The sequence below is a fragment of the Chenopodium album genome, chromosome 7, assembly GCF_948465745.1.
Source record: "Chenopodium album chromosome 7, dcCheAlbu1.1, whole genome shotgun sequence".
NCBI classification, from domain to species: Eukaryota; Viridiplantae; Streptophyta; class Magnoliopsida; order Caryophyllales; family Amaranthaceae; genus Chenopodium; species Chenopodium album.
In genome coordinates, this window is record NC_137840.1 from 122943 (window position 1) to 195031 (window position 72089).

The 72089-nt window shown below is 37.3% G+C and overlaps 3 protein-coding genes and 1 long non-coding RNA gene across 4 annotated transcripts; 2 read left to right on the top strand and 2 right to left on the bottom strand.

Annotated features, from left to right (window-relative positions):
• The first annotated feature begins 15246 nt into the window (after nucleotides 1-15246).
• Nucleotides 15247-22334, top strand: LOC145638737 (uncharacterized). The gene is made up of 5 exons (XM_081689737.1): nucleotides 15247-15543; nucleotides 15927-15987; nucleotides 17492-17596; nucleotides 20415-20712; nucleotides 21734-22334. The coding sequence occupies exons 1-5, from the start codon at nucleotides 15403-15405 to the stop codon at nucleotides 21753-21755; spliced, it is 627 nt and encodes a 208-aa protein (XP_081545863.1). The 5' UTR covers nucleotides 15247-15402; the 3' UTR covers nucleotides 21756-22334.
• Nucleotides 22335-26338: 4004 nt separating this feature from the next.
• On the top strand, nucleotides 26339-28075 carry LOC145639818 (uncharacterized). Its single transcript, XM_081691148.1, has 2 exons — nucleotides 26339-27408; nucleotides 27977-28075. The coding sequence occupies exons 1-2, from the start codon at nucleotides 26743-26745 to the stop codon at nucleotides 28073-28075; spliced, it is 765 nt and encodes a 254-aa protein (XP_081547274.1). The 5' UTR covers nucleotides 26339-26742.
• Nucleotides 28076-29131: 1056 nt separating this feature from the next.
• Nucleotides 29132-33041, bottom strand: LOC145638738 (amino acid permease 3-like). The gene is made up of 6 exons (XM_081689738.1): nucleotides 32708-33041; nucleotides 32038-32271; nucleotides 31400-31493; nucleotides 30660-30874; nucleotides 30319-30458; nucleotides 29132-30230 (listed from the first exon to the last, which is right to left on the bottom strand). Exons 1-6 carry the CDS (start codon nucleotides 32811-32813, stop codon nucleotides 29574-29576), a joined length of 1446 nt encoding a protein of 481 aa, XP_081545864.1. The 5' UTR covers nucleotides 32814-33041; the 3' UTR covers nucleotides 29132-29573.
• A 21818-nt stretch (nucleotides 33042-54859) lies between these two features.
• On the bottom strand, nucleotides 54860-56869 carry LOC145640736 (uncharacterized). Its single transcript, XR_014114965.1, has 2 exons — nucleotides 56697-56869; nucleotides 54860-55345 (listed from the first exon to the last, which is right to left on the bottom strand). It is a non-coding gene; the product is annotated as an uncharacterized LOC145640736 (long non-coding RNA).
• Nucleotides 56870-72089: the final 15220 nt, after the last annotated feature.

A 72089-nucleotide genomic window follows, 5' to 3' on the forward strand; every position in this document is an offset into this window, starting at 1 on the left:
CAGAGAACGTAGTGGCAGATCACTTGTCACGTATCAGGTATGATGAGGGTAAGGATTCTCTACCTATAGATGATTCTTTCCCTGATGACAACTTGTATGCAGTTGTAGAACATCACCCTTGGTATGCTGATTTTGCTAATTATATAGTGGGTGGTACTCTACCTCCTGACGTGTCCTACCAACAGAAAAAGAAATTCCTTTATGATGTTAAACATTATTTTTGGGATGATCCTTTTTTGTTTTGTGAGTGTGCAGATGGATTATTTCGCAGGTGTGTTCCCGAATGGGAGGTTCACGGCGTCCTTACCAGTTGTCATACCTCACCCTACGGTGGACATCATGGCCCCACTAAAACGGTGGCTAAGATCAATGAGTCAGGTTTCTTTTGGCCTACTATGTTTAAAGATGCTAACACTTTTGTGCAGGCTTATGACTCTTGCCAGAGGACTGGCAACATTTCGCGGAGGCATGAGATGCCCTAAACTGAAATTCTCGAAGTTGAAATATTTGATGTTTGGGGTATCAATTATATGGGGTCGTTCTCATCTCCCAATGGGAATTGTTACATACTTGTAGCCGTCGATTATGTGTCCAAGTGGGTAGAAGCCATAGCTTCACCAACAAACGATTCTAAGGTAGTCATCAAGCTCTTCAAGAAGATCATATTTCCCAGGTTTGGTGTTCCACGAGCTATTATTAGTGATGGGGGTACCCACTTCCATGAAAAACAATTGGATAACCTCCTTAAGAAGTATGGCGTATATCATAGAACAGGGCTTAGTTACCACCCTCAAACTAGTGGTGAAGTTGAGGTCTCTAATAGGGAAATCAAGACGATCCTAGAAAAGGTAGTAGCCAAGTCAAGGAAAGATTGGAGCATAAAGCTTGATGACACACTTTGGGCATACCGAACAGCATTTAAGACACCGATTGGTACTTCACCTTATAGATTGGTTTATGGTAAGGCATGTCATCTTCCCGTAGAATTGGAGTACAAAGCCTATTGGGCGATCAAAGAGCTTAATATGGATTCTGAGGCCGCGGGTAAGAAGAGACTTCTACAACTCAATGAGTTGGATGAGTTTAGATTGTCGGCATATGATAGTGCGCGGATCTACAAGGAGAAGACCAAGAAGTGGCATGACAAGAGGATCTTACCAAGAGAGTTTGCACCGGGTGATAAGGTCCTTCTCTTTAATTCTATATTGAAGATTTTCCCAGGAAAGTTGAAGTCTAGGTGGTCCGGTCCCTTCACTGTCACAAAGGTGAACAAATTTGGTTCGGTGGAGTTGGTGAATGACAAAGGTGAAGAGTTCAAGGTAAATGGCCAAAGGTTGAAAGTGTATCATGAAGGTGCTACCATTAGAGATGTGGAGGAGACTCTCCTAACTCCATTTCCAACATGAGCTTCAAGGTGGTAAGAAGGTCGTGCGGGACCTAGATAAACCGGCGCTTTGCGGGAGGTCACCCGTATTTCATGCTTTCTAGACTAGTTTTTCCTTTTTCCTTATTTTTGTTTTTTTTAGAGAGGCGAGGAGAGTGATATTTCACCAGTTTTAAGTGTTGTTGTACAGGTATGAATTTGACAGGTATAAAGACTTAGAAAAATTTGAAGAAGAAAAGAAATCGGAGAAAAAGGGCTGCTCGGGCCCGATCGGGCGAGGCTCGCCCGATCGGGCGCGCAAGCAACCCAGAAAACAGCAGCAAATTCGCCCGATCGGGCGACGCAGCCCGATCGGGCGCGCAAGCATGCTAAAAATCGGAACCATTTTCGCCCGATCGGGCAAAGCAGCCCGATCGGGCGCGCAAGCAAGGTTGAATTCATAGACTATATTCGCCCGATTGGGCGAAGCTTGCCCGATCGGGCGTTTTTTTTGAAAAATCAAGTAAAAGGAAAAGATATATCGGGCGAGGCTCGCCCGATCGGGCAAGAAAAGGGCGAAAATTTTGTTCGCGTTCGCGCCCGATCGGGCGCGCAACTTGAGTTCTGGAATTTCCCTCTTTTGCCCGATCGGGCGAGGCTCGCCCGATCGGGCGCGCCTACAGCCCGTCCCCCCTTTATTTTCTTTTCTCTTCTTTCTTTCCTCACTTTCTCCTTATTTCATCTTCTTCATTTTACTTTCTCTCTCTAAAACCTCCATTTTCAAACCTTTAACTTACACTTCAATCCAAGATCTCCTCCCATTCTTCCATCCAAATTCAAAAATTCTTACATATTCCATCTCCTCTCATCCTCCTCTACAATCTACACTAATTTTCCCCCACTTTCTCTCAAATTTTCTCAAACCCTAAGAGAGAGAAACCTCAAATTTTCCACTATTTTACAAGAAAATGGCCTCCAAGCGTTCAAGGAACCAAAGGGGTGAGAGCTCAAGTGCACCACAACCAACAATCAACCTAGATCTTCAAATTCCAGGATGGGAGGAGGTAATCATCACCTCGGAAGAGCAACGGGTTAGGATGGTCAACCTCATCGATCGTCAGGTAATTTCTACCCGTTTCATTCATCATCCTACATTAGTTAGGTTAGGTCTTGATAAATATGTGAAAAAATTGTTTAAGGGTATAGGCATGAGTGGGCTTTTTCAAATGTGCCATGATACATATGATTATTTAACATTGGAATTTATCTCAAGTTTTAATGTTATTAAAATGAATGCACTAATCACTCATGTACAATTCCGATTATTAAACAACGATGTGAGACTAACTCTAAAAGAATTTGGAAAGTTGTTTGATTTAAAATTGGATAAACCTATTGAGCCCTCTCAAGACCACACCGCCGTGGTCTATAAGAGGTTAACTGGGGAGGATTTAGTGAACCTCCAACATGCCAAAGGGACGTGGATTCAACATCCCGTCCCAAAGCTTTGGCAAAGATTTGTCGGCCTCACTATTTTTGGGAGGCATGAACCGGCAAATGTTCGGAGAGATGAATAGGAACTATTGGCATCCTATATAGTTCCTAATGCTGAAAAATTGAACATACCCCATAGGATAGCCAATCATTTCTAAAGGGCGGCCAATGCGGCCGAAGCTAGTAGGTCTAGAGCACCTATTTACTTTGGGGGGTTAGTGACCCATATTGCTAGGAAACACCTAGGTTGGAACCCCGATGGACATAGGAAATTTGTGGGATCGAACCTAATGGACCTACCCTATTTAGGGAGTTTGAACTGGGTGCAACCGGTGGGGAGTGATACTTGGTGGATTGTCCACCGACAATCGGGTAGGAGAGACCAAGCCTTTACCTTACCCAACCCCGCCTTGACCAAATTTGAGAGGGGGAAGCCCTCTTATACTTTCGAGATAAATGGTCAAGGTGAGGTTCAACCACTTCACCCCTCACCACAACCCCACCAATCCCCCATTCACCACTCACCCCACTACCAACCACCCCCACCTTTCACCTATGGCATGCCCACTTCCTCGGTCGATTACAATGTCGACCCCAATGCCCCATATGACTTTTCGGATTTTAGGAGCCAATTAGACCGCATTGAGATGGGGCAAGGGAGGGTTGAGGGTATGATGCAAAACCTAGACTCTAGGTTAAGCACCCTAGATGGGCGGGTTGGTCTTATAGAGAGGAACCTAGGGAGGGGCCTTTACCCCATGTATGATGATTATGCCCGTCGGGGGGCTATTCCTCCCGATTCACTTACTCCCGATTGGTTCCAATACCCCCAAGGAGGGTATTCTCACCCCGGTGCATATGGTACTTACGTGGACTACTCTTCGGTCCACGGATATGGGGGTGATGCTCCTTATGGGGGTATGGGTGGGAATGTAGACCCTAACTACTATGCCGGTGGTTCGTGGTATGGTGGTGGTGGCTCTAGCCATGGAGGAACCGGTTCTAGCCACGGCGGGGGCTATTCTAGGATGGATGAGGATGAGGAGTAGGCTACTCTCCCAAGTCAATGAGGGCATTGCTTGATTTGGCTTGGGGGGGTGTTCTTTCACTTGGAAATTCTCTTCCTTTTCTCTCTTTATTTTCTTTCTAGTATAGTTTTTATTTGCTTTCCTAATGTAGTTTTTTTTTATTGCTTTCTTATATATGAAAAATACAAAAAAATTCAAAAATAAAAAAATTCAAAAATACGTTCCAATGAATTGTAAATCATGCTTCCCTGTGCCCCATACTTGAGAAAATTTGTTTTGATTCTTGGTATTTGATGATGAATATTGTGGATTTGTTGGTCATGATTTGAAGTCTAATTGTTTGGATTCCTAAACATGCGTCAATTTTGCCCAACTACTTGTGAATATAGTGCTTGACTAGTTGATTTGGTTAGGAAATGTGTGATAGTTCCATAATTCCTGGTTCAATGAATTTGAGTATTGATTTACAACTATGAGTAGTGTTTCATGACTTATTATTATGCACACGAGGAGGACGAAGGCGTTCATTCTTTTAGGTAGCCTTCAGAGTATTAGATACATTTGTTCCCTTCTTGTTACCCATGTTGTTGCTTGTGCCCTTTTATTGTTTATAGCCACATTACAAGCCTTAATTGCCCCATTGGTTACTAGTCTCAAGCTTGGCTTGGGGGGGCTATTAGTGAGTGAGGTGAGGGAGTTTGTAGTGTGCACATTATTTGCACAATTTGGGTGGGTTTTGAGAAGTAATTTGTTCTTGATCATATTTTTGTTTTTATGAGTTTGAAAGTTGTATATATTTGAGAAAAATAAAAGTGTGATGGAAAAAAAAAGAAGTTCAAAAAAAAAGTGAGAAATTTGAAAAAAAAAGAAAGTGAACTTCTAAGAAAAAAAAAAGAAAAAAATGTTTGATGTTCAAATGTTCTAAGTGAAGGGTAATCAAAAGAAAAGAAAAAAAAAAGTTGAGTTTCAATGTAAATATTTCAAAGTTTGTTTTTCACTCAAAGTTCTACATTATCATATTTTTATGAGTGAAATTTTAAGTGTTGGGATGGTTTATTTTGTTTGGAGTATATTTGGTGGATTGTTGTTGGAGTTGGTTATGTTGGAGATGTGTATGATCATTATTTTTTATCATGGGTTTATTAGGATTTGGCTCCCTTAATGCATAGCTTTTCTCTTACATAATCCCAAATTTATCCTACCTTTACCCTAGCCTTACATTACAAGCTTAAAAGACCTTCCGACCTTGTGCATAGAAGTTATGTAAATGTGAAAGTGTTGTTTTTCAATGCAAGTTATGACTTGGCATATTTCGAGTCGACTAGTAGGATGAGCGTTCAATGTTTTTTATACACACGAGAGTGTGAGTTGGGAGGGCATTGTTAACATTAAAGGGGTTGGGTGGAGAGCGATCGAGTACATTCTTTACTCGCCACATAAATGAGAGTTGAGTGTGTGAGCACTAGTCTTGAATTCTATATGCTCTTGTGGTTTGCTTTATTTGACAATTGTTGGGGAGGAAGGGTGATTAGATGAATAAGATTGATTGATGTTGAAGCATGTTCATTTAATTTTACCTTGAATCGTTGGCTTTTGATTTGTTTATTGGGGTGAAGTATGTTTTATATGTTCATTGATGAGCTCTTTGCTTAGGGACAAGCAAAGGTTTGGCTTGGGGGAGTTTGATATGTCTAGTTTATATAGTGTTTTATCCCCGTCCCGTGGTCGTTATTAGTAGTGTTTTTGGCTCTTTCGGGCCACTTTTATTACTAATTTGTGTGTTCTAGTGTTTTCGTAGTTTTAGTTGTATTTTACAGGAAATTGCACTCTTGGAGCATTTTCTCGGGCCTTATTGGATCGACTACGGAAGCTAGAAGGACACGACCACTTTTGGAGACCAAGATCGGTGAGAGCTGGTGACTAAGGGCTCGGTAATTTGGATCACGAGGCATTTGGACCAAGTATTCGAGACCCGAGAGGAAATATGGATTGGGCCGAGAAATCTAGCCTAATCGAAGTTCAAGCCTCGAAGATGAAGACCGGGCCCGATCGGGCAAGCATACGCCCGATCGGGCGGCTGCGTGCATTAGTGCCCTCAAGGAAGAGGCGCGCCCGATCGGGTGAGCTAGGCTCGATCGGGCGCGGCACATCAGAAGAAGCATTGGAAAAAAGGCGGGCCCGATCGGGCGCGTGTTTTCTTAGGACCTGATTAAGTTTTGTTTTAATTTTTGTTTTAGGAGAAGTTTATATACGTTTTTGTACGGAATAATTACTTACCTCTTTCTCTTAGACTTTCTCTCTCTACTTAGTATCTTTCTCTCTCTTAAATTCTCTCTAAACTTTTGTTCTTAATTCCTTCATTAATTCCAGATTTACTTTGGTACAATTTCTTCCCTTTTCAATTTCAGCTATTTTAATTGTTTTCTTGTTATTGCTTTTAATTATTTATTTGATTGGTTTAGTTATGATGATTAGTGAGTAGTTTAATTCTAGGGTTTATGGGGATCCATAATTAATATGAAGGGATAGTTTGTTATTATTGATTGTTGATATTGCATGATAATTTCCTATTGAATTGTTTTAATTCTTTGCAATTAGATTATGAATCGAGCAGATGTAATTTGATTGTGAATTTTTAGCAATATTGAATTGATGAATCGAGCAGATGTTGATTTAATATTAAAGGCTATTTTTAATAGGAACTTAGGTCTAGTAAATTGCGAGAGCCTGTTAGATCTATGTTGATTAATAAATTGCGAGAGCCTGTTAATCATGTTATCTGTGCATTGTTAATTATTAATTACTTCGTTCTATCCCGGAATATTAATTATTGGTGAACCTGTGACCCTAGGTTTCCTTATTATTGATTCTTTTCTCCCTAAACTTGTTCTTCGTAGTATAGAATTCTTACCCAAAAATATTGGTTACTTAGATAATTTAGAGTATAATAATTAATTAGAATTAAAAAGACATATTTCCCTGTGGAGTTCGACCCTACTTCCCTATCTACCTTAGTTAGTGATTTAGGTAATTATTTTTTATTAGGGGATACGACTTTACCCTGTCAGAGACAGAGACGGTACCTTTGGATTTGATATCTGAAGGAAGGCGGGTCCGGCTGGGTCGTCGAAGAACAAACTTTCTTACTCGCGTCTAACTCAAACGGATGACTTCTGCTCTCTCAAGGTTTTTCTCTCTAGGAAATTTTTGTAAACGTACAAAATTATGAGGGTAAAATGGCTATATATAGAGGGTAAATATGGGGGCATTTCCGTAATTTACTCGGAAGGTGAACGGTTACTTCTTTATGGTAAAATTACCGCCAACCGGAGTGTGACACGTGTCACAGATGCCACGTGGCGTGCCACGTCACATCTGTGAGGGGCAAATGTTTAGGGTAATTTTACCCCGCCACGTGGTCCAATCAGAGGATGGCCCAAAGTGGACCAATCCCTGCTTGACACGTGTCACTCCAGAAATAAAGGGAAAATGGCGGCCTTCAGGCCCAAATCCCGAGGACGCCGCAAAACGGCGCAGCCCACCAATGATTAGGGTTCCGTAACCTAATCAGGGGCACAATTTCCAAAGACCCTATAAATAGGGAGATGTCCCTCCTTTTGAGGGCACGTTTTATCATTGATTACACATTTTACTCTTTGATAGAGACATCCTGAGCTTGGAATCCGAGCAGATCCCTACCTAAATTTCCGCACCTTTTTTCTCCCTTCAAGTTTCTAACTTGTGCGTCGGAGGCGGAGCACCACCCAACTGGTGTCTCCGTTTGTTTTGCAGGTACAGCTCACCCCGGATCAGTCTTCGTGTCGTAACTCTCCCGAGGGATAAAAACACCCAAAACAGTAATGAGAATAGTTCACGAAGGAATCTATGGCACTCATGTAAACGGCAAAATGCTAGTCCAGAAAATAATGCGAGAAGGATATTATTGGACTACAATGAATAGGGATTGCCATCAATATGTAAAAAGATGCCCTAAGTGCCAAATTTATGCCAATTTACAACATGTCCCTCCATCTTTGCTGGCCCTCCATCTTTGCTCTACACCTACACATCGCCATGGCCATTCTCTACATGGGGAATTGACATAATTGGCAAAATCACTCCCCCAGGAACAGGAGGCCACGAATTTATCCTAGTAGCAATCGATTACTTTACAAAGTGGGTCGAAGCGCAATCATACGCTAAACTCACTGCAAAACATGTAGCACTCTTTATCGAAAGAAATATTATTTGTCGATATGGAGTCCCACATGAAATGATAAGTGACAATGGAACTCACTTTCAAGCCGAATGTGAAGAATTGCTACAAAAATATGGCGTTCAACATCATCATTCTTCCCCTTATAGACCTCAAGCAAACGGAGCAGTTGAGGCAGCTAATAAAAACCTAAAGACTATCATCGAGAAAATGACAGAAAATTATAAGGATTGGCCTGACAAGCTTCACTTCGCATTGTGGGGTTATCGCACGTCAATCCGTACATCAACAGGAAATACGCCATTTTCCTTGGTATATGGAATGGATGCCGTACAACCTGTCGAATTAGAAATACCATCTCTACGCATTGCGCTAGAGAGTAAACTCGATGAAGTTGAATGGACTAGGGCAAGATATGAAGAATTGATTCTACTCGACGAGAAACGACTAGAAGCTCTACATCACACTCAGTGTTACCAAACTCGTATGGCTAGGCAGTTTAATAAGAAGGTCAAGACAAGAAATATCAAAGTAGGAGATTTGGTATTAAAAGCACTAAGGAAAAATGTTTTAGACCCAAGGGGAAAATTTAGACCTAATTGGTCTGGACCCTACATTGTCAAGACAATCCTATCAGGAGGTGCAGCAAAACTAACTGATATGGATGGCAATGAATTCTTAAACATGACCAATCTTGACCAACTTAAGAAATACTACCCATAATTACTTGAGTAGGATACTCAAGAGAGCTACGTTCGGTCTGATTCCTTAAGAAAGGATACGCAGGCAACCCTTTACGGGTGCGGCCACTTTATTTTTCGACATCTCCGCGTTCAAGAATTAATTAAAATTTCAACAGAAAAATCGGCGAATTATTGGCGTCACATAACAGAACCTGGCGCCAGCCAGAAGTCATCAGCGCCAACCGATGGAATTGACGCCTTGCGCCAGACTTCAATGGCAGGCGCCAAATGCCAATGACTGGCGCAAATTCGGGAATAAAATCTGGGCGAATTTCGGTGTTTTTTCGGAAAATTTTCGACTTCCGTACTCGAAGAATTTCTGGAAAATTATTTTTTTTTTTTCGATTTTCATTGCTTTAATAAAATAAATTTAAAGTAAATAATTTAATTGAAAGCTAAAATTTCATTAATAAAATTACATTATTGATGGAATTTAAATAAAGCTGAAATAAATTAACTTTGAATAAAAATAACAATCTAAGTCTAATAAATCTAAAGCTAAGCAATGCTCTTAATCTTTCTTTTCCTTTCTAGCTCTTTTCCCATTCTTGTCTGCTTCCTCCTCTTCATCCATAACTTTTGCTAGTAGGCATCCTTTAGAGGACCTACATTTGATTTTAGAGTAGATGGTCTCCCCTTCAGCTAACACTCCATGCTTCTTTTCCACCCAAGCTTTTTTGTCTGTGGTGTTAGCTTTCCTTTTTCCTTTGTCTTTGGTAGTACCTCTCTTCCTAGGCATTGCAGGTGTTTTGAATTCAATTCTTGCACCTAAGCGTTCTTTAGCAAGAGTCACCCTGTCACCTAGACGATTCTTCACATCGATTCTACCCTGATCAATCGAAGATTTCTTCAGCAACCACTTCTTTACATCATTGGGCAAAGAAGGAGGAACCTTTTGGGTAATCACTTCCCATAAAGGTCTAGCGCTCCAGTAAGCATCGAATCTATCTACTTCTTGAGATACAGGGTACTCATAGGGAGGACGAAGATCCCCGGAAGGAATATTCTAAAGCAAGCCGTATTGTCTTTTTACCCTGCAGGGATAATAATGAGTTACACGAGACAAGCTTGGAAGACGGAAAAAAGGTTGCTTGTTAACACCAACCATCCTTTCTATTTTCCACCATGGGATAACCCACTTGATAGCAAAATCACGTGATTCAAAGACTTTTCTCCACCCATGGCGCCCAATTTTAGGGATGCGCTTCTTCCTTCTCACAAAGCAATTGGGAGTATATTTTTCAATGTCGTCCGGAGGGCTAATTAATCCTAGCCTCTCCATTAGCCACATCTGTAAAAAATTGCAATGCAAATAAATTGTTATTACAATACAAAAATATATATTTTGATTTCTGTAATTAAAAATATTATTTTTCTACCTGTAATAAAATTTGAGAGCCGCGAAGAGGCACTTTTGGGTCCCTTTTCAATTCATCTAGACTAATCATAGTCTCTCCAACTATTAATGGCATTTGATTTCTCCCTGATTCGATTTGTTCTAAAACAGTGGTTATAATTGATTGACCCTCATTATTTTTACCACTACTAAGAAAAAATTGATTAAGCATGCAAAATAAGAACGCCCTTCTTCTATATATATGAAAAGATTCAGAAAGAGGTTTATCAAAATAATGGCGTGCAAATTCTTTCAAATTAACTACGTTGCCATCTACTATTTTTGATAAATCCCTTTCCTTTAAATTAAAGAAGCGCTCAAAATCCTTATAATAGTATGCGTCTACTCTAGGGATTGCTATAAGGTCTATCGCAGGGAAGCCTAAGATAGCACCAAATTCCTCCGGCAAAGGGCTAATCTCGTCATACCCTATTCTGAAACAATGAGTATCAACATTCCAAAATTCTAAAGCAATATGTATGAAGTCTAGGTCAAGATCTACCCCTTTGATGCCATAAATTCCCCCCAGGCGAAATAAATCTAATTCTTTTCTCTCCCTCGCATTAAGAGATCGACACCATTCATGAGTATATTGAGTGAAGGTCTTGGTGACTAAAGACATGATTATTGTTTTTCTAAAGAAGAGAATTATTTATTCGCTAGAATTATGAGAAGAATCGACTGGGCAGGGGGATTTTTATACACAAATTGCGAGGAATTTTAATCAGATTAAAATACAGCATCAGCGTCAATTGGCGCCAGCCGCCAGCGCTTGGCGCCACATGCTAAGTGTAGCGCCTGGCGCCACGCGCCATAGTGTGGCGCCAGCTGGCGCCAAGTTTCCAGATCAGCCGCGCGTCCTCAACTTGCGTTTTTAATATTAAACTCGAGTCGGTTAATGACTTTATGGCTCTGTTTAATCCTTTTCTATCCTTTTTCCTAATTAATTAAATATAGCTATTATTTTTTAAATTTTTATTATTCTTTTTGGACTTTATTTTAATTTCCAAACACCCGACATTTTATTCAAATTTTTTTCCTTTTTTATTTTTTCTTTTTGGGGGAGAGAGTCGGATACCCTCCATCAATAATAAAAATGACGGAATTTTTTGCGCAAAATTGTTTGTCACACTTTTTCTTGCACACACTAACATGCACATAAGTTCATGTGTCTATAAATAATGAGTCAAAGGCAAAGTTCTACAAAAAAGTCAAAATAAAATATACACTGGAACAAACTACGGCGCCGGAGGACGTAGGCCCATCATATCATAAAATTGCGCCGTACGAGGAGTCACCTCTCCACCAGCTCCAGTCTCCGTAGGAAGAGGAAGACTCAATATAGGACCACTCCAGCCAGGATCAACCTGAGGCTGCTGCGATGACGAGCCAACCTCGTACATCCCACCACCTCTGAAAGCCGAGGTAGCCTCTCCTACCGATGCAGCGTGAGCACCCTCAGAAGAAGATCCCGAGCCCTCTGCAACGTCAGCTCGAGCAGCCTCAGAGCGACCGCCTCTACCCCCTGACGAAGTGCGACGACGTCTCGAGCTAGACCTCGCCAGATCCCTCCGCCCCTCAGGTCTCGTACGGGTGTGAGAAGCGATAGGCTGGCCTTGCAAAAAGAGTTTAATCAGAAACAAAGTAAAATTGAAGCAGCAATGCAAGAATAATGAGCAAAAAAAGGCTACCTCTCGGATGACGTCATCCCGACGGCAAGTGGCCGCATTCCTCATCCGGACAAGCTGGCTCCGGAAGGCATCTATGCATCGTGCCATAGCCGAAACCACCTCGTGTGAAAACTGTTAGAAAAATAAGTCAGTAAATATACATGATATATGAACAGGGCCATTTTGAGTAAAAAGCGTCATAAACCTTAATAAAATGCTCTCCTATACAATTTTAGGGCTTACACACATACAACTACCCAACATTGACATGTTATGAGAAATAAATAGTTCATTTGATAAGTAATGTAGGAAATGGGCTACATAGAAGTCATATAGGTAATATTTGATAAAATACATATTGTTTTGCCTAATTAATTGATTTTAACATAATTTTTTGTATTTGAAGTTTTGCAAGGTCCAAAAGGATGGTCCGTTGACAATCAAGGAGCTTAATGAAGTTCGTGACATGTTGGCGTCTTTTATCACCTTCAACATGTAAATGGCATTGTAATTGTAAATTATTTATGTTAACTTTTGAACTATATAACTTATTATTCATTATATATTTACTTACTATTATTTGTATATGTAAGCAACTTTTTTTTATTGTATTGCGTTTGGGAATATTTATATCTATATATATAATTGAATTCTTGTTTTTAATATTATTTTTGTATCTTATTGTAATAATTAATAATATTATTATTAGTTATTTTAATAATAATATTATTAATTATTTTATTTAATATAATTGCTGGAATTACAGGTTATTATTATTGCTGGAAACAGGTTTTTTTTAAAAAAATATTATTGCACGAAAATTGGAAAAAAAAAATAATAAATTATTTGGTGAATAGGCACCGGTTAACTGGTGCCTAAAATAGCTACCACCCAAAAAAAATGGCGGGAGAGCAGTTAAAGGCACCGGTTAACCGGTGCCTAATTGGGTATATGGCACCGGTTTTGAACCGGTGCTAAAAGGGGGGGTTTTGGCACCCCTCACATAGGCAGCGGTTCAAATCGGTGCCTTAGACCGGGTTTGAACCGCTGCCAAAGCACTATTTTCACCTAGTGGACTTAGAGAAGAACGGTGAGTACTCTGTACGATTAGTTTAAAGGGTTGTTTTAGGTGAGTACGATGCGGGTAATGTGGTCTCTTCCTCTAGCTCCCCAAACTTTTGGAATAAAATATGGCATGCATATACTCTACCGCGTGTTAAATTATATGTTTGGAGGGCTTGTAGATCAAGGGGCATTACCAACCTTAGTTGGGCTGAGTAAAAGACTGCCAAGAAGGGATTCTATATGTTCGTTATGTCAGGTTGAGCAGGGAACTAAGCTTCACTGCTTGAGGAACTGCATTATTGCTCGCATTATGTGGGACGCGAGTGGTTTAGAGGGCGATGTCCAGGGGATTTCCTGCAATTTTGGGGACATGTGCATCTTATTTAGAGAGGTTGTCTAGAGCTGAACATGGCCTATTTCTCACAATCTGTTGGGAAATTTGGAATGCAAGGAACAAGTGGATTTTTGAAGGGGAAGAATGCGATCTGAATCGATCCTTGGAGTATGTTCATAAGCTTATGCGCGAGATAAAGGGGGAATATGTGAGTAAGGTGAGTGTGGGAAGGAACAAGAGAGTGTGTTGGAAAGCTCCGGAGGAAGGCTGGGTAAAATTTAATGTGGATGGTGGAACTTACGAAGGGTTGAGGAGTTGTGCTGGAGCGGTGGTGCGAAATGGGAGGGGAGACTCTTTACTTGCTGCTTCGTGGATGACAGAAGATCGGTGGACGTCGGAGATCGCTGAAGCTAAGGCTTTATTTATTGAGTCAAGCTTGTTGTTGAGGCGGGTTACAAAAGGGTAGTGGTAGAAAGTGATTGCCTTGGTGTTAGAATCTGACTCCTTTTGATGTATTAGAATCCCTTTAGATGTTTCTTTGAGTTTACTGTATGTTTTCTATCCGGGAGTTTGGGCCCCAAAACGTGCGGCGATCTATCCTTTTGGCGGCAAGAACGCTAGCCTTGAGCGGTCGCTCTCTACTTTGAGTCGTGTTTCTGGTTCTTGTATTGGCAGGTTTGCATCTTCAATGTTGTCGGCTCATCAAGCTTCATCTCCTGCTTCTGGGTGTCTTTGCCGAGAGCTTGTTTCTTCGATGTCGCCTTCTTCTCTGGCTCCATGAGAATGATTGCCCCAACTCAATCGACACCACTCCGAGGAGGAAATTTAGAGATGAAGCTCTCAACAAGTTGTTCGAGCACAACAACCCCAAAGACAAGCTCCTCGACAACAACGAAGATCAAGCTCCAGAGTAAACAAAGATTCCAGAAGTCAGCCGCATCGACGGCGCACCAGAGACTCAAGATAGTTTAGGATTTTCTAATTTTGTTTTTCAACTCTTGTAAGTCGACGAGGTCGTTGTTAGCTTAAGTGGGGGAGGATGTCAGAATCCGACTCTTTTTTATGTATTAGATTTCTTTTAGATGTTTTCTTAGAGTTTACTTTATGTTTTCTAAGCCTGAGGTCCCATTGTTGTGTTACTGTCAGTTCTGTGTTCACTAGGGATTCTCCTTGTAATCAAATTAAAGCTCTTTAGAGGGTGAATGATTAATGAAATCTTAAGTCATCTACCAAGTGTTGCCTTGCTTTTATGCTTGTTTGTTGTTAGACCTTTATAGATATTGTGTCTTACTTGCATAATAGCTCCCCTCCAAACCAACTTGATGCACTAAGAACTCGTGGTTCGGACTCGCTAATGCCCGCCTTGAAGTATCGGTCGTCACACGCCCTAACCACCCGCACTCCGTCGCCAAAATAGACGTGAGTGCTCCTGTGATTTAATTGCACGCTTGTGTTGCTTTGTGCTCACAAGCCCCTCTTTCGCTCAAGGATAGCGTTCTTGCCGCCAAAAGGCTAGAGCGTGCCGCACGTTTCGGGGCCCAAACTCCCGGACCGTGACACTTGGCCTAATTAATGCTATTTCATCACAAGAGAAAGGTAGTAGTAGTATCCATTTGATTTTTGATGATGTTTATCATTTTAGTATTTTCTTTGAGTCTGTGTGTTGGAGTTTGTAGGTAGAGAAGGAAATAGAGCTGCCCACGAGACAGCTCATTGCCTACCATGGGTAGTGGGTTGCCGAACTTGGGTGACGAATTTCCCGTCTAAGCTTGTATCGATTTTGAATGCTGAGCTTATTATGAATGAAAGCTAGTTGCTCTTTTGGAGCTTTGTTTCCTTAAAAAATAACACACACACCCGAGGCAACGCTCAAACCACACACTAGCTATACCAAAAGCCGATCATAATTATCAAATCAAAGAATACTACAACTAGCAACCCGGACATCGCCCATACCTCACAGGCTCACACTAACCTTTTGCGCGTTTATAGATTTCTCCATCCAGCGTATAGGCCGAAATCGATCGTAAGCAGAGCAGCAACACTGAAAATAAAGAAGGTTGTTGAGCGGAGTAAAGTTTAGGCGTTTAACAATGGTTGGGACGAACTTGAAGGCAGAAACTACGTCGCTGATGGACGAAAGGGATGCTACGGAGTCTGAAATCAACGCAATTATTCACCGTCTTTGCCAGGACGGAGGTCCTGGTCTATCTGCCAACCTTGTCGACTCCGAGGTAATCTCTTATTATTAAACCCCTTTTTGTGTTGTGATTCTGTCAATTAATTGAATTTGTTGGCTCAATTTCCACAATTTGATTTGAGGTTTATCCATTGCCAGTTCAATTATAAACCCTTACTTGGTGTATCTTTCTTATTTATTTTAATTGTACTAGATGTTTAGTGAAATTTATATAGGGTATATGATTTCAACTTCCTGTTAAGATACTTGGGTGCGTTGATTCTCAAATCGTTATAAACATTCAAAATTATATGTTTTTAACTATAAGTAATGCTCGATTTACATGTTATTCGCTTTGACTATCTTGAACTTCTGAATTTGTACTAGTACAGAAAATCTCATTTACATTGTTTTGTTTACATATGGCAACTCTTGCAGGGTTTCCCTCGTGCAGACATTAATATACCGGCTGTTCGAGCAGACCGTCAGCGCCTAGCTGGTAAGATACTTGATTTATTGTTGCTATTATACATTACTAGGATAATATTTCGTGCTATGCAGATCATACCAAGTAAAGGTTGGTGGAGGTGTTCTTGGCATGTAAACTAACTAGTTGAAGAAAGGTTGGGGTGGTGGATGCATGGTAGAGTTGAGGGGTGGGTGCTGGTTTTCTGGCAGGGGAATGTATTTGGGTAGGTGTAGATAATTAAGCTAGGTTAATTAAGGGGACCACATTTCCTTCTTACCTTTTATCTAATGCTCCTTGGTTTGTGAGCCATTTTACTTGATTGCAAGTAATAACAAAATTTATATACGTGATCGAAAGTTACAACTTTCACAACCTTTGTCAATTGGAGGTCCAACGATCCTCTTTAAGCATGTTCCTTTCCCTGGAAGCTGTAAAGAAAAATATGTATTCGAAGATGAAATCAAAGTGAGGAGTTTTTTTTTTTTCTTTATGTTTTGCCGGTGGATGTAGTTTTTGCAATATGTTGAAGAGTCAGTTGATCCCTTGCTTTTGTTTCTGTCTTTGAATGCTTTCATTTGTGGTATGTTAGTATTTGTAGTAATTTTGTTGGTTCAATCTTGGCAAAGTGAATGGTCTTTCAAAAACGTTCTCTTTTATTTTGCTACCACAATTACTGTACTCTATTATCCCCAATGAAGTCACTTCTGCTTTTGCTTCTGCTTACTCGGCCTGCTGCAGTAGATACCATATTTCTGGAGAAGTGGAGAGTGGTGGCCAAAGGACCAGAAGAGAAGTGGGGGGAGTGAAGAATAATAAGTTTTTCTACTTCTGTCCTCTAATTATTTAGCTTGTACTATTATAGTTATATTTATGGTTGGGAGAGGAGTAGTATTGCTATTATTTCAAATTGATTGATGAGTACCTTGCTATCCTTCACTTGTGTCTCCTCTGATTTTTATTTGCTTCACACCATTCCAATGTGCTAGAGCATGGAGGAGAGAGATTAGAATGCAGAGGCGGAGATGATGCAGCTGCTTGAGGAGGGGGGGGGGGGTCCATGGGAAGAGATTAGAGGGGAAGTGGTTGTTTTGCAGTGGCAATGGTGGTGCCTCTTTGTGGGAGAGAATCAGAGAATGGGAAAGGACTTGGGTGATCTTATAAATTAACTTTACAATACATCTATCTTCAAAATACTTGTTCAATGTAAAAACTGTGTGAATATGTGGGGTTATGCTTATCAAATAGAATATTAAAAAATTATTAGTTTAAATGTTTATTTCTCGTATGGTTCCCTTTTAACAATTGAAATAGGTGTAATGTGGATTTGTGGTAGTTTATCACTATATCCTATGTAAAGGAACTCTTGAGAGTTGTAACTTGTAAGACTTGTAACACATTATTAATGGATGATTTATGAGGATTTATTTATGACTATTTTCATTTGTAGAATTTATTGTGTGTCTTAAGTCATACACAAACCTTTATTTCAATATTTTGGACTGACTTTTACTTTATTTATTTATTTTATACGCAGAGCTTAGAATTGACCACATAAATCTCACAGAGAAAATCAGTCAAAATATACAACTTTTACATGCTACGAAACTGGGACCTAAGGTTTCAACCACCATGGATTCAGGTAGAGCAATTTTTATAATGTTTTTTTATAATTAATTAATTTATTTTTACTTGTTACTTGGATATTATTCATTTTAACCAAATGACAGTTTTGGATGATGAATTTTTGTTAGATGTGTGCTTTTTGATATTTGAAGTGAACTTTGGGGATTTAAATTAATTGTCAAATTAAATGATTATCATGTTTCAAAAAAAAAAAAAAAAAAAAAGATTAAATGATTGTAAATATACAATTATACAACTTTCTAGGATGGCTGATGATGTACGAATATTAGTTATTCAGATATGTTTATAGGTCCTTATTGTTTCCAGGAATCTTCAGCATCCAGACTTGTCTGCTCCTTGGTACACCTATACAAGATTTATTTTTTTATTTTTTTTTTTTTCCCCAAAGATCATTTGAAATGTATCAGCCAATTCAGGCTCTTTTGTGGAACTATTAAGTGTTGATACTGTTTAATCCACTTATCAGATTAAATTACTCATGCTTGGGGGTGTGCATAAAAAATTTGGACTTGAATGGACTGAACCAGATTGATTTCTGGAAGTTCCATGCAAAAGCCTATACTTTAACATTTTCTACGGTAAGTGGATGAAGGCTCTTTAACAGTTTAACTCTTTAAGTCATTTATGGTCCCCTCAAAGCTCCAATCTCCTCCCTGTTCCCCTCATTCGTTTTCCTCTAGCAATTACTTGATAGCCTGGTACAACCTTCTTCCTGGCTCCGTCCTCTTTCTTGATCTATGTCTTTTGTTTCTCTTCTAGCAATCTGGTTACTTAGTAGTTTTGCTTCATCACTGTCAATTAGGTTGATGTAAAAGAAAAAGAAGGCGATGTTGGCCAACCATAAAAGTTCTTCAACTAATTGTTGTCTAACCAATTGAGTTATTTACTTGCTTATTTCAGTTAATTATTGCTTAAATTTATAATTAATGGATTTGATTTTGTGTTCTATGCGTTTTTTGAGATTTCTTGGGGTTGCATATTTTGCAGATTTGGGGGTAGTTTTAATGTTATATGAATGTTGTAATTTTATGGGTGCTTATGTGTAGAATGATGCTTAAATTTACCAAGATTTGGATTTAATAGAAACAAATAAAAACTCTAACAGGTCCATTTGATTTCAATTCGTATCAGATTGGAACTATCAAGTTCGGAACAGTCAACAACCATATCAAATTCAGAATTACACTGTTCTGGTCTCCAGTCTAAGAAAAGTTAGGATTCTGGCTTAAAGTTTTGGACCGATGCAAAGTCTTATACTATATTTAGTGTGTAGGCTGTCCAAAATTTGTATGTCCTCCATTCTTTTTAACTTTACTAATAGCTCCGTAGCAAGCAATTTGAGGAAGAGATTAGAGAAGATAAACAAGCGATCTCTTTCTCTAATTGTGTGACAAGGAGCTATTAGTCAAGAAAATAATCACGGAGGAAGTATATTACCTTATTAGGTAAATAATTTTCATTTGTAAGTCACCACAATGCTTGCAACCGACATCGTAACTCTTATAGATGCCCATTTCACAACACCACTACTGGGATTTTTTTTTTCCTTGGGTTGATATAAGCAGAGAAAAGAGACATCCTTTGATATGAACTGACTAAGATTGATAAATATTCGGACAAGAATAGCACCAAGTTACTGTTTCATTGATGGAAGAACAAAAGATAGTTTTGGTAACTTTAGGTTATCACTCTCCTTAGCAACTTTAGGCTTCACATCTCTAACAAGGTTCTTGATATTCAAATTGTATAACTACTACTGATGCTACTCATTTCTTATGTATACAATCAAGGTACTCAAAAGTACACTCTAGCTTTAATTAGTCCTTGTCTTCTTTTGCTTCTACTGCTGCCCTCTCCTTGCCATGCTACCACACCACTTAGTGTTTCTTTGATTAATTTTGCCTGCTTCCTCCAAAGGTGTTTCATCACTGTCTTGTTGTTGCCCTGCTGTCACTTGGCCTCCTGCTGGTCGTTTCTTCCTTGTGTACACAGCCATAGGTTGCTCACTTGGTGGGTTCATCACATCCTTTCTCCACCATGGCCCCTTCTCTCCTGTTGCCCACCATCAGCCGATTCCCTAACTCCCATCCCTGGCGAACTACCATACCCCTACTTTCTTTCTTGGCGAACTTACTAATTCCAAACCATTAGCTCTTCTACTCAATAAACTACCAATCCTCAAACCCCTCTCCAGTATCCACTCTTTATTGGTGGCTAGATTTTTCTTGCTGCCATCTCTCCCTCTTTCTCAACCTTGCTGGTGGCTGGAGTGTTATTTCTGGAAAAATCGTGGTGGAGCTCCTTTGATGGGGATTGGGAAACGGGAACTGAAGCAATGAGAAGAGGGAGGGGGCTGGGTTCAGGTTTGTGGTTGGAGGATAGTGGAAGGATTGCTAGAACATGGGAAGAAAGTGAAGGGGATGATTTTGGTGTGGGAGGAGAGAAATAGAGGTGTTGGGTAGTGAGGATTGAGGAAAATGAGAATAGGGCTAAATAAAAAATACAATAAGTAAGAAGAAAGATGCTTTGGAATCCAGGGGAATCAACTTTCAACTTCTTTTTTGCGTGACATGTTAATGATCACACCCAGTTTTATAGTTGGTCCCATGGTAGTAGAAAGTTTGCTTCAGGCTGCACCTGTTTAGTTTGTTTAGGTTTGAAATGAAAATTTGAGCTTACTATTTCCATCTGATGTGTTACTACTTGATTTCATTCCATCACAAGTATGAAGTCCTTTTTTATTGAAGAAACTTACAAAGAGAGAGATAATCTGCTATCTTCCCTATCTAATGGCTGTGTATCTCTATGGACAGATGATGTTGATATGAGTAATACTGTTGGTCCTGCAAACGCTGATACAACTAGCAGAATCCCTTTTGCAATGGTAGATGAAATAGCTGAGGCATCTCCTGCAGCAGAAGATGGTTTGCAGCTTGGGGATCAGATGGTGAAATTCGGAAGTGTAGAATCTGGGGATGACTTACTACCCAGGCTTGCCTCTGAAGTTCAGAAAAATCAAGGCACTGCAACATCTGTGGTTGTTATGAGGCAGGGTGTGTTAACAAGCTTGTATATAACTCCTCGAACATGGGAAGGAAGCGGTTTACTGGGGTATGTTGGATATTCTCTTCCACCTTTTAAATTAATAGTGTGTGTGTGTTTTTTTTTATTTTTTTATTTTTCATTATTATGATTACTATGTTTAAAATTGAAATCCATCCCAAGTTGAATGTGTAAAGTCGACTTTGTGTGCAAATAAAAAAAGGTTCCCTATTGTATTCAACATTATGACAAATGGATAATAAATCGAATATTAGATATAGGAGTAAGGACTTGTAGTTGTAGATATAGTAGTAATAAAGTTCAAAACCTACAACCTTAAGCACTACTGTATTTTACCCTCGCGGCAGGAAGGTAGAACTCACCTTTCATAAAGAGGTGGTCCCTGATAAGGAGATTGGCTTGTAGTTGTAGATTTTGAACGTTTAGTAGAACACACATGGTTCAAGTTCTACCGAAGTAAAGTTTATAGAGATTTGGCTGACTTATGGAACATAAAGAAAGTAAGAAAGGGGAGTGAGTGGTAAGTACTTAAGTAATCAAGAAAGAGGTAAACATTGACAACATTACCCATGTATTAGAAGATATAGAGTGTGTACAACAAACTTACAAAAGTTGATTGGTCATCAATTTTCAGTGGTAGAGATGTAATTTCAACATAAATACTTTGCATTGAGGAAGTGATGCATGTAATGTGGAACTTGCCACATTGCCTGTACACATTTTATTAAACAAGGCATACGAAATATAATGTTAAATTTGAAAATGCTGTACCTTCAGTAAAAAAATCAATTTGAAATATATGCAAAAGAATAGAATACAATTATTTATATTAAAAGGACATTTTTATAGTAGCTGTGGGCTTGTGGCGTTATGGTTGATAACAAACCAGTTGTGGGTTTACTAGGTTTACGCAAAAGAAAAAAACTTAAAACAGGAAATTGTAAGCAACCAAGAACACTCCCAATATCTAATTTATGATGTCTTTTATCATAGCTCTAGGGTCACATCCTATGTTTCTTTGTAGATTGTTCATCTTCCGGCAAATTGAGTATAAGTGTTTGTTTTGCAGATGTCATTTTAAATTTCTCTGATGTTATACTTCTACGATAGCAAGGTGAAGCAAGTTTTAAGGTGTTGCCTTTATGCATGTCAAGGGGGTTTTACAAGCTGCTCCTGCTTTGCTACTGGATCATTTGCCACAGTATTATGAGTTTGTATATGCTATCGGAGTCGCTTGAACAATCAGTTGTTCTTGGGGGGTTGTTTATCTAGCTCTCCTGCTGTAGTGCTGTGTCTTCAGAGCCATGTTTTGCACGTTATTTTACATCAGGTGGTCTGCCCGTATTTGGTGATTGTATGCCAAGACAAATATGTACATTTGAGTCTACTTGGAGGTGCTAAGGTGTTTTTGTTTTTTTATTATTTTTTTTAAAAGATTTTGACCTAGGCTCCTAGAGCTAAGTTAACGTACTACTTTTGGTTTAAACTAGGGGTGAGCATGGGACAGGTACCCGTACCATTAGTACTAACAGTTCGGGTATCCGATCACCAATATCACTAAAAGTGATATTTATAAACCGAACCGATAAGTTCGAGTACCTGGATTTTCGAAACGGTTATCGGGTACCCCAATAGTGATAATCAAACTCAATAAATTAGTTATTATGATATATTTTAACACTAATTAACAACAATATCATATGATCTTGACCAAATTATTAATTATATTACTAATCATTGATATTATATAGTGATTATGAAGTAAAGTAAGGATTTAGATTTTGGAAAAAATAGATTTAAGTAGAATAAAAAAAAACAAAAAATTGCTTATCGGTTCAGAACAGGTAACCATTAATTTTAAAATGATACCCAATAACCATATCCGATAACAAATTAACGGAACGGGTACCCGAATTGTTATGGTTATCGAATTGAGTACCCTAATTTTCGAAATGGTAATAGAACGGGTTTTCGGGTAGTTTTGCTCCGCCCTAGTTTAAACAATCACTAATAGTATGTCACTCAAAAAAAAAAAAAAAAAAAAAAAAAAAAAAAAAAAAAACCACACCAAGAAAATAGTATGTCAAATGAAACTTTTTTTTTGGTATAAAGAGCCACAAGGGCGGGTGATGAGTTTCGATCCCATAGAAGAGCAGTTTTTTTTTATTATTATTATTATTATTATTATTATTATTATTATTATTATTTGTAATAAATCAATCGGGGAGTAGTTTAATTAAATATAGTTAAGGCGATAACATGTTCCTTGTATTGAAATTCAACATTTTTTTTTTTCGACAGGCGAAAGTAAACATTGGTTTATTTATTATTAATCAAATATAATCACGGTTTCAAAAAAAAAATGTAATCACATTTAGGGGCCGTTTGGTTCACCAAGAGGAAAGGGAATGACTAAGAGAAAGGGAAAGAGGGAGAATGGAAAGCAACTCCCCTATTTATTATAGGTTGTTTGTTCACAAAGGAGAAAGGGAATGAAATGGAACTTCACATGGAAGTACCAACTCACTGTCAACAACCAACTCCAACCCCCTCCCCCAGCGGCGCCGAGATCCCCCACCCACTTCGTCGGTCCCCACCCCTCACTGCAGGCGACTTACTCCCCTCGTCCACCGCGCCGCCGCCCTCCCTCGTCCACCGCACCGCCGCCCCTTTCCTTCTAATTGTTGATGTTGTCCCTCTTCTCTCTCTTTTTTAAGTGATTTGTTTGATAGATCTACTAGGCTGATTGTTAATAGAGTTTCATATGTTGTTTTTTGGGTGTTTGGGGGTTGTTTATGGGGGTTTTTTTTTTTGTTGAGATGGTTAGGGCTTTTGGGTGGTTTTTGGGGTGGTTTTTGTAGTGGTTTTCATGGTGGGTGTGGTGATTTCGTGGGTAATGAGTGGTGAACGTGGTGGTTAAGGGTAAATTCGAATGAAGTTGGGTAATTTGGGGAAGATGGGTTTTTTTCCGGGTGGATTTGGGTGGCTTCGGTGGTGAATGTTGGTTTTAGGTGGTTTCGATGGTGGCTGAATGGTGGCGACAGGGGCGTCGGCGTGGTTAGCGGTGGTTCAGGTGGTCAGTTGGTAGTTCTGGTGGGTGGATGGTGGCTATGCGGTGGTTCTGATGGTGTTAGGGTGGCTAGGCGGTGGTTCTGGTGGTGTTAGGGTGGCTGGATGGTGGCTAGGCGGTGGCGTCGGTAGTCAGTTAGTGTTTTTAAGAGTGGTCAAGGTAGTTAGAAATTTGGTCAAGGTAGTTGGGTAAAGAGGAATTTGGGGGTTTGAGTGATTCCCTTGGGGGGGGGGGGGAATGAAGATAGAGGAAAATGGGGTAATGGGAGGGGTAAAGGGAATGATTGATTTTGTCTATCAAACATCAACAAAGGGATTCATGGTAGTTGATTCTCATTCCCTTTGTTGAATACCCCCAACCAAACGGCCCCTTAAATCTTTAATGAGTAACAATCAATAACATGATGTAGTTATATACTGTATAAAAGTACATTAAAAAAAAGTACAATTCTTGGGCTCGTGGGACAATAGATCAATCATCAATTATTATTATCTATATCTATATAAAAAAAAAAGTACAATTCTTGGGCTCGTGGGACAATAGATCAATCATCAATTATTATTATCTATATCTATATAAAAAAAAAAATATAACTAAAGTAATTACCGCTGATGTCATTATTTTCCACATGTCAACCTCTTATAAAAAAATTTCCCGCCAAAACTAATAATGACATCATTATTTTTTTTTCAACATAAATCAAAATTTGAAAATGATAAATTAATTATACATTTCTCTAACAGATTTCATATTTAAATTGACTAACTATGCAATTTCGATTGGAAAAATTAAAGAAAGGTCAGACTATTTCATTTTCATATAAACATTATCTTTTTCTCCTACTTCGTTTATTTATACAGATTATATGAATTGAGGCTTCCACTCTTTATTAATTTCTCAATTTATTAGATGTTGATTAAATTATTTGTACAGCGTACATATTACACACAAATAAGCTAAATAATATTGTTGAAATCATAAAATAATATTTAAATCGTGCATTGCACGAGCCTAATCTAGTATATACTAAAATAACAACCGCTGACATCATCACTTTTTAAAATTGTACACGTGTCAAGTTGTTAAAATTTTCCCGCCTAAATCAATTGATGACATCATATTTTATTTATGTTTTTACCTTGAATTATTACAATTTTTTTAAGACAATTATTATTATTATTATTATTATTATTATTATTATTATTATTATCATTATTATCATTATTATATGAATTTATAAGTGACTACCTGACTTAAAAAATATAATTACTCTCAGTTAAAGAGTACTCCGTAATACATAATTTGCTTTAGTATTTACTCTTCTTCAAAATTAATAAGATCTAAATATCACTACAAATGGTAATTAATGGTTATACTTTTATAATTTATTTCATATGAGGGACATATATAAAATATATATTTATTTCAATAAATTTTTTATGTCGTGCATTGCACGGGACTTATCTAGTTATATACTAAAAGACACACCAGCAATGACACGTGCTGGTGTGTCCTTAGTATAATTTTTTTTTTAAAAAATTGATAGAAAATATATACAAAATATTTTCTTCCAAAATTTGGTAAAAAATAATCCTAAATAATATATTTACCAACTTAAATATCTAACCATATCTTTGTATATAAGTTCTATATAAGTAATTACTTTTTAATGTGTAATAATGATTATTATAGTAAAAAAAAAAAAAATCATGAATATATATTGTTCAACCTAACATAATTGGTGAATGAAAAATTATCACATGTGAAATTTAAAAAAAAAATGCCAACAGGGTTCAAAATAGAAGAAAATTGGAATAAAAAAATAGAAAAAAAATATATTACGGACCAAATTATTTTTTATGCTTAAGTATATTTTTTAAATTGATACTTCATAAAAAAAAAATTAAAAAATCATGCATGATACGGAATCTAACTTAGTAAGAACAATATAATGTAATCCATATGATATACAGTTATTGTCGTAAATATTACTCTTTATCCCAAGAAATACAACTATATAAAAGTAAACTTCGTTGAATAATGGAAGATACAAGGACACTTGGAAATTTAGATTTCCCATATGAGTGACACTCTAAAAACGACTAAAGTAGACTCAACTTTTATACTTAAAACTATAATTGGGCTGTACGCCTGTACTGTCTCTAGTTCGTTTAGTTTTACTAAATGTACTGAAAAGTCATTCGTGGATATACAAAGTCGTCGCAGTGGATTCACACCTTACCCTCTTTATTTAGGTTGAATTTCTGGAATTGTTCTTGTTTGTTGAGGTTATTTAGAAGCTTGTTTTTGTCTTTACATAGTTTGTGGTTGACTAATTTGCTCATTTTTATGCAAATGAGCAAAAACTTTAAATAATTACTCATTTTATACATAAAAAGAAATACGGAGTACATATAGATATATATTTGCCTCAAATTTGTCCAAATATATATAGATTGTGTGAGATTGGGTACATGCACAAATATGGGTACAACGTACAACAGAAAAATATCACTCCCAAAGTCCCAAGTAAGCAGAATCAGGTACGATATGTTACAACTCGTATAATATATATACTAATATACTGATAAACGGAGTACGTACTTGTTTAAAAAAAAATACAGAGTACAAGAAAGTATAAATAAATTTAAATCACCAAATACAAAAATCCAAAAGTTAATGAGGAGTAAAGTGATCACATTTGCCCGTAAAAAAAAAAAATAATAAATAAAAAAAATAAAAATAAAAAAGTGGTCACATTTGAAAGAAATACTATACGTGAAGCTGAAGGGTCATTTTATGTGCATAGAAAAGTAGAAAACTACAGTACTTCGTAAATAGAGAGCATTGAAAAACAGCAATGTTATTGAAATTAACCAAGCTGAGTTAGATACTCTTGAGCTTCCCTTGTTTTAAATAAGAGTGCCTCTGTGCGTACAAAATATTGATCAAATTAAGCTTAAATTGCTATCCGATACTCGCATTGTCCTACTACACTTGATAATATTATGGAGGGTGATGACACGACATCTAAGGCTGATAAGATGCCTGGTGATCACTTCATCACTACAAGTGCTCACAGTCCTGCCAATCTCCTAACCACTAGTAATGAATTTGCAGCTAACACAACTGATGAAGATGTTGAAGAAGGCGAAGTTAATAAGGATGAATTACACAATCTGGTAGCAGAAAATTCAGTGTCCGACACAGATGAAGAAGAACATGAAATAAAGGATATCGATAGTCTGGTGATGGAAGATTCAGAGGCTGGTGAAGATGTTAATGAAGAGGAAGAAATAAAGGATATTGATAATCTGGTGGTGCAAAATTCAGTGTCTGATGAAGATATTAATGATGACAAAGAAATAGAGGATATTGATAATCTAGTGGTGGAAAATTCAGTGTCTGATGAAGATATTAATGATGACAAAGCAATAGAAGATATTGATAGTCTGGTGGTGGAAAATTCAGTGTCTGACGAAGAAGATGGTAAGGACGAAGAAATAAAGAACATCGATAATCTGGTGGTGGAAAAATCAGTGTCTGGATCAGAATCTGATGGTATTGGCTACACACCTCCTCCTGGTTATGAGCTATGCTTGCAAGAGCCACTTTTGGATATTGAGGTGGATGATAACACTGAGCTTTGGCTAATGCAACTCCCTTCTGACCAAGTAATCTCTTCATCTTCCTTGGCTTTTTATTTCTGAATTACCTTTCTTTTGTAAATTGAATTGAGTTACCAACTTTAACATTACGCCTCTATGGTACTACACCAATTTAAATTACTTTATTACTAGTAAGGATTTCATTCTTATCAACCTTCGTGGCATGCATGAACTTGTTGTCTAAGGTGTTGAACTTGAATGAACAGTACGTACGCATATTCGATATTTAATTTGGTTCTGTTTTTTTTTTTTTTTTTTGTTAAATCTCAATAGCTTAAAATTATTTCAATAAAGGTTAAGAAGTTATCAAAAACTTATCAATATAAAAAGGTTGATTAAAGTAATCTTTATCATTTGAAATGTTGTGAGCAAATGCTCAAAATTTTTTGCCTAAGGGAGGTTTTACTCCTATCACCATAGATGAATTTCGTAGAGTTCAAACAAAACTCCCATTTTTTTGGCCAGCTTATTCACATGACTAATTTTAAAAAAGATCAAACATAATTCATCTTTTAGTATTTGCTTATGTATTTGTATTTCTGATTTAAAATGTATTTATTTCTTACTTGTGCAGAGGCTTGATGATTTCGAAGGTCAAACAGCATCTATTGATCTTGACAATGAAGATGGACCAATTGGTAGCATGAGGACAAAATCTGGTAAATACAACTAAAAGCTCATAATAATGTAACTCGCATTTGAGGTTTGACGATGCATTGATACTTATATATAAGTGGTATACATGCAGGTAAAGTTTATAGCATGGTCAACTTTCCAGCCCCAGTATCTGATATAACTGTTTTTATACCTGGCCTATCTGGAACAAAAGTTGGTATGTGTGATGTGTCACCGACTCGTTAACATTTGCTCATTTCATAAATCATGTAAAATTGATACCCCGAAAATTGCATCCCTTAATATAACCTAATAATCAAATATGTCACATTCTTTAAGAACAGGTCGAGGGAGTAATAATTTCAATCATAGACGCTAATAATCATGTTCATAGTGCAATAATAACAGCAGTTAAATATCTATTTTACAAATGATATTCCAAGTAATGAACCGTTTTGACATATCATTCCTCATTTAATTTTCCACTAATTAACTTGGAATTTTATTATTTTTGTGGTAGCTGGGAAGATTTCACGGCATGTAAACCTTGTTAGATTTCCCGAGCCAGATGAACTCATCTCGCAATGTGAGGAGATGGCTAATTTGGAATCAGATTCGGGAGAAACTAGGAGCAACTCATCATCTGATCGGGATTGTCCAAGCAAAAACAAAAAGAAGAAGGGTAGTATCACAAAACCTTGATGGTTGATGGCTTGATGAGATATTTCTGCCATTTGCATCTCTACTCTCTAAGAAGATGAGATATGTTCCTAAGCAGTTTGACTGATAATTATGTTGTTTAACTCATATGTCTGATCATTTTGACTAAGTAGCTCAAGCTGCTGTTTGATGGTTGTTCTAGCTCTACAAAGTGCCTCTATGGGCACTAGTAACTTTCATTTAATTAGGTTTTGTTTTCTATTTAAGTTCTTGCTTTGATGATGAAATAATCCTAAGTGCTTAAGTATTTTGGATTTAATGATCATGTGCTCTTAATATGACTTTTGTTTTGAAGATATCAAGTGCAAAGTATCTTGGTTAAATGTTTAGAGTTTGTAGCATAATTACAGGTTTGAGTGGATAATGTGCATTAAAATGTGTAATGGTCATCATGTACTGGAGTAGCATGGCGATGTTATGCCACTAGCAAGTAGCAAGACGTTACCACATTAGTATAAATAAAGTATCAACATATGCAAACATGGAAGAAAATTGCACAAAACAAGTTGTGATTTCCACAAGCTAATTTTTAAGTGGCTCATTTGACCCCCAACAGCAGTTAACAAGTTTATACTCAATGGCCATTGTGTTCAATTGTCAGTTTTGTCACCCTCTGATTCCCAATCTGCCACTCTTCTAACGAAGGTGGATCAGTAAAATGGGATTTAGACCTATAAATGAAAAGGGTAATGCACCATCCATGGAGTTGTAAGATAAAGCCTACATACAATAATCAACAAAAGCAGCAGCTACAGAGCCCTCTGTTTTGAGCGCTGGTGCCTATTCCTCCCAACTCCTCCTAACCATTGTGTTAGCATTTAGTAAAACAATTAGAATCAGTAAGCGGTCTTGAAAGGCTTGTACGTTTTAAGATCATTAACCACCCCGACGATAGATCCAGCAGCAGCGGCGATGGAGATAATGAGGCAAGCAGCACTTAGAATCTGAAGAGAAATCCATTTAGTAGTCCATTTGGGTATCTTCTTCTGGGAAATGTACATTTCTACCGGGAAATACACAGTCAAGGGCCAAAACCCGAGTGCTCCAAGTAATCCCACCACATCGTTGAAGAAGGGTAAGAGCATGGAGATTACGGTGGTAATGATCACGAATACAGTCCTCCAAACTAGCCTGAAGAGATTAAGGTTGTAAGGTTTGTAACCACCAGGAAGTGGAATTTTGATATCCTTGGTGATGAAGTCACTATCAGGGAAGGTCTCACTGGCTATTTTCTCAACGAAAGCATAGAGAGGCTGACAGTAAACTTGGTAGGCACCAACGAGATGGATGACAATAGCAGCATTGGCTATGTCTACTAGCCAAAATGGGTTGTAGAATCCAAACCCAGTTAGCAGGTTCCCGGGTGACAAGTCCCCGAATGCTGCATAGCCAAAGCACCCGCATAACAGGTAGAATACAGTTGTTACTACAACACTTACTAGTGTAGCCTTCCTCATTGTCTTTGATTCCGCTGGGGGTGACCTTACTGTGTCCTACATAATTACCAGTACAGTACACCATGTTACTAACATCAAATTACGAATGACTACGTTACCAAGCAAGCTAGGCATGATTAAGCACCTGAATTTCAATGAGAATCATGGAGTATGAATAGGCAAATGCAATATCACCAAGTGCTTGGAAGCTTCTCCACACTTTATCAGCTTCCGTAACCACACCAACACTAATACCAGTCAAACTGCCCTTGATTTTTCCATTTACTGTTAATTCAATCGCGTATAAACAGAGAATAAGAATAAGAATAAAAACAAGACTATATGACAATTAAATAAAAAAAAAGTAAAAGTCAATAATGAACGGCTACTTGTGCTTTTTGCCGAAGAAAGAAAGGAATGTAGCTAGTCTACTAGAAAAAGTGAACGGTTAAAAAGAGAGTTGAAAAAAATGATTTGATGCATTACCAGCCACTTTAGCGATACCAAGACCAAGACCAATGGTAGAATAAGTGAAAGACATGACTGCTGCAACGATTGATAGCCACCAAATTTGATCAAAATCTGGGATTTGGGAGAAGAATATCTCAGCAACTCCAAAGAGGATCATGTAAGGATTTGCTGATATGTTGCACTTGGCTTTCTCGCCTTGCTCATGGAAGCAATTAGATCTTTTTATAGCCCTATATATATAAATATGTTACCCGCGTTAATAAATAACATTACATGTATATGCATATCAAGGAGATAAACTGTACAACATTTAATTCATATGATGATACCCTTTTATGATGTTTATTTATAAATTGGTCTTAATTGGTGTATATGTTTACTAGCCCGTGCGATGCACGGTTTGTTTGAATTTTTAAAAATATATTTTTTTATACATATATTTATGTGCTAAAATTTGTTATATATTTAGATAAAATTCCTAATATCAAAAGATAATATTTTATATTTAATTAATTTAAATTGGAAAATCTCATTCGCCAATTTTGCTTACGTGGCATTTGAATTATTTAATTATAAAAGATTTTAATAATCTCCTATTTAATTGGTTACTACTAAAATTTATAATCCTACATGACACACTAAGAAAATTAGATCCTATGTGGCTCTCTAAAAACTCGGGAAAAAACTCCCCTTTATATATATATATTAGATTTCATAAGATAAGCTAAACGTGATGCAAATAAAAAAAATCTTACGTCATGCTTATCGAGGCTGCTATTGTATAACCGATTGCAACTCCAAAGAGGTTTAAGTACTGAATTAATCCACATATTTTCACTTGAAGCCCACCTACAACGCAATGCAACCACAAAGTCAGATTAAGTTGGAATTTTGATTATACATACTATTTTAACTCCTGTTTTTTTCAATCTCTTTTAACTTTGTTTGTCATCTTTCACCACAAATTCACAATATCTACTGTATTTCATACTACTATCCTTGTTACTTTATTTATGTATGTTTTACACCCACCCATATCTTTCTTTGTCTCTTCTAATAAATCCACCTAATTATTATACAAGGTCAACTTTATCAAATTTTTTTATTACGGAGTAATATATGTATTTATGGACATGACATCTTTATATAACGGAAGTAGTATATATAATGCTAATTTTTATTAAATTAGCAATATTCCACTCATATCTTTCTTTGTCTCTTCTAATAAATCCACCTAATTATAACACAGAGGCCAACTTTATCAAATTTTTTATTAATATATATATTCATGGACATGACATCTTTATATAACGGAAGTAGTATATATAATTCTAATTTTTATTAAATTATTAATATTAATTGAAGGTCAGGTGTGTGGGTTAAAATTAAATACCAAGATTAGCTTGAACAGCATCCATGTAAGTGTAATTTCTCTTGCCGGAGACAGGATCACCGGATCGGTAGCAATCGGAGAGCAGAACAGAAGTGTAGTAAGTGACAATTGAGAACAATATCATCACAATTGGGCCAGCAATCCACCCAAGCTGGGCCGTAGCCCAAGCCAAGGACAGCACTCCTGACCCAATCACAGCCGTTATTATATGGGAACTTGCCGTCCACATAGTCCCTGCAAAATTTAACCAACTATTAAATTAATATGTACTGGTACAGTACTCTCTATCATCACCTTCACATTTCAATCTCACGTGTTTTTGTACCAAAACAACTCCAATCTCAATCTGAATAAGTTAAAATAACCACCATGATTCATGGTTGTTAAAAACAACATATGGAGTACTAATTAATGTACTGCCCACCTCTTAGAAGCATGTAATTAGGTAAAATAAAATATGACAGAACAATCCAATCTCATATAAGTAAGGAGAAATCAACTTAAGACACGAAAATACAAGAAATATACGAAGCAATTGTTTAATGATGGTACAAGTGTGGTTTTTTTTTTTTTTGTTAATTCTCGGGATCATATAACTTTGTTGAGGTGCACTGAGTTATAAGATGAAGGTTTGTCAAAAAAAAAAAAAAGGTGTTACAAAACAATTAACCTGTTCTCTTGACACGGCCATCATCATCAAACACTTTGGAGGCGTTTTGAGGGGCAACGTCGAGACCAATATTGAAGGCCTGGCTTTGCTGCTTGCTTACCCCCATGGTTCGAGTTTGATCCAGTAATAACTAATAAGTTTTCTCAAAATAAATAATACGGAGCAGTATGATTTCTAATTTAGTTTGAAATAGAATTGAAAAAAATCGGGAATTGGATAGAATTGAAGTAACAGCAGCAGTAGTTTAGGTGTGATTGTGGTGGCGTAAGAATCGAAACTTTATATAAGAAGAGAGTGTGAACAAGTGGGCTAGAGCCGCGTATTTTGACTATTAAATATTCCGACCAACTGCCACTCTAGGCCGAACCACAAATTATTGGGTGCATCCGACATTTATTTATAAATCTATTTTTTGTATTTATTCTTATGCCCCTCTTAATTTAATAATACCTCATCACTTCAGACCATCCCTTTAATAATACATGCAACATGTTATAAAAGTAAATAATAATAAAACAACAATAATAATATTAATAATAATAATAATAATAATAATAATAATAATAATAATAATAATAATAATAATAATAATACAAACTTAAACATGCGGGATATTAATTAATTAGAGAATAAAAGATATTTTCTCCACCTCATTAGCTATGTCCACTGATTATGACACAAAAATTTAAGATAAATTAATTTCGATTATTAATTGTTATTTGATTAAATAACTAATGTAAAGGGAATTTGTTTCTTTCAAAAAAAAAAAAAAAAAAAAAATGGGACTTTGTTAGTTGATTCAGAAAAAATAAGTTTCTTTTTATAGATTAAAAAAAAAAAATCATGTTTATTTTTGTAATTCAAACAAGCAAGTTCATAAACATTCATACAAATTAAAGTTCGGAATAAAACTTTAATTAGTGGTTTTGATAAGTTAATACTCCCCCTGTCCCTTAATACAATGTCAATGCCTCTTTTGAGCATTTATTCATCACGTAATAAAGAGAAAGAGACATTATACGTATTAAGGGACGGAGGGAATATAATGCAATTTCTAGAGGAAATTAAAAAATTAAAAAATCAAATAATGTTGGGCAATTGGGTTGAGGCCCTGAAGGAACCTATGGGGATAAAGGCACCTCTTAATAGTTTTAATCATATTCTAAAACTAAATTATAAAGAATAGTAGGTATCATCTACATCGATTCCTATTATCAATAACTTTTCTGCAAAATGCGGGTTGATGTCTTGATGTATAAATATGCTAGTGAAATTTCCAATCCAATGATTCATATGCCAAGTAGCTAGATTGTATAAAGGTATGTTCAACATTATTTACTTAATTTCAGTTCAGTTCAGTTCAGCTCAGCTCTAATCAGTTCAGTTCAGCTCAGCTCAGCTCTAATCAGTTCAATTCGGTTCTCCAATCAGTTCAGTTCAGCTCCTAATTTACCTCTCTCATAAAATATTCATTTCATCTCAGTTTAGTTTAGTTCCAATCAGTTCAGTTCAGTTTAGTTCAGTTCAGCCCCTCTCATAAAATATTCATTTCAGTTCAGTTCTGTTCAGTTCCAATCAGTTCAGTTCAGTTCAGTTCATTTTAGCTCAGTTCAGTTCAGCTCACTTCAGTAAATGTGAACAGGCCCTAATAATATGATACAAAGTATTGATTTTAAGTATTATAATTATGAGTAACATAAATTTATATATATATATATATATATATATATATATATATATATATATATATATATATATATATTTTATTAAACACAAAGTATTTTGTAGAACGAACTCACGTGAGTCCGCTTAAAAAAAAAAAAAAATAAATCTTAACTGTCAAAAAATAGATATATATTGGTCATATATTAAGTTATAAATATCATTTATTAGATTAAAGGTGTCAAAAATTAGATAATAATGGTCAGATTTTAGATTATAATTATCAGATCGATATTAAATTATAATAGTCAGATATTAGATTTTAATTGTCAGAAATTAGATTATAATAGTCAGATATTAGATTAAAATTGTTAGAAATTAGATTATTATTATAGTCAGGTATTGATTTATAAGTATCATATATTAGACAATATTAATCAGATATTAGACTGTATTGATAAGATATTATACAATTCCAACAATCAGACCCCTCCCTTGTTCTTCTTCGTGCTCCTCAATCAGACCCTTCCCCTTTTCTTCTTCTTGCTCCATCTAGGGGTGTGCATAAATGGACCTGGACCGGAAAACCGACTAGGACCGGACCGGGGTCTTCGATCCTCACAAATTGACAATTATGGTTTCTGGTCTGGTCCGGGTAAAAACTAAAATATTTCGGTCCGGACCGGAAAGTGTACTGGCCTTTAATTTTCTTTTTTTTTTAAAAAAAAAAAAAAACCTTTCCAGTTCAAAGGAAAATATGACACGAATCCTTTCATTCTAAGTCAATTATTTAGCTAGTTTTAGAATTAATATTTATTATTAACTATTTTGGGAAATACTTTACTTAAATTAGCCATTTTGGTGAGGGAAAATTAATTCTAATAATCCCACCTTTGGCCGATTTACTGTTAATAATCCCACCTTTAGATTATTATTTAATAATCCCACCTTTATAGGGGATCTTCTTTGTGCACCAAAAAATAAAATAGGGGATCTTCTTTTATTGGTCCCTTATGACCGGTAACCTGTACATTAAGTAATTTTTTTTAATTTGAGTGACACATGTCACTAAATAATTTGTAAAAAAAATCTGGTTAATTTTTTTTTTTTTTAAAAAGATTTTATTTAAAACACTCGGCCAACTGCCAATAACCACCCTCCCCAACCTCCGACAGCCCTTCCCCCATCCCCACCGTCGGAACCTCTATTCCACCACCGGAACCCCTATTTCCACCCTCACATGGCAAAAACTAGCCCTTGATTTCAATGAATTAGAAAAAAAAAAAAAAAAAAAGTAAAAGAGAAAAATCTTCAAGAGCAAAAGAGGTGGCTTGATATTGAATTAGGTAGGATTTACGAGGCTTTTCGGCAGTTAGAAGAACTTTTCGGCGGTGATAGGGGTTTTCAAGGTGGTGGGTATGGTGGTTTCGGGGTTGGGATATATGGGTCAGGGGGTGATTTAGGGGATGACTTTTGGTTGGCGAGGTGGTTTTCGGTTATAGGGGGTTTCGGCCGGCTGTTTTAGGGGGATTAGGGTGGTGGCCAACCGGTTATTGGTGGGGCTAGGTTGAGGCTAAGGGTTTCACGGTGGGTGGGGGTGGCTGGTGGTTTTTTTTTAAAAAAGTTTTTAATTTTTTTTTCAACCAATTATAAAATGACATGTGGCATCTTAACTTATCAAAACCGGTTACCAACAGGTTAGGGACCAATATAAATAAAGGGGAGACCGGTCAAAGGTGGGATTATTTGAATGAATTTTTTATTTTGGTAATAGATCCTAAAATTTTACTCCTTCTGTCCCCTTTTAATAGTCCCTTATGAACAAATTTTAGTCCCAAAATGTTCACCTCATTTGATTTTTCTAACAACCATTAATATTAATTTTTTACCAAAATTCCCTCTATTTTGCAGTAATACTTGTGCGAATTTTAATTTTTCATGTAAATTTTGTTTTTCCATGTACTTTTATTACTTTATCTCTCTACTTTTTTATATACCCAATGTCAATTTACTTTTTCAAAGTACTTTAACTATTCTTATTTGTGTTTATTAATTCGCGTGAAAATTGTCCACAAGAATCTATCAAAAGGAGATGGAGGGAGTAATAAATTAATGCTCAGATAGGCGGTAAGCTGTAATTGATATCGAAAACGAAACTGAATTTATGTCATGTACAGATGTACTCCGTGGCATTATATATTGTAATTTTGTCTTGCAAAATCAAATAACAGTAATGAATATCTTGAAAGTAACAGACTCCTCCTTACTTTACTGTCCTCACTCAGTCACTCCTCACTGTATTATTGGTATAAAAATAAATTAAATTATAAAGTACGTACTGTTGGAAGTTCTTGAAGTAAAACCAAGAAAGTTACGGTGTTTATTGTTTTGACTGTTGGGATTTAATGGCTGTTGGAATCCCTTAATTTTAGCTTCCTCTTATTGCTAATTTAATGGGCATTATTGCTGATTAATGTTGTTACTTAAAACTAGCCGTTACCCTTTTAATGTTGATTAAAGCTAGCTCTTATTGGGGATTAATGGGTGGATGTTACACCACTTGATTGATGACCATTTTCCCCTTAATTGCTGGTTGTTTTTACTCCCTCCATTGCCTTATAAATCAACCTTATTCACCTCCGAAAGATATGACAACAAAACCATCCATCTTTAACTTTTTACCTTCTCTTAAAATATATCCCTTCGGTTTTTGGGCAAGTATTCTGAATTCCAGTCGGGTTTGTGAGTGCACACAAATTCCGGCGCCGTGCTTATCCTGGAGGGCGACCGCTTGATGTCTACTGCACCGGGGTAGCGCGGAATCGTCTTTTAGGTCAGTGGTTTACCACGACGCGGCAATTTTCAATTGGTCTACACAACATTGAGATAAGTATTTTTTCGTTTAATTTGCTCATATACTAACAATCTAAAAGACGATTGATATGATTTCTAAATACTTGAATTTTTGATATGTCAAATTTAGACAATGTTGTGATTCGGTTTTATTCCGACCAATTTTTATGTATAATGTTCCTGCTGTTCATGATGATGAATAAAGCAATCCTTATTATAGATGGTGATATTATTGCTTTATGTCCATATCATGCTATATATATGATTGTTAATTTTATTTACAATGATTAATATAATGGCAATTATGTTGCATTGGTATTAATTTGTTACATATGTAAGCCGCCTGCAATTGCTGCTTCAATACCAACTTTGGTTAGTAGAGAATTGTGAGTATGTGTATACTATACATTATGTTATGTTATATGTATGTACTATGTAGTAATAATTGGACACCTATTTTTAATACTCCAAGATCCTTAGTATACTCTACTTTAGGCGATGGTTGGGTGACTTTAAGGATTTATTTTTTGCTAATGTTTTGAGATGGTGAATGTTGGGATGTTAATAAGTATACAATTTTATTTTATTTGGAGCAATTTTTATGCTGCGTAGATATGTTGTTAGACTGATGATGAAATAATTTCTTTTTATAATTGATTGTCACTTACGATGAGAAGGGTTGCATTGTATTCTGGAAAGTTAGGTTGGGATAATGGGATTTTGTCCTCTGAACTTTTCAATTTGATGGTTCGTTGTTGCTGGGACTTTTCTTGGGTAATACCAAGCATATGTTTTTATTTATTTATTTATTATTATTCATGAATTTTTATGAAGTATTGTGATACAGTATTGCAATGAAGGTTGTATTGTTGAGATGATTGTAAGCAATATTTTAGATTCCTTGTTTTTGTATTGGGCCTAATGTTCTCATATTTTGTATCTCAATTTGGATTGATTTTGTTTACATATGGTTAGTGTGTATTTCCTAAACTTTGATTTTCATATTGGTTTAGTCCAATTACAAAGGAATGTTTCTTCCTTGTAGTTATTATTTTCTAATGCCTTTGCAAATATTTTTGAGACTTTAGGACTTGTTTGTTATTCGCGGATTTCCGGGAGCAGTCCCAAAGATCACCCCCGATCAAAGGTCATCCTTGGTCGGTTTGGGCTGAAATTTTAGGAGCATGTTTGGGACACATGAGGCTTATTTTTCAACGGTTGGATTCTCACTAGCTGCTCAAATTAGTGAGTTATGATGACATCTTGAGGCCCTTATTTACAACGAAGACGGTTGGACATCTCATAGAGGTCTCACACATGTTACTTGATTTAATTCAAGGGAGGTTCATTCTAAACCAAGTCTCATGATATTATGTTTATCATTTGGATTAATTCCTAGTAATCATCTTAATGAAATATGCTTTTGTGGTGGTTGACAAAGTATGTTGAATGTTGAATTTGTCAATTAAATATTTGTTGAATGATTAATAGAAAGTAAAAGTTATAATGTTGATATTTTATGAGCATGACATTATATTGCATATAATCAGTTACCTTTAATTTGTTGGTTCTACATTTTGTGGATTAACTTGTTATTCAGTAGGATGTTTTGAACAATGTTTTTTAACATGTTTTTGAGGTGCATGTATGTACTCTAAGTACTACTTTTTAGCATGATTCATCTATGGTGTTGAGTATGGAGTTGAGACATACTATGTCCATTGATTGAACCCATGATATGCAATACTCGTATTGAGAAGCTTTGTTCTCATTTGATTCATTACCTTATTTTCGGTATTTCATTAACATGTGTAAAATTTATAATTCTCAAACTAGTTGAGTTTTGTGAAGGGAAATTATATGATAATTTTTCTGTAAGGATATTATATGACTTTCTCTTTGGAGGATTTTCAAGTAAAGTATATTTTGGGAGTTAGACTACAATTTTTTCCAATTTTTGTGATTGTTTAGTGTTACCGCCTATAACTCTTTATTGTGTTATAATTCTTTATGGATAAAGCATGAGTAATTTGTAAACGCCCTGAATTTCATATGTTGGCATGAAAATTTAATATTTTGAAGTGTTGTTGAATTATTATCTTTAATTAATTCAATGTTTTAAAAATCTATTTTTACTCATGTTATTACTCCCAAGTTCTATGACATAGTTGTGGTTTTTTTTTTTTTTTGGATTTGGACCTTATGTTTTTATGTGGGGGTTATAAGTTTTTGAACTTATAAAATTTCTATATAAGGAGTTTATGTCATCATTAAAGACCCCATATGAATTTTGGAGGGAGTTTCATTCATTGAGAATGTAGGTTTTAGGCGTACTGCTAAGGGCTTTGATCTGAATCGGACTTTGTTGTCCAATGTGGGGGAAATAATAAAGAATTAGTGTTGGACTCAAAGTCTAGGCTCAGTTTTTGCTTGGTAATTGCATTTTAGTTCATGACTTTTTATGCGAGTCTTGGAGTAATTTTATCCTGAGCCTGATTGATCCTTTATATGGATAATTTGTCTTTGAGCATATATGTATGTTTGTTAGCACTATGTTTCAAGTGATTAGATATGCACAATGGAATGCCATATGTCTTTCTTTCTTCTTTGAGCAAAGCCTGAAAATGCACATTAATGTTAGAGTTTTCTATTGTTTAATGCAAAGCCTGAAAGTGATTAATTGTGCTAAAGACGGGTTTTAATTTGATGGTGTTTGCCTTACAAATTTGTTTTGGTGTCTCTATGTCTTTAGAGTATCTACTTTAAATCAGTGGAATATCATGAGTGATTGTTTCCATGGAAGAAGTCATTGAATATTAGTTAGATTATGTCTAACTATGTGTAGAATATTACAATCTTTTTCCTGGGATTGTGATGCTTAATATCTCTTCTATGGATTGTGTTGCTAATTCACTGAGTTCTCGTTGGAAGTCTTTAAGGCTAAACATTTTATTTGGATGAGTCATTGCTATCAGATAAATTTTTTGAATTTATTGATTATATGGGAGCAATTTGTGTCCATTTAGTAGTGTTATATATGTTTCTTGGGAGCTATGCTTAATCTAACATTGCTTATTATGTAAGTAGATTAAGCAGGTCGAGCAATGATTATTAGATCGTTTTGAGGAGGTTGCATAGATACTTGAAAAGTACACAAGATTAGAGTTTGCACAAATGCAAGTTTCCATGAGTCTTGGAGTTCGACGATGAGTTCAAACTCAAGCGGTTATGTCTACACCACTAAGTGGTGGAGCTATGTTTTGGAAATTGTGCAAAGCAACCTTGTTTTGCTATATTCGTTTTGGAATAATCTAAATTTATTGCTTTTGAATTGACAGGTTATGAGGCAAGATGGTCAAGGGTATATGGCTCTTATGAGCACATGTGCTTGCAAATGTCCCATTGAAGGAGAATTCCTTGTGATTTGCAAGTCGTGGTTACTTTTGATTGAACCATGCCTATAATGGTTGATGTCAAAGATAAATTGTCGAATAGGGTGATATCACTAGACTAGAAAAAGTCTAAAAGATATGTTACGGATCCGTTAAGTAAAGGCCTTGTACAAAACTAGTTTTGGTAACATCGGAAGGGATGGGACTAAAAGCCCAAAGTATGAATTATGAGTAATCAACTCCTACTCATCATGAGTTCAAAGGGGAACATTATGAAATAATTCGGAAGCACAAAATTTTATTTTTGTCCATCCCTAGATGTTTGATTTGTGCTTGCTACAAATGGAAAGAGGATGAGCAAATGGCTCTTAATGAACCCATATCCATATTTTTGGTGGTGTGTTGTAGCTCACACTTGATGGGATTCACCTACTTAGGTGTGGAAGTGTGGCCGCTTCCTATGAGTATTGGGTGGGCTAATACTCTAGAGCACCTATGAGCATCCAGGCTGGACGTATGGCCAGTATAATGCGTCACCTTTATTCGCGGAATTTCAGAATATTATACATGTTCAATTGTGTGACTCAAAGTGACGGGTCCCTAACTCCCTATTCAGTTCAAGACGAAGGTCACTTGGTAGGTGAGGGATCATAGCTTGATGTCCACTATGTGTTAATTCAAGTCGCGAGACATTGACACTTATGCAATTGTTTTGTTTTGCCCAAAACCAATTTTCTCTCTTTCTTTCTTTTCACTTCTTCGAACCTGTGGGGGATTGTTGGAAGTTCTTGAAGTAAAACCAAGAAAGTTACGGTGTTTATTGTTTTGACTGTTGGGATTTAATGGCTGTTGGAATCCCTTAATTTTAGCTTCCTCTTATTGCTAATTTAATGGGCATTATTGCTGATTAATGTTGTTACTTAAAACTAGCCGTTACCCTTTTAATGTTGATTAAAGCTAGCTCTTATTGGGGATTAATGGGTGGATGTTACACCACTTGATTGATGACCATTTTCCCCTTAATTGCTGGTTGTTTTTACTCCCTCCATTGCCTTATAAATCAACCTTATTCACCTCCGAAAGATATGACAACAAAACCATCCATCTTTAACTTTTTACCTTCTCTTAAAATATATCCCTTCGGTTTTTGGGCAAGTATTCTGAATTCCAGTCGGGTTTGTGAGTGCACACAAATTCCGGCGCCGTGCTTATCCTGGAGGGCGACCGCTTGATGTCTACTGCACCGGGGTAGCGCGGAATCGTCTTTTAGGTCAGTGGTTTACCACGACGCGGCAATTTTCAATTGGTCTACACAACATTGAGATAAGTATTTTTTCGTTTAATTTGCTCATATACTAACACGTACTGCTTACGTAATATTCCGTAATACAATATGAGTTTATGACAGCATGTTTTCGTATTGGATTTATGTGTTGACTTCCGCCTACCGCAGTCACTCAGTCATGACTTTGAGTACCCACTTCTGTTAGCTATATAGGATGGCAAGAAATTCTCCATACTTGATGGTGCAGAAAATTATACTCGGATCCAAAGAGTGAGTAGTAAACTGAATACAAATTTAAACTTTTTATTTTTAGCCAAACAAATACAAATAGTATTTGTTTTTGAAACAGAATTCTCCCCGGAATTAGGGTAATAATATCAAGATGTCATAAGGCTAAGTCCAATAACTGTCCCAACGTCCTTCAACTCCACCTTGTTGTCTGGGAGCTTTACTTGCAAAAGAGAGAAGGTTAACTGCCCCAGGGGTGTGACCGGGGAAAGCCCCTTCGATACTTAAGTCACTACTTTAGAGGGAGAAGGAGAGAGAATTAGAAAAAAGTTACCATCCTTAATGATTGAAGAGCTATTTATAGATGTAGTTTCAGGTGACAGAAGTTATACTTAATTGAACAGATTAGGGATAAATCTGTACTTTGCTCTAACTAATGATGGGCTCATGAAGGGGCCAAAACATTTTTTTTCCCCCTCCTATTATAGGATCACCGCTATAAAATTTTCCTCTATTCTCAAATAATATGTCTGGTTTGAATTTATTTTATGAAAACTAATGTAAGATACAATATACGTCAGTCTAATAAACAGGCCCAAACCCCAAACTATACACGCATACGGCTATACGCATATACACATTAGACCTCACACATGCATGCCACATTAGACACTAGCTTTTTTTTTTTTTTTTTTTTTATTTATTTTCATACTTTCGGTGCACCCATTGTATAATAATTTCAACTAGTGTGTGCTCCGGGCGATGCCCCGGATTGCTAGTTTGTACTTCTTTAATTTGATAATTATGTTCAACTGTTGCATAGCTAGTGTGTGATTTGGGTGTCGTCTCGGATGTTACCTTTTTTTTGTTCTTTTTTACTTCACATGTATTTATTTTCTAATCTTGTTAAAAATAAATAAATTAAATAACCTCTGGTTTAAAAGGAATATATAATGTTAAATATGTAAAATTTAAAACATTAATCAAAGTTGGTTGAGATGGTAAGTGTGTAACATTTATTTGTTTGAGGTTGAGGGTTCGAATCTAGATAAAACAAGCTTACGTGTCGCTTACGTGGCATTATGATATGTTGTCATATATGTTGAAGAGTGCCACGTGGCACAATTCCTTTAAAAGGAACGTCTTTTAATGTAATGTATAGATATAGATATAGATTTTGATTTATTGTAACTATTATCAATTTTTTTTTAAAGTTTTCATTAATTATCCTATTATGATTTCATTTATGCAATATGATTGATTTTTTACGAGGTAGATGTATCATGTAGTACCGCCATGATTCATGACAAATTAAATTCTTTCTCAAAATTTACCTTAAATAATATTTTGGGAAATTCTGTCTGGTAACCACAAACTTTTATTTTTTCTCAGTGGTAAAGCTTGAAACTTTTGATTATCAATGGTGTTTTGGGTGTTTTTGTCTCTTGGGAGAGTTACGTCACGAAGTCTGATCCGGCTGAGCTGTACCTGCAAAATAACGGAGACTCCGGGTGGTTGGAGCTCCGCCTCCGACGGTCAAGTTAGTAACTTGAAACGGAATAAAGAGAACGGAAATTTAGGTGGGTATCTGCTCGAATTCCAAGCTCAGATCTTTCTCCGATGTAAGAGAATAAAGGTGTAATAAATGATTGAATCCGTCCCCAAAGTGGGGGAATATCTCCCTATTTATAGGGTCATTGGAGAATGTGCCCCTATCTAGGTCATTTGACCTAGATTTTAGTGGGCTGCGCCGTTTTACGGCGCTCTTAGGGATTTGGGCCCTTGAAGGCCGCCATTTCAGAGGCATATCTGAGGGCGCCAAGTGTCAAGAGGATGTTGAGCCACATGGGCCATCCTGAGCTTGACACGTGGCGACCTCTCACTGGTCCACGTGTCTAGGGTAAAAATACCCTAAACATTTGCCCCTCACAGGTCGCACGTGCATATCACGTGGGGCCTGTGACACGTGTCCACCTTTCATAGGTGAACAGTAACGAGTAAAATTTTGAATTTCAAATCAAAATTTCCCCCCCCCCCCCCACTTTTACTTTCTATAAATAGAAAGTTACCCCCCTCCTTTTCACACCTTACGTTCACATTGACTTTTTAGAGAGAGAAAAAGAGAGATTTTAGAGAGAGATTTCTCTGCTCTCGCCTGCATCACAACAAGTTTCAAGTTTTCGAGTGCTAGCAGTACATCACCCGGTTCACCGGCTGTAGCGGTTTTCAGATTTCTAGAGTTAAAGCAAGGTAACCGCTTGTACCATTTTAGCTTTTCTCCCTTTCAATTTGTATACCATTTTTTCCGCCTGTATACCCGGCTTTTTTAAGAGAATATAAATGAGTTCCCAATCCACCCACTCGGCACTGCCTAGGACACTCAGCCGATCCCCCGGAACGGCTGAGTCTAGAACAGGGGGTGCCTCTTCTGGACTGTCGGAACCAATATGCTCATCTCCGAATTCCTCCCTCTCTGTGTCTGTGCAGGACACAATGGCCAGAACGAAACAGACGGCCAGGCGATCTAAAAGCCGGCGCACTATGAGAGTGCCAGCCGATGAGGTTTTCCCGGAAGGGGAACAAAGGGATTGGGAGGAGAGCGGATCTGACGAAGAGGCTCCCTCTACCTCCGGGAGCTCTGGAATAAGAGAGGTAGACGACGAGGGAGCCGCCTCCTCTAATGAAGCCGGCGGTGCTGAGGCCGGCCAAGGATCAAGAGCCGAATCTTCCGGCTCCGACCAGGGTGATTTTGCGGCTGACTATCAGCAGCCGCCCAAGGTTGCTGACAATCCCAACCCCAAAAAGACCCGGATGCTGCCGAGTAACATTGCCCTTCTTAATAGCGGGTTCAGGGCCTTTAAAGAGAAACATCCCTTTGGAAGGGGTTGAGAAGTTATTGTCCCTCCGGCTGATGCTGTGATGGCCTGGAGTGACGACATTGACCATGCAGATGATTACTTCATCTGCTACAAGGCGGTTATCGAAGCCGGCCTCCGGTTCCCCTTCCACCCCGGGATTAGGAAAATCCTCAAGGGGTATGATCTGGTGGTTTGGCAGCACACCCCTAACTCGTGGGTGAATATCTTAAGTTACATCGTCGCCTACGAGTTTCAGAACTTAAACCCTAGTTTCTCTGCCTTCGCTCACATGCACTATTTGAGCAAGGCTCCAGGCGGCCATGGGCCATGGTATACTCTGACTACCTTGCCCCAATACTTAATGACTTTGGACAAAGTGTCCAAATGGTCCGGGTGGAAGGACAAGTTTTATTTGATTTCCTCCCTCACCCTAAGACACAACCGGACACTGCGCCGGTACAATACTGAACCGGCTCTCCTTGGACGTAAATGCCCTCTCCCGGCACTATCTACTAAGGCCCGGGAGCAAATCATGGAGCCGGGATTCTTTGAAACGACAACTGAGCCCATGGGGGATGGGACTCATATTATTGTACCCAAAAACTGGATCCCCCATCCGGACTTCTTCAAGGACGAGTGCTTCTTGTCCGCCTGCGGGCTGAGTACAATGTTTCCCAGGGGTAGAATACTTCTCATCCGAAATGATTGTTATTTCATTTTTATTGCAAACTTGCCTTAATTTTCTCTAACTTGAAATTCTTGTTTTTGCAGACGAAGCCTTGAGGATGGTTAACCAGGAAAAAACTCCGGCAAAGTCCGCGGCGCTGCTGCGCAAGGAGGTGGCACTTGCCAAAAAGGCAGCCGTCGAGGCTAAGGATACGAAGAAAGGCGGGGTAAGACCGCCTGACTTTATATGTTTGCATTTTTTTTTATATACCGGTTGGGTATACTTACATTTTGCTTCTCTTTCAGGAGTCCGTCAAGAGAATTCCACGATCATTCTCCAAGATGCTCAAAAGGCAAGGGGATGATCTGGAAAAGACTCCGGCTGCGAAAGCCGCCAGAAAGGATCCCCCCAGAAACAGACATCTGCCCAATCCGGTCGTCCAACGACTGGGGGCAAATCCCCTGCTGTTCTGAAAAAACTGAGTGAAAGCTCAGAGTAGCAGAAAGCGCCGGATGTCTCTACGACATCAAAGGGTGGCGAGCCACCTGAGGTTGCAGGCGGTGCGACAACCACTGGGGAGGAGAGTAAGCCGGAGACCCATCCGGAAGCTCAAGGTAAGGAACGAACTGAAATACCTTGGCCACTTGATTTTATTAGAGTCAAGACCAAGGTTGATCCTTCAAAGGGGTCAGTCAGCAGCCGGCAACGGATGAATGCCGACTACACTGCTTCTATCTCACAAAGCACTACTTTTGATGCAGATCTAACTTCTGACCAGCCGGATCTTGCAAGCTTCGCAAAGCGGATGGTGAGGACCCTCACCCGGTCTGAGAAGAACTCCATACCTGATCTGCAGGTCGTGGACTTCGACCGGATAATGGGTTCTCTGGCTGAGGTAAAAAATCCCTTTACATTGATATCTTTTATCTTTAATTTGGCTAAGTAACTCACAAACCGGCTGTTATTGTCTCAGGCTATGGTGAGAGTGGACAGTCTCCGAGGCCCCTTCAGGCGGAAGCAAGAAGAGGTAAATGACGCCAAACGGAGGGCCCTAGAAAACCTCAACTTTGCTGAACATTCTGATTATATGTATAATTTAAAGATTAAAGCAGTAGAGTTGAAACAGGAGGAGCTGATCCGGAGTTTGACGGCTGTAAACGATGAAGCTAACAGCCGGGCTGATGACCTTGACAAGAAGCTGAAAGATGCCAAATCAGATCTCAAGGCATTGGAAGATGCTGACAAGGAGAATGCCCAACTCCGGATAGACAATGACCGCCTGAAGGTCGAGCTCATGAATCTGCGCAACAAGCAGTCGGATGAGCTGGCCCAGGAGCAGACCCGGCTGACTGAGGAGAATGAACGGGACAACTTGGCCCGGCTGAAGATCACCTGGGGCCTCCTTTACCCAGAAATAGACTTTGAGGTCTATAAGCTGAGGTATGATTATGCCACTGCGGTGTATGATGCCCAGCAACTGGGTGATACTCCACCGCCTCGCTTCAAAGACTGGGCTGCTGAGCAGGGATATGAAGTCTCTGATGATGAGGAGCCGGCGGATGATCATCACGAGGGCCAAGCCAGCTAGACTCAGCCGGAGAAGATTCCACCTCAGCCTTAGGAGGCCTCCCCAATCTTTGCGGCAGTATGCCAACCATTTTATTTGCCGGCTTGTATGCCGTGTATTGTTGTATCTTTACCAACTAAGGAGTTGGGTTAACATTTTATCTCTTTCTTTCTTCACCGGATGTGTCCGGTTAACACTTATTCTGGCCTTTGTGCCATTTTGAATATTAATGAAGTATTCTGACTCAGTCGGTGTTTATATATGCTTGTGTTTTGAGTTTTCTAATTTGAATTTTGCATCTGTTTGCAATTCTTTAATATTTTGCCTAACTTAAAAAAGCATGCGGCAATTTGTAATCCGGGTGCTCTTGCCCCTGGGCGGCTGTGTGGTTGGTTTTATTTCAAGCTGATTGATTAGCTTGAAAACACTTAATACAAGGAGAAGTATGAAGTGTTTTTAGGCCAATCAATCACAATGGTGATTGCCCCAAACCAAGTGCACAGCCGGCCATAAAAGCGGGTGCTTTGAGCTTCTTACCCAGGCGGTTATATTCCGTCTGGGTTTAACGTGTAGCCATTACACAATCTTTTGCCTCAATAGGGGAAGTGGGTGCAACTTTGGAATAAATAACCCAAGTAAGAATTTCAACCGATGACCGACTGATGCCTTAGGGCATTCGGTACTTGGTTACTTAATTGTTCTTCATAGATTATTCTGGTTAGACAACTATGAGTTGACCAATTTGGTCGTTCAATTTTTTCCATTAGCATCTGTACCTAGAACCGACGAATAGTCTGTTCTCTGCGACGATTGCACCCGGAGGGGTGTCGCCGGACGCCTTTGTCCATATTGGGACAGGCGGTTTTATAAAATAAGCAACCATCCGGCCGTATTGGCCTTTGGTCTTGTTTGAGACCGGTTGTATAGCCACTAAGCGTTTTTGTGCTTAGTTTTTAATCGAATCATTGGCCGAACATAATTACAACATTGGATTTACACTAAATATCGAACTTAGCTTGTTGAACGAATAGTCCATCTGAGTATTACCCAGGCGGTCCAACAATTATTAAATTACACTATAAAACGTAATTTAAATAAATAAAGAGTCCGTCTGGGTTTTACCCAGGCGGACAGGCAGTTATAATGTTCAACCAAACTAAGTATCAAACTTAATAAGTTAAACACAGGGTCCGTCTGGGTATTGCCCCGGCGGACGAACAACAAAAATGGCAAAAATAATTCTGCAAACAAAGCCTGAATTTTCATTAATTGACTTACTGTTTACAAAAATTATACATTCTCAGAAGTAGTACTTTTTTAGATTGTCTACATTCCAAGTTCTAGGCAGGTGGCGACCGTCCGGAGTTTCCAGACGGTAGGTGCCGTTCCTGACTTCTTCATAAATACGATAGGGGCCTTCCCAATTAGGGGTTAGCTTCCCAGCCTCATTGGCCCTACCGGTTGCCTCCATTTTTCGTAACACGAAGTCATCCACTTTCAGGGGACGCTTGTGCACTCTTTTGTTATAAGCTCTGGTCATTCTCAGACGGTATATCTCATGGCGCAGGGCAGCGTTGCCCCTGCGTTCCGGGAGGGAGTCCAATGCCAGCCGCATGGCCTCCCAATTTGCCTCTTCATCATAGAGCATAACTCTGAGAGTCGGCTTATAATGCTCAATGGGCAAGACGGCTTCAACACCGTATACCATAAGAAATGGGGTTTCTCCGGTTGCCCCTTTAGCAGTAGTCCGGATGGCCCACAGGACATGAATTAATTCCTCTGCCCATAAACCACCGGCTCTTTCAATTTTCTTTTTTATGCCGTCTGAGATGAGTTTGTTGAAGGCTTCAACTTGGCCGTTTGCTTGGGGTCGGCCGACTGATGCAAAACAATGTGAGATACCCTGATCTCCCAACCAAGTCTTGAGCTGGGGGGTCTCAAACTGAGGGCCATTATCAAACACCATAGACATAGGTACCCCAAACCAGGTGATGATGTTCTTCCAGATGAAGGAGATGACATCCTTTGTCTTGATGTTCTTAACCGGCTCAACTTCTACCCATTTGGTGAAATAATCCACAGCCACCAAAATGTAGCGCTTTCCGCCTGGTGCAGGCGTATATGGACCCAAGATATCCATGCCCCATTTGGCAAATGGGACTGGGCTGTGGATTGCCGTCAGATCAGTAGCCGGGCGGCGAATCAGTGGGCCAAACCTTTGGCACTTGTCGCATCTTTTGACTAACTCTTTGGCGTCTGCTTCAAGAGTAGGCCAAAAGTAATGTCGCGGCTCTGACGGCTAAAGACCTGCCGCCTATATGAGAGGCGCAGTATCCGGCATGCAATTCTTCGAGAATTTCTTTCCCCTTTTCTGGGGTAACACACTTCAATAAAGGTTTGAGGAAACCTGCCTTGAAGAGTTCTCCATTTCTCAACTCGAAGTTTGCTGCTCGCTTTTTCAGGACGGCTGGCTCCTGTGATGAATCAGGAAGCGTGCCGTCTGCTAAATATGCCCGGATGCCATCCATCCAGGTAGAGCTTCGGTCTAAGGTTCCAATGGGCTCTTCATGTATGCTTCTCTTTTCAAGAACTTCCCAAAAGACCGGCCGAGGATTATCACAGCAGGCGGAAGAAGCCAATTTAGACAATGCATCCGCCTGGTTGTTATCTGACCTAGGCACTTGATTCAGACGGAATTCCTCAAGTGTCCCAGTCTCTTCTTTGACTGCCTGAAGATATTTGATCATAGCCGGATGAGTTGCCTCATATGCTCCCTCATACTTGCTAACGACCAATTGTGAATCAGAATAGGCGTCAATTTTAGTTGCCCCTGCTGCCTTACACATGCGGATTCCGGCTAGCAGAGCTTCATATTCCGCCTCGTTATTTGAGGCTTGAAACTTTAACCCCAGTGCATATTCAAATTTATCCCCCTCAGGGGACTCATATATAATTCCTGCACCGCAGCCGTTCTTTGTTGAGCTTCCGTCTACATACACTTTCCAAACCTGGTCAACATTATCCGGTTGCACCGTTCGTGTCATTTCAACAATGAAGTCGGCAAACGCCTGACCTTTCACTGCCTTTCTAGGTTCAAAAGTGATTTCAAGACTTTGCATTTCAATAGCCAATTTCAACATTCTGCCGGATGACTCCAAAGTAGACATTGGCCGCTTGAGGGGCTGGTCGGTGTAGATTACCACCGGATGAGCCAGGAAGTAAGGTTTCAATTTCTTGAAAGCCATATACAGGGCAAGGCCAAATTTTTCTACCATGGGGTACCGGAGCTCAGCATTTTTTAGGACATGGCTAATGAAATAGACCGGAAGCTTAACACCGTCTCTCTCAGCAAGGAGAACGACACTGAGGGCATGATCTGAGACGGCTAAGTACATGTATAACACCTCCCTAGGCAGTGGACTAACAAGTCTTGGCAAAGAGTGGAGGTGTTCTTTCAGCCGTTGAAAGGCCGCCTCAGCCTCATCCCCCCATTCAAATCTGGTCTTCTTCCTGATTGCTTGGGAGAAGTAAAGACATTTATCACCTGACCGGCTGAGGAATCTCCCCAGGGAAGCCAAGCAACCGGTTAGTCTCTGTGCTTCCTTGACAGTACGGGGTGACTTCATGTCAATCACCGCCTGTATCTTCTCAGGGTTAGCCTCTATCCCCCTTTGATCAATCAGGAATCTGAGAAACTTCCCAGACTCAACACCAAAGACGCATTTCTTAGGATTCAACATGACCTTATGCCGCCTGAGTGTGGTGAAGGTTTCTCGGAGATCAGCAAGGTGATCCGCCTGCTGTTTGGATTTGACTATCATGTCATTAATGTATGCCTCTACATTCCTCCCAATCTGATTAATAAAGACAGTATTAATCATCCGTTGGAACGTAGCCGGCGCATTTTTCAAACCAAACGGCATCACCGTGTAACAGAATAGCCCTTGATCAGTGATGAAGGCCGTCTTTTCTTGATCTTTTTTCCACAGGGGTATCTGATGGAAGCCGGAATAGGCATCCATAAAACTCATCAAGGCATGCCCGACTGTTGAATCGACCAGACTGTCGATCTTAGGAAGCGGATAACTGTCCTTGGGACATGCCTTGTTGAGATCTGTGTAATCAACACACATCCGCCAGGTACCATTCGGCTTCTTTACAAGCACAACATTCGCCACCCAGTCGGGGAAATTAAATGGCCGAATGAACCCAGCATCCAACAGCTTTTTTACTTCGGCAGCTGCCGCCTGACTTCTTTCCTCGCCGTGATTTATTTTTTTTGCCGGATGGGCTTCTTTTTAGGGTCCACGGCGAGTTTGTGGACAACAAGATCCGGGCTGACGCCTGACATCTCTTCCACTTCAAAGGCAAAAATGTCTTTGAATTCTTTCAGCAGAAGGTGCAAGTCTGCACCTAACTTAGCAAAGGAAACCGTCCCAACCTTCACGGTACGCTCCGGACGGCTGTCGTCCAGAGGTATGTCAATATGTTCACCAGCCGGTTGGGGACGGAGCTCATCTGACCGTTCACCGGTCAGTGATTGCTATTTTTTCTCCTTCTTCACCTCCACCAGCATAGGTGCCTTTCTTTTCTTTCTGGCGGCTGGTGGGGCAGGTGCTGGGTCAGCATCCTTGACATTGTCAAGGTCTATTGGTTCCTGGCCGCCTGGGGTTACAGTGTCTCTGACGGCTGAGAGATAGCACTCTCGGGCCGTCTTCTGATCCCCATTCAGGGAACCAACAGTGCCATCATCCCTCTCATACTTGATGAGCATGAGAGATGGGATGATTACTGCCTTGGCTACGTTGAGGGTTGGCCTGCCAAGGATAATGTTGTAGGCGGTCAACTCCTCAACGACCAGCCGGATGGGTAAGTCAATTCTTCCGGCTGGGTAGACCATCCCACCCCCAAAACCAACCAAGGGGTGGGTGACCGGATGCATGCTGCTGACATTGTATTTCAGCTTTTGCAAGCACCGGAGGCTGATGATGTCTGATGAGCTGCCGGTGTCAATAAGGATTCTTCCAACCAGTTGGTTGGCAACCTTACATTCAATGACGACCGGGTCATCATGCGGACGGCAGACGCTGCCCCTGTCCTTCTCAGTGATCAAGACGTCTGGGAAGGAGGTGCTTGCAGACGCCTGCTCATCATCATCTTTGTCCATCTTTCGAAGATGGCTCTTGGTGCCCCGGATGGTAGGGCCACCACAGGAAAACTCGCCTGCTATTGTGTAGACCGGCTCCTTGTCGGTATCCGAGCTACTAGCAGGCTGGGGGGTAGTCTTAGAGGACTGACCCTTATTCTTCTTCTTTGCCCCGGCTGGGGACTTAGAAATATAGGACTTCAGCATTCCTTTGTCAGCCAGACGGTCCAACGCCCTTTGAAGGCTGAAACAGTCGTTGGTGTCATGGCCAACTTCCTCATGGTATTGGCAAAATTTATTTTTGTTCCTTGATTGAATGGAACTTTTCATTGGATTCGGCTTCTCTAGGGACAGCCGGTCCTTAATTTCCATGAGGATGGAATTGCAGTCCTTGTTAAACTCGTACTTGGGGACGTACGGTTTAAACTCTTTCTTCTTCTTCTGGGACAGCTGGTCAGAATCACTCACCGCCTAGATTTCTTTTCTCTTTTTGCTCTCTTCTTTCTTTTTAGCCGGCTGAGTAGGCTGGTTGTCTTTCTGCTTGTCGGACTTCTTAGAGTCCGACTGGCTACCAGGCGAGCAGAGGTCGGTAGCTTGAATGTAGCTTTCCGCCTCCCTCAGGACCGCCTGTAGGGTGAAAGCCCCTTTTCTGACTAGGTCGAACTTAAAGGTCGACCCGTCTCTCAGACCTTTGAAAAAGTCTGTAAAAGCTACCTCATCAGACAGTCCCTGAATCTGAATTCTGATTAGATTGAACCGCTTGACATATGAGCGCAGCCCTTCTCTCTCTCCCTGCTTAACAGTGCTCAAATCAAGGCTTGTTTTCTTAGCAGGGATGTTCATTGAGAAGTTGGAAGCAAACAGGAAGGCTAGCTTCCTGAAGCTATCGATGGACCCGGCTGGCAGATTACCAAACCATTGTTGGGCAATGCCCTTCAATGTAGCCGGGAAACATCGACGCCAAGTGGCATCATCCAACCCCTGTAGATACATGAGGTTGGTGTAATCCATGAGGTGGTCTTCCGGATTGGTGGTACCATCATAGGTACCAACCAATACATTCTTAACCTTGGCCGGCTAGGCCGCCTCGGTTATCTCCCGGGTGAACGCAGAAGGCTGTTCACCCAGGCGCAGCAGACGAAGCTGCCAGTCCAATGGCTGGACATTTGGATATGGCGCCTGACCTCCAAAGAAGGCCGACTGCATGAAGTGAAGGGGATACTGTCCGTAAGCCTGAGTAGGCACATACGGTACAACTCCAATCATGTGAGGGCCAGAATGGACGGTATTACCGCCTGTCTGGCTCTCATGCAAGGAGGGTGCACTCCCTTCAGAAATGTTGTTGAAGCTGTCTGGAAAGTTCGACGTTGAAGCCGACTCAGACAGCTATTGGTTTCTCTTCCGGTTTATGATCTCCCGGGCATCAAGAGTTGGTTTTTTACTTCTCACCGGCTGCTGAGTCCGGAGAGTGTTATTGGTGTTCTTCCTAGGAAGGAGAATTTTTAACCAATCAATGGTTCCGGCTGCCTTCTCCTTTGGATGAGGAGTGGGCTGCCGGTCTCTGACTGACTTCCCCTTCTCTGGAGGAGTCTTCTTCGCCGACTGACCTTTACTTGGGCTAGCCCGGCTTTTGGTGATCAACTCTTTAATTTCACCCTTGAAACTTGTCATGAATCTCATGAGTTCGTCTCGGGTGACAGGGGCTGATCCAGCGGCCGTTTGGGTTTCCCCTTCCGGCTGCCCAGTGGGTCGGCTTGGACCCGCCTGGGAGGCACCCCGCTCCAGAATATCTCTAGGCCAGATGTTCTTGATTCTGAGCGAGCCATCATCGGCTGTAAAGGTTTCGACCTGAGGATCCTCATCCTCCTGGTCTGTAAAGACTTCTGGGTCATCGCCCAGACGGTTAGGGGGTGGTACAGACTCTTGAACCATCTTCGAGGTACTCTCCCCACAGACGGCGCCAAATGTTTTGGGTGTTTTTGTCCCTTGGGAGAGTTACGTCACGAAGTCTGATCTGGCTGAGCTGTACCTGCAAAATAACGGAGACTCCGGGTGGTTGGAGCTCCGCCTCCGACGGTCAAGTTAGTAACTTGAAACGGAATAAAGAGAACGGAAATTTAGGTGGGTATCTGCTCGGATTCCAAGCTCAGATCTTTCTCTGATGTAAGAGAATAAAGGTGTAATAAATGATTGAATCCGTCCCCAAAGTGGGGGAATATCTCCCTATTTATAGGGTCATTGGAGAATGTGCCGCTATTTAGGTCATTTGACCTAGATTTTAGTGGGCTGCGCCATTTTACGGCGCTCCTAGGGATTTGGGCCCTTGAAGGACGCCATTTCAGAGGCATATCTGAGGGCGCCAAGTGTCAAGAGGATGTTGAGCCACATGGGCCATCCTGAGCTTGACACGTGGCGACCTCTCACTGGTCCACGTGTCTAGGGTAAAAATACCCTAAACAAATGGTAATCACGAAATAATATAACTAAGTCAATGATAACTTAACTTAAATAATTTGTCAATTCTTTGACCATGGTTTAGCAATTAAAGTGCAAAAAGACACAACTACCCCCATTTAATTACCCCTAACCCCCTTTCTTCTTCCTTTCGATCTCTTTCCCCTTTCATCTTCCTTTCTCACCGCTGAAACCCCCTTCCAGCCACTTGCGCCGCTGCTGAGCACCCCCGGCGCTGCCTCACCTGTAACACCCCCAAATTACTCTCTAATATTTACAATAATAATCCAACTTTAGGGAGTAACATGGGAGTATTACCGCCACGTGATTACGTACGGCTTAACAGAGTTTTGCAGTGGAAAATAGTACTTATCTTTCATTAATAATAATAGTAATAATAATAGTTTGATACACTTTCAAAGTTGCTACACCACTAATACTATGTATACTAAATTAAACTAGGTGATCACCGCTCATCATTCCCAATGCAGCATATAGTTCATGTTGTCCGATCGCCATCACCTATCTACTTATCAAAATGATAAGTAGGGCCAAGCCAATACAAAACAAATACGTATTAGCCAAAATGCTAAGTATATACAAATGCTAGACATGTAAAATCAATTTAATTAATTAAACATGCTTTCGAAGGGATTTAACTTTAATAAATCATAATTTATCCAAACCATTCCTGTATAGAAATTCATGTATAAAAACTTGTCAAAAGAACCAATTTCCGAAATAACCAACTTTCCAAAGATAATTCCGAATAGGATGTATCAGTCTATATTTTCATAAATCATTTTCCTATCTAAGTGTGCACACCCCCCAAGCTAGTAACTCCTTTATATAGTGCTATCAAGGGGAAAGACTAGGTCATACAAAGTCCATAGTCTTCAACTTGCTCCGCATAGTGGGAGTTAAAAATCCAAAGATCCAAAGGATAAATCCTGATAAATAAACTTTCCAATATCCCATACTCAGGATAAATTAAAACAATAAAACTTCCTTGAATATCAATGCAATAAGTTTATAATCAACCATATAAAATATTTTAACATTTGAAATTTAAACGATTAAAACATGCTTCACCGAAATATATTTCTCAATTATTTAAACATGGTTCGAAATCACTTAACATGTAAAACACGTTGCATATAAAAGCCACTTTCTTAAAGATCTAGCCACATGTACGTACCTTGATCTTTGAACACAATTACGAAGCTCCTAATTTCGAACCCGAAATTCCTCCTATAACAAACCAATAATCCTAATCAAATACTTTTCAACCCATAGACACAAGGACTTAGACTATCGACTTTGACTAGTTGTGCATGAACAATTTATCATCATAACCCTTTTATAAAATTAACACTTGTTTTTATAAAATAAATAATAATAACGATAATAATAATTATAATAACAATAATTATAAAAGTAGAAGTAGTAGTATCATATATACGTAGTAGTATATGACTTATATATGTAAGTAGTTAGTTGTTGCTAGCTAATAATAATAATAGTAGTAGTAGTAGTAGTAAATAACTAAATTGTAAGTAGTAGTAGCAAACATATCAACAGCAACAACTATAATACTAACAACAACAATTATAATAATAGTAATAATAACAATTTTTAATAATAATAATAATAATAATAATAATAATAATAATAATAATAATAATAATAATAATAATAATAATAATAATAATAATAATAATAATAATAATAATAATAATAATAATAATAATAATAGGAAGTAGTAGTTGTAGTACGTAACATGTGAGTAGTAGTAGTAATAGTAGTTGAGAGTAGTAGTAGTAATATTAGTAGTACTTAGTAGTAGTACTAAAATGAGAAATATATGGCTGACTTACGGTGAGCAACGCAAGGAAGGGGATGGCAACAAGGTGGTGGTCGAATGGCGACGGTATGGTGGCAGCGAGGAGGTGCTCGTGAGGAGCTCAAGACCACAAATGAAAGCTAAAAGGAGGTGAGTATGGGGGAGGAAGGAGAAAGGAGAAGGAAAGTAAGAAGAGAAGTAGGAGATGTGATGAAAATAGCTCATGTTCCATGACTATTTATAGCCCCAACTCAGGTACTATTCCAACCGATTTCATAAATGCTGCCAACCCAATTAATGCAGCCAACCTAATAAATGTTGTTGGCCTAATAAATGCAGCTGGCCCAATAAATGCTGCTGACCCAATAAATGCAGCCGGCCTAATAAATGTTGTGAATATGAGTAGTATTAATATAAGGGTTGATTTTGATTACGGAAGGAGGAATAATTTGGTACTTGTTAGTTTGACTCGGAAGCAAAATACTGGAGGTTGAAATTCCGACAACTTTGAGTGGACTCATATAATTATAAAGCGTAATTATATCTTTGTAAAATCATATATGGACTTAAATAGATATTTTTTGTATAATAACATATTTCGGAAAAATCCATAATTAATAATTAGTAAACGGCTTAAAAATACGGGGCATTACATCACCTCCCTTCCCCGCATACTCGCCCCTGCCCACCACCCTTCCCTACATCCCCTGCCCTTACCTCGGTATTGTTTTCCCCGTCGAAACCCGACCAGAAAAAACCCACCACCTTCCTCGAAAACATCTTAAACCCACACTCAAAATTACCATATTCGACCCCAAAAATCCATCAAAATGAATCAGACCCTCGTTCCCTCCCTTAATTTTCCTTGCTCTTCATCATCACAAATGAGCATCATCATCATCATCTTGAAGTCGTTCGATTAAGATATTTGATTTTGGTTTGAAAATTGAAGCTTGCGGCTGCAAACTGAGTGCAACGGAGGCTGTTGTTGGACGAATTTGGAGGCGCTGGTGGTTAATTCGGTGGCTGGGGTGGTTGCAGTCATAGTGGCGAGGTGATTGCGGTGGTTAGCTGCTGTTTTGCAACTGAATGGTGATTTGGTGGTGCGGATTTGGAGGTGGTTGACTGCGGTGGTCGCGCCGCTGTTGTTTGGGTTAATTGACGAAGCTAGTAATGTGGGCGTGGTGGTGGTAAGTGAGGGGAGCAAGCTGGGCGGCTCGGGGAGGGGGCTGGCGGTTGGCTGGTGGCTAGGGAGAGATTTGGATTTTTTTTTTAAAAAAAAATAATTTAAAGGGTACTAATGTAAATTTATAATTATTTAACCCTAGTTAATCGTTTAATGATGTTTTAATATCATTAAAGTTACCATTAACTTAGTTATATTATTTCGTGATTACCATTGATAATCAAAGTTTCATCCTTTACTACTGAGAAAAAAAAAAGTTTGTGATTACCAGAGAGAATTTCCCTAATATTTTTAAAAATTACATTTTTTAAGGCAATTTTTTTTTTTAAAAAATACACTTTAATAATCACAACTATTGCTGGTTACTTCTAACAATAACTAAGGTTTATTTTTAAAAAAATTCCTAACTATGCCCTGAGTTTGCCTCTAGTAGACCCATTCGGTCAACACCAAGTCAATGGCTTGCTGTAACAGGTAACCAAAATGCGTGTTAGCACGTGATTGGTCTAAATTTTAAAAAAATAAAGTAAAAAAAACAAAATAACCCTCATAGCCACCACCCCCTCCTCTTACGTCACCGCAAAACACTAGGGCCAACCCCCTAACCTGTTTGGAAATGGCCGGTCGTCTCCCCTGACCCTCGAAAATGGCCGAAAGGCCCTTCCTAACCATAAAAACCACCTTAGCCGGCCCATTCCCACCCCCAAACCACCGAATTCGACTGTCGAAACTCCCACTACCAAACCACCGATTGGACCATCGAAAACAACCCTCCTCCTTTCCTTAACCCCCGAATTCAGCCCCCTGGGTGGTTTTGAGGGTGTAGGATGGGAGGAGAAACGACATTGATATTTTTTTTATTATTTTTTTTATTTTTTGTTTTCCAGCGAAGGGAGGAGAGTGGTTTAGGGGGTTGAGGTGGATCGACTTTGTGTTTTTTGGGGTTGGGAGGGTCGATCGGCCATTTTTTGGGGGGTTAGGGAGGTGGTCGGCCGGTGATTGGTGGTTTTGCGGGTTAGCTTAGGCTTTCACAGGGGGGGTGAAGAGAGGAAGGGGTAGCTGGGTTGTTTTTTTTTTTCTTTCCTTCTTTTTTAATAATAGGCCAGCCAAAGCGCGCGTCACGCATGGGATGGTCAGCACTTTCGGCTTAGTTATTCTTGGCTTGTGTTTGCACTTGACATGGAGTTAATGAGCTGATAAAGGAATGCCTCTCTATTGCTTAGCATTATTTTTTCTTGGCTTGTGTTTGCAATTGACATGGAATAATTAACCATCCATTGCCGAGGGCTCTTGTCTTTGATGTTGTAGTATATTCTGGGAAATCTAATACAACAAACTGCACCCTTATTTAAGTAGTGAAAAAAAAAACCAATGTGCTGACACTTCATATAGGAATTTATGATACTACCTCCGTTAGATATTAGTTGCAACTTTTTTCAAAACGGGTTGCTACTATACACAATAGTGCCATAAAGAGTGCCATGTAGAAAAGCATTATTTATAGCAAGTTGGAACAATTTCCAATCATTTTGTGCAGCAAGAGAAACAAACACCAGACGTTTGACATTTTGACAACTTAGAGAAAAAGTTTCTTCATAATCAACTACACATTTCTATGTAAAACCCTTTGCAACAAACTAAGCCTTGATTTGTATCCCATCAGCATTCTTCTTTATTCTCTAAACCCACTTACATCCTATGGATTTCTTTCCTTTGGGAAGTATAACAATATCCCATGTACTATTCTTGTTGAGGGTAGAAACTTCTTTGTCCATGGCATCTACCCCAAGAAGGATCCTCTGGTGCTTCTTTATAACTTGTTGGTTCAACAAGTGATTGATTCACACATATTGCCAGCTGCGTGCTGGTTTTCAGGAAGAGAATTAAAGGAAACCAAATTGCACCAATGTTTAGTGACAGATAATCAGAGAAATGAGCTGGTGATCTGCTGACTCTAGAAGATTGTCTGATAGTGTTATTCTCAGCTGGAACTTCTGAAGTTATTTGGTAGGATTGAAGAAGAGATGTTGTTTTGAGGAATATGGTCAGAAGTGAGTGCATCAGGCGAAGAAGGAACAGGGGAAGAATCAATGTTCATGTTGTTATCTAGAAAAAATGTCAGGAACATCTGTAGAAGGATGAGAAATAGGAGTGATAACAGGAAGAAAGAATTTATGAATTGGCATAGTTTTTGTGAGGTGTGGAAGAAAAATGTGAAGGAAATTGTTTTTCATAAAAAACAATCACTACTATAAAAATTGGCCAAAGAGACCATATCAAAATAGCCAAAGAGACTACCTTAGGGATGGTCTCTAGCTCACAGACCTCTTTGGCCTAAGAGACCATTTCATCAAAAGTGGTCTCTTGTTTTAAAAACTAAGACCACTTATATAAATAGATGGTCTTAGTTTTTCAAAAATTGAGACCATCTATTTTAAATAAGCGGTCTCAGTTTTTGAAAAATCGAGACTACCTATTTAAAATAGATATGGTCTCAGTTCTTGAAAAAGTGAAACCACCAATTCCAAATAGATGGACTCAAAAAAAAATATTCATATTTTAATACTTACTAAAAATTATACACAGAGTTTATACTTGTAAGAAAATACTATACCAAAACTAATACTAACAAAACTCAATAATACTAGTCTTAAAAAAAAATAAAAATAAAAAATAAAAAAAAAACTTAATAATACTACAATCAATATTCTTTCAAAATTATACAAAACTCTACAATCAAGGCCTTCTATTCTTCTAAGCATGTTTTGTGCAGCAATCTCACACCAACCAAACAATTCAACAAGCTAAATCATTAATCTTCTCCCGTTACACTTTTTATCCTGAAAAATTTTCCAAGACATCCAAAATTAGCACACAATTATCAAAGAAATATAGTAAAAAAACTTTAAATTAGAAATTAAATAAACAAAACAGAAATAAAAAAAAAAACTTAATTGAAAAAAATAAAAATGAAAATAGAAATAATTTGATTTGTAAGCCAAAACATCAACAAATAATTTGATTTGTTATCCCCATAAAATAAACTTCATAATCACCCAAATTTTATCAACATGCATTAGTTAACATTCGTTATGAAGTATCATCTAACTGTTGGAGTTATTCACTTATTCCCATAGTACAACTCCAAGTCTAGGTTCATTGATTTTGCTTCAAAAGATCAAAATTCAAATTTGCTTGATTGATACCATGATTATGGCAATTAGTTGACTTTGATCATCATATATTTCCTCATCTCTAGCCGTTTAATACATAGATGGAAGACTAATTAGTATACATGCATAATTAAAGGGTTTTTGATTGATTTCTTATGCATGGTTGCTGTGAAATATTAATTCCCTTCTTTTGACTTGAGCTTAGTGAAACTTCTATATAAATGAAGCTCCTCCACTTCTTTTTGGACACACAAAAGATTACATACTTGTAGGGAATAGTTTCAAGCCTTTAAAATCCCACTAGCTTGAACCCCACTGTGATCATACACTAAAGTACGGTGGCGTCCAAAAGGGAAGAAGATAGAGCAAAATTGTCGCCAACAAGTTTTTAAGGAACTTGTAAACCATTCACGAGGTGAAGGTTACACCCCTTAACGATCCAAGAGATCGTCAACTCCATAAGGTCTAGAACCAAATAAGGGTTCGGGGATGAAGGTACAAATCCAACCTAAAAGAGATTGAATCTGCCCTAATAATAGGCCTCTACTTTATTCTGCTCGTATTCATGTGCGCTTTCTGACTAACATACAATCAATAGGAATTAACCCTAAACCTGTTTAATCTATGTTGGTTGAATTTAATGCACAAATAAACTATTATTGGCGATCACTTGAATTATAATCACAATTAACCCTAAACAAGATTATTAATTATCTTATTAAGCGTAATTACAAGTACAAAATTCCCTTTAAACATGCAATAAAGGTGTGATCAAGCAATAAAGAATAAATATCAAGAAACATAATAAATAATCAATATCATGAATAATAATTATAATCATCATAATAAAATAATCATCATCAAAATAATAATAACCATAAATTATAACAATTATAATAATTATCATGTTCATGTTAATATTAAGACATAATAAACATAGCAAGATCCTAGGCATGATACTAACAAGATTAATAACAAACCCTAGCATGTCACTAAACAATAAAAATCAAATCTTTAGCCCTAACATGATACTAACAATCATAAATATTAGGAAGAGAATAAAAGGCATCATAAGAATCATATTTAATATTAAAAATACCCTAGACATGATAATAGGAATATCATAATAACAATATAAACATGATGTCTACATCATAATATCAATAAATCAATTAAAGTACTTACTTTGATGCCTCGTACCTATTTCTAACAACAAAATACACACGTTAGTAACTTCAAGGAAAATAATAATCAAAGCAATTAAATTAAATAATTGAAAGAGAGATTTGGGACCAAACCCTCAGAAATTAAAACCTTTCACGTCTAGGGCGAAGGCAACTTCGAATATGGCTAGGTGTTTCTAGATCTTGCGAATGCGGAATTTTGTATGTGAAAACAAAGTTTGGAAAAGAGAGAGAATAATCAAGAAAATCTTGATGAGAGTTGGTTAATGAAAAGAGTTGGTGATTAATAGATGTAGATGATTAATGAAAACGGAGTTTTTGATACGATATTTATAGAGAAAATCATCCAAAAAAGATAATTTAACAAAACAGAGTTTGAAGATCGAAAAACAACCTTGGCGCCAGCCCTGGCTAGTTGGCGCCAGGACCAGTGGCTAGCGCCAGGCGCCAATGGCTAGCGCTTGGCGCCAATCCTGGTTCCAGGCGCCAAGGCCTGGGGTTGGACGCCAAACTGATTTTCAACGCGTTTTCGAAAATCTGATAAATTTCGTGTACTGGAAGATAAAATAATATAATTCCAATCGAAAATGCTATTTGATCTTGATTAAAACTCTGAAGAGTCCTAATTGAATTAAGAATGAAAAGAACCTTCTAGAATGTTCTAGAAGACTAAAACCATTCCTAATTGCATTAGGAATGATAAATTATATTAGGCCCTCCCCTAGATCATTAGGCCGTACTTAAAGCTCAAACCGGGCCCAGTTTAGTAAATTGGCCATAACTTCCTCAATATTCATCGGAATTGGGCTTATAATATATCGTTGGAAAGGTCTTTGCAAGCCCCATCCAACTACACCATTATTGGACCCATATCATGGACAACACAAACTGGATTGGCTGTTTTCGTAAAATAAAGTTTTCAAAAACAAGGAGAAGAGAAAAGAAATAAAACTTTCCGCAACGCTAGACCTTTCCACACTTTCGTTTCATTCGATATTGATCCGACGTGAAAGGCACTCATCACCGGGTTTGGTTTTGGGGAGACACAAATGGGTGTCTACAATACTACTCCACAATAAATTGAAGCATCCTCCACTTTACAAGGGATATACACAATTAAAAAGATATACTTCTCTTCTTTACTCCAAAAATGTTACACAAAATAATTTCTTGTTTTGGGCATTGATCATTGTGTTCTCAATCTAGCACTTTGAAGTACACCGGAGAGTTAGAGTCGTGTAACCCTGGAGGTCGATTGCTATGAGTCCGTATGTACGAGTACGGGGCAAATTCGACTTTAGGGCAGTGATGCTATGTCACGCCACGACATTAAATTAGATAAGTTTGTTCTATTATTAATTGCTATTAGTCATATTTCCTACATTTAGTAGTTAGTGTGGGTGGTTGTTGTGGTGGTTTGTAGTTTTTTCACCCACCCGCAAATTTTAATTCACCCGAAATTTGGAATTGAAGTAGCAGAACTTGAATTCGAGTAATTCAAAGTTCAATTTTAGTGTTTTCAGTCCGATTTCATCATAATCAGGTGTTATCGCAAATTAGTTCATTTTTGTTCAAATTATGATTAATTTACTTATCGTTTATGCGCAAATTTGTTGTAATTTAGGTTAATATCGACATGCATGAGAAAATTATTCAAAGTTTTAATTATATTTGTGTTTTTTTTTATTGATTATGTTGGAATTGAAGTAGCAGAACTTGAATCGGAGAAATAGGCTAAAATCGACATGGATAAGAAAATTATTCAAAGTTTAACATAAATTAATATTATGTTTTTCATAAATTTGGTATAAAATTATAATAAAGTGTTTTTGAAATAATATTTGAAAAACTTTAGATCTGTTTATATTTATGAACTTAAGTAATTTTACTTCAGCTCATACTAATTTAGAATAATTTTGGTTAATTTATGAGTAATTTTTTAGTGCATTATTGTTGCTATAGTACTTCTGTTCTACTATTTGAGTGTCAGAAATTTGCTAAAAGTAGATAAAAGATTATTAAAAGTAGATAGAAATTGACTAAAAGTAAATTAAAAGTAGTTGTTTGAGTTTCTATAGTTTTGTGTGCATAATTTTTTAAAAGTAGATAGAAATTTATTAAAAGTAGATAGAATTTTGTTAAAAGTAGACAAAAATTGCCTAAAAGTAAATTGGTTAATTGTTACTGAATTACTATGAAATCTATAGCTATTGCAGCTTGTGTATAAATCAATAAATTGATATGACTTTTGTATTATGGTTTGTGTATAACTATAACACCCCAATAATTCTCTCTTAAAAACCTGTGAGAAACCTGTATATAACCTGAACAATTTCAAGAGAATTACTGGTGTGCTACCGCCACGTGTTCAAACGTTAAGGCTATCTCAGAAATTAGCAGCGGAAAACCAAAACAGTTTTAAATAAACCTCAAAACAAAGGAATTAAATCAAAATAAGTATTACAAGTTGGAACCATTAAGGCCCTTATTCAAAACCCAAGAAAAGTAGTAAGTGATTAAATTCAGAGTTCCAATAATTTCAACCTCAAAAGAATTAGTGCCAACTAAAAACGAATTAAAATAAATTCAAACTTTGCAAAATAAATAATATGGAAACAACCAACTCTCTACTCAAGATCCCACAACCCTGATGAATGCTGCATGTGTAAGAACATGTGGTTATTCTGCTCCCCAATACTACAAGTGTAAAAATTGGATCGTCATAGGGTCATTGAAAGGCGAAGGCCATGACCAAAGAAAGACACACACAAAAGCACGCAGTCAGCAAAGCTGAGTACATACAAGTTGCGAAAACAAATTGAGAAAATACCTAACATGCTACTAATATTCAAGTACAAGCATCATTAAATATAGACTCAATTCACGACTCGATTATCAAATTTATTAAGACCTCACTAATTAATATTAACTGACTCGTTTATTTATTTCATTGGATTTAGCAATAGACAAGGTTGTCCAACCCATGTCCCATTTAGAACATCAATAAAGAAAAACCCCATGCCTCCTTTCGGAAACATCAATAAACATCCAACGACCACGGGCGCGACTCCGTGACCGTAGTTAGTATGAGATCTCACCTAACTCCTAGTTTTAGAAAAATAATATTTGAAAGAAGAGACTCGTAGATCAGACTGCCTCGATAAAAGTACACGGCTAATACCCCATGTACCCCAACCCCTGATTGTCATTACTCCAGATGTGCACCATTCCAGAGTTTTATTGCTCATCCATCTTGCACTTTACGTGATTTACAGGTTTAGACTTAGTGAGGACTCTTATACATATCAATACAAACATCCCAAAAGCAAATCAATCAAACATGGCAAATTCTCAATTTAGATTCTTAATTTATTAGTGACAAACAACATTTATTAATTATTCCATTACTACCTCGGTGTATAAACACCTTGAGTGCATAAGGCACCCCAAAACCTTAACCTCGTCTTACAAGACTTGAATTTCTCCTTTACTCATCCTGTTTACATAATCATGAACGAGTAATAATTTGATCTTTACACCAATCACATACCTTTGCCTTTAAGCGCACCTTGCATAATTAAAGCACAAACAATACTTGCATTATAAACTAGTGCACATCATTTGAAATTCACAATGTATAACCAGACAATTTAACCCAGTCAATCCTATACATGATACTAAGTTCTCGATCCGTCCTTAAACATGCACCTACAAGCAAGGTTTCGTATCTTGTACGTACCTTGTGTAAACAATCCGGTTGGCCACTTTAAAACTAGAAGTCGCCTTCTACAAAGTCCTCTCCTAAACCAAACAATTAGGAATAAATCAATATCAAAGCAATTAAAATTACTGCAATACTAAACTACTTTAAAACCTCTTAAATTACCAAAATAAAGTCTTTAGATTGTCCCCAAAAATCAAAGTTAGTAATATAACATCCCAACTTTAAGTTTACATGTTAGAATTATGAAAATATAGTGTTTTATATCAAATTACAGCAACTTTAAAGTGGGTAAATAAATTTGGAATTTTGTTTTAAATATATAAAATAACCCCATAAGCATAATTACTTGAAATAGTCATTATATAGCAAGTTAGTGTGTTAAAAACCCAAGAATATATCAATTCAATGCAATTAGAGGCTTCAAAATAAAAGGTATGAAATCAGAAAATTATTTTTAAAGTTAGAATATCAAGTTCAAAGCTTTTTCAATCACAAAATACTCACAATAATTATTTTATAGGTTTAGAAGCACAAAAACATGAAATTAACACTACTTGTTCATAAAAATTGAAACTTTAATAAATCTGAAAATTTATTTATGATTAAGATAATTGTATTTTAATGTAATTTAAACATAGTATGATTAGATAGTTTGTTTAACACGTAATCAAGCCTTAAAACATGAAAAATCAACGTTTTAAACCCTAAAATATGCAAAATACATAATCTGAAATTTTATTTAATAATTTAGACATACAAAATCCATAAATTTATAATCTTTTGTAATTTATACATACTATTAAAGCCTAATAACAATAATTTTATAATTGAAATCAAATATCTTTAATCAAATTAATAAGAAATAAAGGAAGAGAAATAAGAGGAAGGAGAAGAAGGGAGAGCGAACTGCAGGTGCGGCGGCAGGGGGGCGCGGCGGCAGCAGGGGAAAGCTTCGGCTTTTCTCATTATTTTTTTTCTTTGCTGAATGTCGTGAAGAGGGGGGAAGAAGAAAGTGAGGGTTTTCTCTTTTTTTTTTCCCTTTAATCTCACGTGAAAGAGGAGTAGAGGAATTAAGGTGGGTTTTTTTTTATTTAAAAATTGGGCCTAAATTCCTAACCCAAGTAGAATTAGGAGTAGGAACTTGCACTTTAGGCTTGAATAAGAGGAATTAAGTGTTTGGGCTAATCACAACTTAGTAGTTTTAGTTTGAAAATAATTAAAATCTTAATACTTTACCTCAAATAAAATTCATACTTATAAAATAAAAAAAATATAAAAATATTTCTAAAATAAATACTAAATAAATACATTATTATTAAATTGAAAATATGGGGGATTACAATAACATATCAAAAATGATGATAATCCTTGCTCATTACATTACCCTATACATTATTCTTGGTTATCTCATATTTGTTTTAAATTGTTCACAGATTAAAATGGCCAAAACTACAGAGAAAAAACCTGCAACAAAACCAGATCCAGCAAAGGATATTGCTGCAGCAAACAAGGCTGCTGCAAGTAAAAAAGTTACTGCAGTCAAGAAATCTCTTGCAACTAAGAAATCTCCTATGGCCAAAGTAACTCCTAAAGCCAAGAAAGTTCCTGCAAATACAAAGCAATCTCCAATTAAAGGTATATAATATAAAGTAAATGGAGACTGTTATAAAGTAAATAGAAACACTTATAAAGTAAATCATTTATGTGTATAAGTCTGGGGTTACAAATTTAAAGATGCATGCTATTACATAATTGAATATAAAAAGTAAATGGTTAGTGTAGTAACGTAAATAAAAAAGCTTATAAAGTAAATATATATGTTTTAAAAGATTTTTAATATGTCTATACTTATAAACTGAATGTGTAAACTAAATGTAATAGGTGCTAAGCTTCAAAGGATTTAAAAAAAGCAAATATTGATAAAGAGAAGGATTAAGGAACTAGAAGCATCAAAAGGTTCATAAAAGTTTATAAAATTAAATTCATATGTTATGTATTATATTGCACCAAGGTATTACACCAAGGTATTACATAAAAGTTTATAAAGTAAATGGAGACTGTTATAAAGTAAGTACAAATTGTTATAAAGTAAATAGAAACTCTTCTAAAGTATATGAAAACTGTTGTAAAGTAAATTGTTATGAAGTGAACTATTTACTATTATATGTCTATGATGTTTATTGATAACTTTAATAAAGTTAACAAAAATGCTTATAAAGTAAATATAAATGTTTTCAAAGTTGGTTAACATGTTTTAACAAATTATAGGAACAAAGAAAAGGGTAAAATATGAAGTGAAAGATAGCAATTATGAACCAGAAGAAGATCAAAATGAGAATTCTGATGGTTCATCAGAAGAAGACAGAAAAAAGGGAAAATCTCATTTAAAGAAAAAAATTAAGCTTGACAATTCTGACCTTGATGTACATGAAGTTATTAATGTTAATGATGATGATGATGGTAATATGGAAATCAAGAAAACACACTGCAGACCCAATGCAGTTGTTGATGATGACAAAAATGAAAAGGAGGAGGAAGAAAATAAGGAAAACAAAGAATAAGAAAACCAGGGAGAGAAAGGAGAGAAGAATGGAGAGAAAGATGCTGATAATCAGGAGGTTGATGCTGCTAACCAGGGAGAGAAAGATGCTGAAAACCAGGGTGTTGGTGCTGATATTAGTAAGGTAGTACACTCAGTTACTGAGAGTATCCTAAATCAGCCAACACTTACAAAAGAAGCAACAAAAATAACAATTGAAGGTAAGTTGTTAACTTTAGTAAATATTTAATCAATCCATAGTCAATAGTGTATCATTATTTTGAAATTATATCCGCTATTTTATTACAGTTGTTGTTGAAAAACGACTTCAGGCAGAAACATCCACAATTGAGTTTAAGGACATTCACAATGAGATTGTTTCAAAAGTTAAAATCAATTTAGATTGTGGAGAGAAAGATGTTGACATTGATTTTGTTTCTAAGATAATGAAAGGAAACAAATCAAGAATGAATGAAATGCCAGAGCTTTTTCAAGTAGTGGCTGATTAATGCTTTGTGAATTACAACCCATTCAAACAGTAAGTAATATATTATTTAATTTCAAACATATTATATCTACTTTAAATTATATTTAGTATACTTTAAATAATATTTTATTTACTATAAATATTTAATTTTGCACAGTGAAGAGATTAGGAAATTTGAAAGTCTTCTCATGATAACAAGAGATGACACAACATCCCTAGCTCCAACAACCCCTGCTCAAATGATAAAATCTAATATAGTTCAATGTTGGTCATTTCTAATGAATGATTCTCGATTGAAAGAAGATCCTTCATGCTTTTTCTTTGGCATTGATCACAGTGTAAGGGTTAAAAAAATTGTTAAGCTCAATCATAATTAAATATGTATGATCTCATAAAGTAATATGTTGTATGTTCTCATTAATACACAAAGACCTCTAGAGCTGTCTCTCAGGTCACAAGATGCTTCCCAGCCAACAGATAAAAAAAAACAGAGGTGAAGTCTCCTTCAGTACACTCACAAGAATTGAATCAGGCATGGTACGATTGGATGTGCCTATGTGATGCAAAGGAGAAAATTATGACAGCTTAGTTGGTATGTCTTATTATTCATGTTTATTAAACTACATTGTATGGAATTATGATTTTGAATTTGTAGACTAATAACTGTAATTTTAATACATAATTTTTGTTCCAATCTGTATGAGTAATCACTATAGTCTGATAGTGGTTAACTTTATAAATCAGACCATTCAATACTTGGATAACAGGAAGTATGATGACAGGCACAAGCCTTTTTACAGAATTCTTGGATCTATTGTGGTAAGATTTTTTTTGGTTTAAAAAGTAAATTATTAAAGTAAATAAGAGTACTATTAAAGTAAATGAAAATGTATTAAAAGTATAGATTATAATGACAGTTAAAATAAGATAAAATATAAAGTAAAAGATGTTCTGATTAAAGTAAATAATATTTTTATTAAAGTAAAAGAATATCTATTAAAAGTACACATTATATTACCTATAAAAATATAATATAAAATATAAAGTAAAAGATGTTCTGATTAAAGTAAATCATATGTTTATTAAAGTAATTTATACTATAAATTTGTATTACTTATATATTGCTTTACAAATGTTAAAGGTGGAGGAAATGTCAAACTTTCTGAAGAGAATTAATCATTAAAAAGCTGATGAAATTCTTGAATATGAGTTTGATGAAGTTAACTTCAAGTGGAAAACACCAAGATATACTCTTGATTGTGGTGTTTTTGCAATGATCCATATGCTGTGTTTTTCTGGAGAGACTTTTGATTCTAACCTTGATTTAGCAAATAGGAGAAAGGTGTATCTTGCAAAAATATGTGCTACTCTTGCTTTGGTAGACATAAACACCAAAAGAAAACAACTTCAGAGAAAAATTTCAAGGTTCAGGGTAGTTAGAAAACTAAAGAAGGAAAAAGGGGTAGAAGATATGATTTGTGTTTCTGATTTCTTGAAGAAACACAAGGAAGTAATGGATAACATGAGTTTGCAATGTTACCAAGTGATTTGCTACTTAGCAATCAATGATGGTGAAAACTTTCCAAACAAGAGGTATGTTTTAGACTTCCTAAAAAACAAATAATCGTATTGCATTATATATAATATTGTTTGGCATAAGTTTAACTTTAAATTTAACTCTACATTACAGCGAAGTAGTTGGCTGGTTTATAGATTCAATTGAAATAGTAAGGCAAGATTGTAATGCTTTGCTCAATGAATGGAAAGTTTCAAGTAATGTGATCACTGCTTGGTCAAACCACCTGAATAACATTGAAATGGAAAAAGACAGGTCTGAAAATGACTTGGTCAGATACTTTTTTGGATTTGACTTCATGGTAAGTTTTTCAAATTAACTTTATTTTATAGTTTAAAATTCTGCATTTAATAAATATTAGAAATAATAATTGGATTTTTTTTTTTTGGAAGGATGCTTTAACAATGTGTTTGAATGCTCATGGAAAAAAGGGAGTAACAAGTCTGCAAAAACTATGGATTGATTGGAACACTTCATAATCATTGGACTCGGATGCAGCTCAATGTGTAAGATCATTATTTTCTTGCTGTGATAAACTTCAAAGATGAAACAATTGATCATCTGGACAGCAGTTTGTACGAGACAAATGAAGAATATGAGCTTGTACAAAGTTTTATCATAAACAATTGTTCAAAACCGGTGCCCTAAACCGATTTTGGCACCGGTTAACCGGTGCCTTTAATTATTTTGGCATTTTGGCCACCGGTTAACCGGTGCCTAAAATAGTCTCCCGCGTAAATTCCAGCAATAATATTAAATAAAATAATTAATAATATTATTATTATTATAATTACTACTAATAATAATATTATTAAATATTATAATAAGACACAAATAATATTAAAAACAAGAATTCATATATATATATATATATATATATATATATATATATATATATATATATATATATATATATATTCCCAAACGCAATACAATAAAAAAAGTGTTATAGATATATATATATATACAAATTATAGTAAGTAAATAATGAATAATAATATAGTTCAAAAGTTAACATAAATTTACAATTAAAATGCCATTTACATGTTGAAGGTGATAAAAGACGCCAACATGTCACGAACTTCATTAAGCTCCTTGATTGTCAACGGAACATCCTTTTGGACCTTGCAAAACTTGAAATACAAAAAAAAATATGTTAGAATTAATTAATTAGGAAAAACAATATGTATTTTATCAAATATGACCTATATGACTTCTATTTAGCCCATTTCCTACATTTCTTATCAAATGAACTATTTCTTTCTCATAACATGTCAATTTCACCTAGTTTTATGTGTCTTAGCCCTAAAATTGAATCAAAAAACATTTTATCAAGGTTTAAGACGCTTTTTACTCAAAATGGCCCAAATATGGCCTATATGACTTTACTTTGCTCATTTCCTACATTTCTTATTAAATGAACTTTATTTATCTCATAACATGTCAATATTATCTAGTTATAGGTGTATAAGGAAAGAAATCACATCAAAAGAGCATATTAACACAAAATGGCCCAAATATGACCCATATGACTTCTATTAAGCCGATTTTTTACCTT

Bases quoted from the DNA above. Each gene is read 5' to 3' on its own strand.
- LOC145638737 (XM_081689737.1), top strand. From the start codon at position 15,403: ATGGTTGGGACGAACTTGAAGGCAGAAACTACGTCGCTGATGGACGAA. The intron at 15,544-15,926 runs GTAATCTCTTAT...CAACTCTTGCAG, and splicing joins CCAACCTTGTCGACTCCGAG to GGTTTCCCTCGTGCAGACAT. The intron at 20,713-21,733 runs GTATGTTGGATA...TTTGTTTTGCAG, and splicing joins GAAGGAAGCGGTTTACTGGG to ATGTCATTTTAAATTTCTCT.
- LOC145639818 (XM_081691148.1), top strand. From the start codon at position 26,743: ATGGAGGGTGATGACACGACATCTAAGGCTGATAAGATGCCTGGTGAT. The intron at 27,409-27,976 runs GTAATCTCTTCA...TTACTTGTGCAG, and splicing joins TGCAACTCCCTTCTGACCAA to AGGCTTGATGATTTCGAAGG.
- LOC145638738 (XM_081689738.1), bottom strand. From the start codon at position 32,813: ATGGGGGTAAGCAAGCAGCAAAGCCAGGCCTTCAATATTGGTCTCGAC. The intron at 32,272-32,707 runs GTTAATTGTTTT...TAAATTTTGCAG, and splicing joins TGGCCGTGTCAAGAGAACAG to GGACTATGTGGACGGCAAGT. The intron at 30,875-31,399 runs GTAAGATTTTTT...TTATATATATAG, and splicing joins GCAGCCTCGATAAGCATGAC to GGCTATAAAAAGATCTAATT.